At 35.1% G+C, this 56921-nt stretch overlaps 4 protein-coding genes across 17 annotated transcripts; 3 read left to right on the forward strand and 1 right to left on the reverse strand.

Annotated features, from left to right (window-relative positions):
- The first annotated feature begins 2452 nt into the window (after window positions 1–2452).
- On the forward strand, window positions 2453–4499 carry LOC119071073 (mRNA export factor). Its single transcript, XM_037175711.1, has 6 exons — window positions 2453–2613; window positions 2905–3098; window positions 3166–3258; window positions 3393–3566; window positions 3627–3852; window positions 3918–4499. Exons 2-6 carry the CDS (start codon window positions 2919–2921, stop codon window positions 4334–4336), a joined length of 1092 nt encoding a protein of 363 aa, XP_037031606.1. The 5' UTR covers window positions 2453–2613; window positions 2905–2918; the 3' UTR covers window positions 4337–4499.
- On the reverse strand, window positions 4496–8316 carry LOC119071097 (NADH dehydrogenase [ubiquinone] 1 beta subcomplex subunit 3). Its single transcript, XM_037175742.1, has 3 exons — window positions 8187–8316; window positions 7859–8006; window positions 4496–4755 (listed from the first exon to the last, which is right to left on the reverse strand). The coding sequence occupies exons 2-3, from the start codon at window positions 7999–8001 to the stop codon at window positions 4572–4574; spliced, it is 327 nt and encodes a 108-aa protein (XP_037031637.1). The 5' UTR covers window positions 8002–8006; window positions 8187–8316; the 3' UTR covers window positions 4496–4571.
- Window positions 8317–13644: 5328 nt separating this feature from the next.
- LOC119071068 (tubulin beta chain-like) lies at window positions 13645–19868 on the forward strand. Its single transcript, XM_037175703.1, has 9 exons — window positions 13645–13964; window positions 18071–18179; window positions 18242–18486; window positions 18552–18599; window positions 18668–18785; window positions 18843–18931; window positions 18991–19204; window positions 19260–19522; window positions 19581–19868. Exons 1-9 carry the CDS (start codon window positions 13908–13910, stop codon window positions 19797–19799), a joined length of 1362 nt encoding a protein of 453 aa, XP_037031598.1. The 5' UTR covers window positions 13645–13907; the 3' UTR covers window positions 19800–19868.
- Window positions 19869–22460: 2592 nt separating this feature from the next.
- Window positions 22461–53540, forward strand: LOC119071060. 14 transcript variants are annotated; one of them, XM_037175680.1, is made up of 19 exons: window positions 22462–22603; window positions 30913–31399; window positions 32933–33115; window positions 33190–33312; window positions 41531–41632; window positions 41699–41878; window positions 41955–42031; window positions 42179–42314; window positions 42518–42732; window positions 42798–43090; window positions 43570–43685; window positions 45007–45030; window positions 46576–46761; window positions 47640–47949; window positions 48050–48203; window positions 48285–48392; window positions 49269–49421; window positions 49741–49928; window positions 51881–53540. In XM_037175680.1, exons 2-18 carry the CDS (start codon window positions 31142–31144, stop codon window positions 49775–49777), a joined length of 2655 nt encoding a protein of 884 aa, XP_037031575.1. In that variant the 5' UTR covers window positions 22462–22603; window positions 30913–31141; the 3' UTR covers window positions 49778–49928; window positions 51881–53540. The 14 variants fall into 14 exon arrangements, with proteins under 14 accessions (XP_037031579.1, XP_037031575.1, XP_037031588.1 ...); XM_037175693.1 differs by having other exon boundaries at window positions 42179–42281; XM_037175684.1 differs by lacking the exon at window positions 49741–49928 and having other exon boundaries at window positions 22461–22603; window positions 48104–48203.
- Window positions 53541–56921: the final 3381 nt, after the last annotated feature.

The raw sequence follows: 56921 nt of genomic DNA on the forward strand, positions 1-56921 counted from the left end.
GAACGAAATGTTGAGGTGGATAGTATATGTGTGTGAGTAAGTAAATAAAGGATTCTCTGTATGATGTTTTTTTTGTTGTGAATGCGTTTTAAAACAACATGCTTGATTAATTTTAAATCCAAATTTTTGTGGTTATTTCGCTAATGTATGAAATATCAGCTTGCAGGAGATAAAACATTGTTCTACCTTGGTGTATATTTCGAAATATACACCAAGGTAGAAAATGTACTATAAATTCGGCCGGCAATTGGATCGAATATGATTGTTAATTGTCATCCACGAGTCAGACGTAGCATGGTTTTGGTTTATGCAAATTATTTTCACTCAAACGACACTTAAATTTAATAATGTTTAGAAATTGTGAAATTTCATTACTTTTTTTTCATTTTCTTTATTATAACATAATTTGGTTACATTTGTTGCAACTTAAAAACTAGTATAAGTGGTCAGCTACTCATTTAGCTTTTCATACTTTGAAAATATAATTTTTGTTTAAGTCATTTTATTTGTTAAGCGATACGGATCAGGCCGAAGAAAATTTGCAAAAAACATCGAATAAGATTTTTAATTTCATTACTACATTTGAACATTTGCATAACATTTGTAAGGCTTTATCGGGTTTACCGCGCGCAAACAGCTCTAATGCCCATTCGTTTCGATGGATTCTTTTGAAAAACAGCCTTCCGTAAATCGGACGCATTCCGAAGTAGACTTTTTCATATGTGCCTAGAAAGGTATATTCGACCCTAGAAGCCAAAACCATTTTCAAAAAAATTCTTCGAAATTTGTGTGCTCGTGAAAGGAGATCAAAAACCGAAAACTTGCACTTTTCTTACAAAAATTTCTCTAGATGCATTTAAACCACATAAGACCCTATTTGGCCCGAAAGCACATAAAATTACCTTTCAACTGATTCCCCACGCGACCATGTACGTTTTGTGTATCTCGAGAAATTTCAGTAAGGACAGTGTAAATCTTCGGTTGAAAACTTTAACTGCAGATATTTCAGTGTGGATGAACTTTAAAACCAATAAGACCCTATTCGGCTCAATGTACCTTTCTAATGACACCCCACACGACCCCGTACGGCTCGTGTAACTGGAGAAATTTGTGCAAAAAAGTGCTAATTTTTGGTTTTTGATCACCTCCCACTAGCCACACAAGCTTCGAAGAATTTTTTTAAAAGTGGTTTTGGCTTTAAAAGTCGAGAAAATGCATCCGATTTCGGTAGGCTGTTTTTCAAAAGAATCCCTCTTTGAGTTTTTCAAACCATTTTCATCCAACCTATAACACTTTAAACAGCTTCGAGTCGATGTCTAAAAGTAATGAACTTTCGTTGCTCCATTTGAACATTTCTTGACCGCAATTGTAAAATTGTAAACATTTTAATTCATAGAAACGATAACCAAAAATTTGAAAATCCAATACCTTCTCAAGCAAACAAACTTCGTTTTGACGCTGTCAAACAACCACTTTATTCCTTTGTTTGTAGAATCATACACTGTTGCCTAAATTTTAATTTTGCATGTAAAATTCAAAGGCTACGTTGCATTTTTACCACCTTAAAGAATGTAGTTGCTAGAGAGGGTATTGGAAAATCTCATAAGTCGTATGGAAGGTCTACGTAAATCATAAATTACGTCAACTTTCAAGAGAAAGCCGCAATTTGCCTATTAGCTCAATTCCTATAACTTTCTTCTTGGTTCCTAGGGAACTCATCCTTTTAAGAAATGTAACGTGAAGGACTTTAGTTCGTTCCTACGGAATTCATCTTTTTACGAAATGAATACTAATTTGCTTTGCACATAAAATGCGCTTTAACACACCGAGCGATCTGGCCCATTGCCCCGGAGCGAAGCGGATTGATTTTTTTAATTTTTTTCTTTTTTTATTTGACGGCTTGCACTCTCACGGAGTACTTTTTGTTGAGTGGAATGTACACTTATGCTTGATTTCCTCTTACGCCGTTTACACTATGTTTACTCTTTAAACAATAAAAAAAGGCGTGGTTTAGCTAAACAGAGCGTAAACGGCGTAAGAGGAAATCAAGCATTAATATTCTTATAGACCGTTATGATCAGAGCGAGAAAACCGAAGACTAGTTATTATAACTTGCCTTGGGGTACTTGTCAAAATATCTCTTTCTCTTTCATCATAACACTCTATAAAAAAGAACGTTTTCCTAACTAGTGTAGAAATATCGCGACTTCGTCGCTTATTTCCAACGTCGTTTAGAAAAGACGTTGTTCCTAACTTATGCTGAAAGGCTTTTTTAGCGAATCGATTCCAGCACTTGCCTCCGGCTCGAGCTGGAAACCACTCATTCTCTAAAAAAGCATTTTAGCATGCGTTAGGAAAATAACTATTTTGCTCTAAACAAAATAGAAACAGAAGCAAAAATGCGTTCACATATTGTATTTGGTGGTTTAAATGGATGGGAGATTTTATTTATGGGATTTTATTATTGTGTAAGTAGAGCAAGTAGAGCGTCAATGACAGTTTAGTTGGGTTAACAAAATTGAAGTGTTTCCGAACTAATTTTGGACAGTTTGTTTACCTCAATTCAAGCGCATTTTCTAATCATTTTGCGATCGGTCCAATCGACTAAATAAGGTAGGACTAAGGAAGAGTTGACGAAGATTCACTTACGACAGTGAAAACATTTATTGTTTGTGAATTAAGAAGATATTCGCGGAACACAGAAACAAAACACAAAACTCAAAATATCTGTGCCTCATACGTTGAAACATTTTGAAGACGTTGGGGTCGTGAAAGTGTATCGAGCGTTAATAAAATGTTGTTCCAATTGGCCAACGTTTCAGTGCGACCACCAGCCGATCACTTTATTTAAATTCTTCTTTGAGGTTATGTCTGTAAACAACCCCTTTCTCGCCCGTTCTACAGATTAAACACTGACCATGTTCGGTACATCGGGACTGAATACAAGCTCAACCTTTGGCAATGTTCAAACGGCTCCCATCAATCCGATGAAAGATTTCGAAGTTGCTTCGCCGCCGGACGATACTGTCTCAGCGATGGAGTTCAGTCCAGCAACGATTCCACAGAACTATTTGGTTGCTGGAAGTTGGGACAATAGCGTAAGTCGCTTGATGGGGCTTAAACGTTCGACAATTTTAAATGAGAATATTTTACCGTTCAATGCAGGTGCGGTGCTGGGAGGTCGAACAGACGGGAAAAACTGTACCGAAACAAATGAAAACTATGACTGGGCCGGTATTGGATGTTTGTTGGGCAGATGTAAGTGTCAAAATAATTTCCATTCTACAACGGCACACTCTTTTCGGGGAGAGTGTGCTGCTGTTGAATGGAGGCTATTCAGTAGTGGGACACTTCTGACCCATTTTGAATTTTCTTTCCTTTTCACAACTTAGGACGGAACCAAAGTATTCATTGCATCGTGTGATAAGCAAGTCAATTGCTGGGATCTAGGCTCTGATCAAATGGTACAAGTTGCACAGCATGATGCTGCCGTCAAAACATGCCATTGGGTAAAAGGTTCCAACTACACATGCTTAATGACCGGATCCTGGGATAAGACTCTTAAGGTAAGTCAAACGTGAACTATTAGCTCCTTCATCAACGATCAATCATTTTGCCATGCTTAGTTTTGGGACACTCGTTCACCGTCACCAATGATGGCCATAAATCTACCAGAACGTTGCTATTGCGCCGACGTTGATTACCCAATGGCAATTGTCGGAACCGCTGGACGAGGATTGATTGTGTATTCCTTGGAGAACAAACCCACCGAATACAAGCGACAAGAAAGTCCGCTGAAATACCAACATCGGACCGTTGCCATTTTTAAAGATAAGAAGAAAACGCCAGCAGGTATGAAGCGATGTCCTCACATTCACATCCGGAAAATTAATTGAGTATTCGACCAATTATTTCAGTGCCGACTGGTTACGCATTAGGTAGTATCGAAGGTCGTGTAGCTATCCAGTATGTGAATCCGGTCACAACCAAAGACAATTTCACATTCAAATGTCACAGAGTGAACGGACAGAGTGGTTATCAAGATATTTACGCAGTGAATGACATAGCTTTTCATCCGGTGCACGGAACACTGGCGACTGTTGGCTCGGACGGTACATTCAGTTTTTGGGATAAAGATGCGCGCACGAAGCTTAAATCATCGGAAACCATGGAACAGTCGATCACGAAGTGTTGCTTCAATGCAAACGGTCAAATATTTGCCTACGCTGTCGGCTATGATTGGTCCAAGGGCCATGAATATTACAATCCGGCGAAGAAAACTTACATATTTTTGCGACCATGCTTCGATGAACTGAAACCGAGACCGCCATCATAATTGTACCATCTGACCATTGCGAGATTGTCGGTGAGATTCGTTTCTGTCATTTTTGGTTGTTCCAAAAGTTTCCAATTAAATTATCACTGCAGTTAAATGTTGTATGGATTGTCAGCTATCGCTACCGAACGACACGTATAAAATAACAAGAATTTTGAGTAAATTTTTTGGATTTTTTTTTTTATTATTTTCAATTCTACTCATCGCGCTCACAACAGTTCTCGGAAACTAAACTCTAATGATGACCACCGTCATGCCCATGACCATGGCCATGTTCATCATTGCTACTCAAAGCAAATTCAACTGCAACGGTGGCAACAGTCAATGCCAATCCGAGTGGTAAGCCTCGAAACATGAATTTAGCCAGTCGCCTGTTGGTTGTGCTGAATTCTTTCACATTGTAGCGCCATACTTCGTTCCTGTGAAATGATATTCATGATAATCAACAAAACAGTCTTTTACTTGCCACCCGAAGGTTGCAAGAACACTTAAATGAGAAACTCGAATTCGCATTCAACAAAACAGTCTTTGTGCTGTTTGGAGTTTACAAGAACTCTTCGAAGTGCGAAGTTCGAGTGGTTGCAACAGGATGCGAATTCGAGTTTCTCATTTAAGTGTTCTTGCAACCTTCGGGTGGCAAGTAAAAGACTGTTTTGTTGAACGAGAGAAGGGGACGAAAAATAATTGAATGGAAAAGGTTGACAGCAGCAGCGTTCGCTTTTAAAATTAGAAAAATGGAAGGATAAAGCACCTTCATGACCATGAAGATTAATTGTGATGGTAAGAAGAATGTCGATGATTTCGCTTCGAAATTGGAAAGAAATTCTGTGATCTCTGGAGAAATCCCATTACTAAGTCACACATCTTGTCCACAGGAAAAATTCAATTTTTCGACAAATTTTCCTCAGTCACTGAAGCTAATTAACCTTCTTATTGTTGATATAATACTTTCGATGCTCAAAAGTCACTGAATCGCTGGAAGGTAATAGGAGTTGTACGCTTAAATTCGAATATGAGCATAATAGATCAAAGGTTCTAGGTATATGGTCGAAAATGTCAAATCGAAAGCATATACTAAAAGGGAAGGTGAAAGGTCTTGTTGATGCCTATCAACGAAAGGAATATTTATGAAAATCGGTTCATGAGATTACTTGGAAGAATTGGTTGCAAAGTGAAAGTTACATAGTGGAATGGGGTCAATATCTACGTTGTCTATACTTGAAACCACACATTCTACAGTGAAGTAGAGACGTTTCTACTTTTGACTCTAATTCACAAGGTTCGTACAAATTTGCGTCGGTGCATTCTTTTTGGATACGTTACGCATTAGGTAAGTGCATCTTACCATAGAAAAGTTTTGCACAAAGAGATGATGCAAGTAGGGTGGGTCGAATTTTTTATTTGATTTTATTTTAAAACGCATGATCGCTGGCCATATTTAAAATGGTCCAGAGAATCTTTTACAGAAGAAATTTTCATTTTAAACATATTTTCCCATGTTTAAAAAGCGGTTTTGTTTTTCGGTGTAATAGAGCGAGGTTGCATGTATATAGACTGAAAGACTTTTCTGATATGCGTAAGATGTATTGACTGAATAATGTAGCTTTAAATGGCAACATCATGTTGCAGATTGAGGTTCGGTCATTGTAAGTAAATTTTCCGACCTCACTCTAATACACCGAAAATCGAAATTGAGACATGGGAAAAACATATTTAAATAAAAGAGTTTTGTCTGTAAAAGACTTTAATTGCAATACCCTGCGAACACGAGAGATTATAGCCCTCGCCTTCGGCTCTTGGCTTCAAACCTCCCTGTCAAAATAAAAATCTTCAAACAAGGACGTAATGTGCTATTTTGGACCGTGCTGAATGTAACCAGGGGTCAGGTGTTTTAAAATAAAGTGAAACGAAAAATTCGACCCATCCTACCCGTAACAAAAATGAAAGAAAAATATCAGAAGCGTTCTTACTTCCTTTTATCAGCCATCAGCCCTCACACCGCTCTATGTACTGTACATTAAAAATCGATGTAAGTCGACGGGTACTTTCATACTATGATGAGACTATGACCGGCAAAATGAATGTGAGAATAAAGCTATTTTTATGGCAAACAGCAACTTGTTTACCCGTCTCAAAATGCTATAAATCTTAGGTTGAACTTATAAGCGATAATTTTGCGATAAACCAATTGTGAATCCCAGGAAAGTTATTGAAATAAACAATGAGACAAATTCATTTCCAAAGAAAATATTACGAAAGAAGCGAATGGAGAACACTTAGTGAAGTTATTTAAAGATTAGATTATATTGCCGTAAGGAATCAAATAAACAATCAAGTAAACAACCATAACCGCTAGTATTGTGTTGCCTGCGTAGTCCTAAAGATTTAAGGCCAACACACACTAGCATCTAATGCCAGTTGGGAATATGATATTTCTATTGTTAAAACCGGTTTTAATTGATTTTAGCCGATTTATACAATAGAAATATCGTATTCCCGATGACACTAGATGCTAATGTGAGTTGGCCTTTACGCAAATCACTCATTGGCTAGCAATAGTTTGATTCTAGTCATGTACGGAAGAAAGATTAGTTCGGCCGATTTGAAGGGAGATGCTAAAACAGCAGGGATTTTTTTTGGAGAACATTTTACTGTATTTTTCCAAAAATATTTCTTCAGATATTTAAGGAAAGCATGGAAAAAACTAGGAAAATTCAAGGAAATGTGCCAAACGTTTTCCCATAAATAGTCGCTGTAAAACAGACTCTGATTTGGGAAAAAAAATAATTTCACTAGTTCATCAACTGACATGATTGGACGCAGTTTTAAGTTGATTAGGCCGATCGTAGCCTTTGTCTTCAGCGTGTGATGACTTCACATTCGCCAAAATAAAATGTCCAAACTGGCACGTAATCTTCATTTCTTTATTGAAATAGAATGGAATAGCTAATGTACACTACAAAGCAGTGAACGAATTTCAACATATGCAGTCGACCATTCATCGTGCTGAACAAAACAAATCAACATTTCATTTCCATGAATGTCTGCAATGTCGGACATAGGTGATTATAAAGACGATAGAGATTTTGCTCATTCTTTAGAGAGTTTTACTGACTAGGGAGAAAAGTTGTGAAGATTAAAAAAGGTTCATTCAACTAGCAGTTGTCATAAAACTTCGGAAGATTCTTTTTCCTATTTTCGACAATTCTCGGTATAACAGGCACTGACAGTGACAAACCCGAGTATTCAATAATCTTAAAATTAAGGTAAAAGTCTTCGTTGTACATATACCATATTATCATCCTAGTGATCAGTCAGTACACTCTGCTCCTTCCATACAACGATTGGAAAAGCTCAGTAGTATTGACTGTTGGATATCATGTCTTAGCTGATCGCACTAACTGTGATCCCTGTCTAATTGCACTTTATTCACATGACCATGTCCATATCATCCCATTATACTCATCACAACCATGTCAAACCACCGAATTTTCTGAGTCAAGAATAATTTGATTATCATACCGTAGCCATGGATCCTTCAATCCTCGTCTTGCCAGCGCCTCTTGGACTTCCAATAATTCTTTAGAATCGGCTACCTTGTAAATGTCAGCTTTCGGCACTTTATACGGAGCATGATGTTCCCCATGGTGACCATGTCCACCCATTTTGTCTAGAAATGGTAGAAATGAAATTGATCAGCCGCGATTGCAACAAAACAATAAAATTCGATTTGTTTTTGATGAATTGACACAATAACCTCAAAGTTACATAATTCTGTGATTGTGATTTAATTGGACAATTATGATGTTATTGTGTAAGTTGTGTAGTGATTTGCTTAAATCATAATTACATTTTGATTAGGCTTTCGGCTACACCTGAGCAGAGCACCACGAAAAAAGATTTTTCTTTATTTTTCTATTTTCTTCGACGAATGTAATATTTTGCTCCACTCTGTCAAAGTGGTGATGACACTTTTTGCGGCTGCGTTAACATTTGAACCAAAAAAATCCTTTGCTGGGAGCAACGGTATTGAAAAAAACCGGGAATGATTCAAAAAAAAAAAAATTAGCTCTACGTCTGTCTGTTCATTTGACATGGCTAAAATGTCTAAACAAACTCTATACTTCATTGACTGAAAATCCACCACATGCATCACAAAGAGCAACGTTTGACATTTACTCGGTGACAACATTTCTGACTGAATGATTAAATCAATACCCTTTCTAGCAAACAAACTTTGTCTTGACGCTGTCAAAATATCACCTTATTCCTTTGTTTGGAGAATCATACACTGTTGACTAATTTCTAATTTTACATGTAAAATGCAGAGGCTGCGTTGCATTTTTATCACCTTAATAAATGTAGCTAGGTTGCTAGAGAAGGTATTGATAAATGAATTAAATAGAATTTAATTTGAAAATAACACCGAAGCGGTTCTAAAAGTTGTACTCTTCGAAATGTGTTATTAGATTGTATTATATGCCCTCCGAAATAGAAAGTCCTCACTCGTTCTACAGGAAAACTCGGTTGGTCTGTAGGAGCACCACAATTTTTTTTTCAGTACTTCATTCTTTGAGCTCTATTTCAGGTGATATAACTTCACTCTGGTAAAATATAGATAAAATGTCATGGTTATAGATTCACACATAAATTAATAGAGTGCTGACATTAGAAATTTTGTGACGAAAAGTTGAGTTTTCTCAGAGAAGCTTTCCAACAAATCATGCATTCCTCCAACGCACTTCAAGCAAAAGTTTTATTAATGACAGCTGTCAAATAGAGTACTATGTTGTATGAAAAAATTTTCCGAATTTTTTTACAGTGCAAAAATGTGTTCGATAGTTCAGTACCCTATTTAGAGTACCACTCATGCTTGAAGTGCGTTGATTCCTCCTATAACTTACATAAACCTTTGAAACATTTAGAGTTTGAAGAGTCATCGATGTTCCCAGTGAATAAGGCGTTTCCAGGTTCAACTCAAACACGCCAAAATATCATAGACGATAGACTGGGAAGCACTGACTGGGATCGTCGATGAATTTTTAAACTCTGATAAATCTAAAATTGTGTTTTCTAAAGACGAACACACTGTATCAAATTTTTTTTCGAGCCTGTCGGTCAGTAAACAACCCATTTTAGTTTATCTGATAAGTTATGGGAAAATTTAGATTAGTAGGAGCACAGTCGAAAGTTTCCATCAACTGTGTTTTCTTGTTTATTTTATGGTAGAAAGGCTCTTTAGTAAAAAGTGCGATTGAATTCAGACTTTTCGGTGTAACAAATATTTGTCAAATGACATTTTGTGTAAGTCCGACACGTTTCACTTACAAAACAGATACACAAATTACTATTCTCTATTTACAGTTGATACTGAAAGCCTCATGAAGAATTGCAAAAGATATTTTCCTTTTACGAATTTTGCAACTAACTTCAGATGCTGAAGAATCTATCTTAAACAAAGCAATGTACAAAGCATAACATTTTTCTCGTTTTTTCTTCTATGTGGGAATTCAAAAAGAGTAAAAAAATTGTTCCGACTTTAGATTTTATATCAAAATTTACAAACAACTTTGAATGTAAATAATTTGTCTACTCGAATTCTAGCCAGCAATGTACACATTTCGATTATTTTTCTTCTTACCATCCACAGACGCCACATTTCCATTTTCATTGCTAGTTAATAATTATGCTCCGTCGAGTAATTTTCTCACATTAGAGACATAATTATTATTTCTTTTTCTGTTAGATCAATAAGATAAACAATAAACATACTACACAGTATTGTGTATCATCTACTTCATACATAATTGCTATCTGTTTATTGTATCGGTCAGAATGATACAGTAACAGTTACATTTTTAACACATAAACAGTGAAAGTAACAAAATCTGATATTTAAAAACTCAATTCTTAGATAAATATACTGTTGCAATCACCGATCTCGGGCGTTGTGTTTTAAACTAGGATCAATACCCACGGTTGGTTGGTTTGAAACGAGATTAAATAGGGACCGCCGACCACCAATAATTTTTTTTCATGAGTGATGGACAAGAACATCACACAGGAAAAAATTAGCCCGAACCCCTGAGCCGTTTCTGAGAACCAGTGGATGCAAATTTTAATGGGGATCGGTAGAGGGAACAATTCTAATATCTTCTGTGTAAAAAATATTGCTTTCGGTCATTTGCTCTCGGAGCAATAACTGTTGAAAGTCAAAATTTCACCATTTTCGAAGAGTAATATATCCCTGACAAAGTGACCGACCCAGCCAGTTAAGATTGATTCTAGACGCGGTTAGTAAGCTCTTTCGAATGACGAAAAAAAAATTGAAAATATTCTTCTATGTTACATTTTCAGAGAAGTTACTTTTTCCGCTACCCTCGGTGAAATTCGGTCACTTCTGTACCCTTCTGGTAGCTTTATTTCAAACTTATTTTTCACTGATATTGTAGCCTGAGGAATAAGCTTTTCAACGATACCAAACATGCCATACTTGATCCCCAACAAGTACTGTTGATGATTCAGTTTTTCAATCGAAGTCACTCTACTCGCAAATCTGAAGCCCTCGAAAACGAAATTATTAAATTTCAAGATAATATTACAATTGAATGTCTTTTACTCAATTATATGTATGGTACCGACTCAGAGAGTCATTAAAGTCCAATTCTTTTCAAAAAAATTTTTAAATTTAATAATTTCGTTTTCGAGGGCTCCAGATTTTTGAGTAGACTGACTTCGATTGAAAACTGAATCATCAACAGTACCTGTTGTGGATCAAGTATGGCATGTTTGGTATCGTTGAAAAGCTTATTCCTCAGGCTATAATATTAGGGGCAAATAAGTTTGAAACAAGGCTACCAGGAAGGTACAGAAGTGGGCGAAATTTCACCGAGGGTAGCGGAAAAAGTAACTTCTCTAAAAATGTACCATAAAAGAACTTTTTCAATTTTTTTTTCGTCATTCGAAAGAGCTTACTAACCGCGTCTAGAATCAATCTTAACTGGCTGGGTCGGTCACTTTGTCAGGAATATATTACTCTTCGAAAATGGTGAAATTTTGACTTTCAACAGTTATTGCTCCGAGAGCAAATGACCGAAAGCAATAATTTTTACACAGTATATCTTAGAATTTTTCCCTCTACCGATCCCCATTAAAATTTGTGATCAGGCTGTGTCTGACTGCTCGTGGTAGCGCATCCACTGGTTCTCAGAAACGGCTCAGGGGTTCGGGCTAATTTTTTCCTGTGTGATGTTCTTGTCCATCACTCATTATAAATATGAAAAAAAAATTATTGGTGGTCGGCGGTCCCTATTTAATCTCGTTTCAAACCAACCGTGTACCGAGATACATTAAATATAAAATTACAGATTTCGTATTCCCTTTGCAAGTTAGCCAAAAGGTAATCTGCACTTCTTATTGCATGAGTGTTTTACAGCATCTTTCTTTTTGGCCCGTCCATCGTGATTATAATCACTTTTACTTCTTTTTTTTAATCCATTGCTTAGTGCTAGACATGGGATCTATTACTTTATTTGTCATGGCATACATTTCGCTGTATAAATAAGAGACTACACTGACCTCATCACTTATTCTCGTCAGAAACTTGTTAACAGATGAAAATGTGGTAGGCATATCATTGTATTAAGTGGCTAGAAAGCCATCGATAAATTATTGGAGCTGTTCTCCCCAAACGCTATTCTAATTTTCCCAAAATTGAAAATATTTCCCAAACTTTGAACGAGGTGAAAGTGTTTCTTTTAAGATCCCAAAATACGCAAAGGTCTTTATTAAGAAATCATTGAAATTTATTAGCTGTTCTCCCAAACTAACTTTATCTAAAATTCAAAAAATTCAAATGAATCAGGTGTGTTCTGAGTGGTCTGTCTTCTAAAGTTTCTCCTGAAATCCTAAGTGTTCTAGCACTGCTTGCATGCTACGAAAGATTTCTGAATGGAGGATACTGGTTTAAAAAACGTTTTTTTTACCGTGCGCACTGTTTTTAACAAAATATTTGCATTCCCTAGTTACTACTTCGTCTACACCAATTGCTTTTTTGTGGAGCTGATCAAAATATCGAGATTTTCTTGAATGATATCAACGAGCTTCGAACAATAACTTCGAAAACTTTTTATGTTTTTCAAAAGAGATATAGTCCACTTTATCCTTTCCGCGAACAGGTCAGATCGACCTAAAACCTAAAGATCAGATTAACTGAATCTGATTAGAACTGATCACACCCTGGACACTTCGACAAAAAATATATGTGAATAGCATGAATAATGTCACACTCTTGGAACTGATGCTGAATTGAATATTTTTACCTGACCTGAAATCAGACGACGAATACCGAATCGTCATCTTCAGGTGTACCTGATAACTGACCTGGTTTACCTGATTTGTTTTTTAATATCATGTAATTTCACATCGATTTATATTTCAGTTTCAGATCAAAGTGTTCCCTGAAATTTCCAGAATTGACCTGGTCTGAGTCTTAAATTTTTCATGAGGGTAGAAATGGAGAGGTTAATTTTATCCAATGGCAAGCGTACCGTAATTCTCGATATAACTTTTAAATATCCTACTTCTTCTGTTGAACGTATAACCTATGGTGTAATAGAAAATCTTTTACTTCACTAATTTTAGCACACATTTTCTTATACGAGAGAATCCAAGTGAGTAAGTTAATTGCTTATTTCTTGAGTCGCATTCGATAACAGATGAGCAACAGTTTCTAAAAGGATTTTTAAAGCGCTGATATAATCTGCCTCGTAATTAGTCCAATTATTTGATTAAACTTTCCAGTTAAATGTCCCCCCACATTGACAGAACAGTCTATTAATTGCCGGCACTTAAAACTCTCTTATGTGTCAATTCGTTTCGATTGGATTGGAATATCATTATCCAGAGTCATTAACCAATTTAAGTCGAAGCGAAAGAATATTTTTATTGTCGTCGACGTTAACGACATTTTTATTTTTCATAATTTTTCTTTGTATGGTTCATTTTTAGTTTAAGAGTAACCAGTAACAATATCAAGGCATTAAGACATCTTTGACTTGAAAATGTTATGTATATCCAAAGAGAGATATAGACGGAGAGAGGTTTTTTTTTTCGTCTTCGTTGAATAGCATAAGAATTTAAATGCAATGAACAGTCATGAACAGTATGGTGTGTTTATATAGTGAAACTGTTATATCGTTATCGGAAACACATACAATATCAAATACATATGCAACTCGATCTAATGTTACCGAAAATGAAAGAAATAATTAAAAATAAAAAAAGAAAATTAGTTTTAAACGAAGCTTAAGTGTTCGTGAACCGACTACTTAAATTAGTTGGAAATTTCACTCTGTGCCGTCAACATTAAATTTTAAACTTTTTGAAGTCGTTACAGTCTTGCAGACTAAATCCAAAGAGTATAATAATTGTGGTGTGACTGTACGATTAAGAATACTCATTAATTTAAGTGGAAATTTGATTACTCTGAGTAGTAAATCGCTGATTTCTGTAATTACATTTTTTTAAACTTTTGTGAATCGATCTGCTGCATTAAGTTTATAAATTAAATATGAGGGAAATTGTTCATTTGCAAGCCGGCCAATGTGGTAACCAGATCGGTTCGAAGGTAATAGAATTTTGGTTCTAGATTTTTATATTTTAATTTTATCAAAGTCCGGGGAGTGGAAAGAGTGTCACAGTTTTTGGTATCAGAAAATAATTTTTTCGAATAAAGGTGCTGGAAGGCTGTGGTGGTAAAAATGTGAACTCTGCTTAATTTTGAAAAATATATTCGTGAGCGGAAATTGACTAATTTTGCAATTTAGTTTATCTTTTCGAAGTTAACGTAAATATTTGGCTATAAGAACTACTATAACCTTCACTCTTCATGAATCATTTTCATTAAATTGGATAAATGAAATATTTGGCTCACTACTCAAAGTTTGAATTCTAAATTTTTAATTTAACGATGGTGTAAGGATCTGATCAAATTTAAAAAAGGACCTGGTATCCTTTTAGAAGAGGCAAGGGTGTCGTAAAATGATCATCGAATCTATTACTAAGCTTGTTGAATAGTTATTTATGCAACAGAATGATATATTAATCACCTCGTTCAACAGCTACGAACAGCATGATAAGTCTTTTATTACCTGCCCCATGTGAAAATGGACCATTAGATGGTACTTTTCTCTTTGAGAAAATGATCTATTACATGAGGAATATTTTCGACTTACATTAATACATTGGTAAATTCAATCGTGTTGTTGAATAACTTGCTTCAGTAACTGTTTTTCGACAAGTGTAGTGGCATACCTCGCCTGTTTTTAGACAAGTTTAGCTGTATACCTACACGAATATACAATAACTAAAGTTTAGTTAGTAAACTACCCTTGTCGAAAATGCAGTTACCTCAGCTGGTTGCTCAAAAAGCTGACTTTTGAGTTAGCTTTTATCAGAAAATGGCTGCTTCATGTGCTAGATCACTTTCGCAGCATCAACTGTAATCTACTGTTTAAGGCTCTAGATGGAACTACAAGGCAACGGAAGACTTAGTTTTCGCGACCAAGTTAAGAGAACTGTTTCTTTTTGTTCCGAAATCTATTACTTCATTTGTTTAATCATTCGCTTTGATATTAAGGAGAATACGCGATTGTTTTTTTTTTCGTCGTCGTTAATGTCAAATGACAAGTCATTCTAAAATGAACTACAAGCCGTCATGAAGGGTTCACTACTTTCAGCTCACCGCAGATAATTATGAGCTGTTCAAGGTGTGAACTTTTGTTTGTCCGTATTTTCACTCATCTTTCGTCTATTTATCGACGGTTTTTCCTACTTTACAACGATGTGCATCTTCCTGGCATAAATATGAAAATTTTCGTAGAAAAGTTAAACTTTAGCCGGTTTGGCAATATACCAAATTTCGGTCCAATGTTTCGGCGTTAGTAACGAAAACTATGTGTAACGAACAATTGGTTCAAATTCGATGAATATGAAAGATATACGAAGCATGTTGTTGTCACTAAAATATAATTTATCGACGCGTTCGTTGTGTGTATAGATCATCCTCTCGAGCCAGACCTTATCGCTGCAGTTCCTTTTAATAAATTAGTCATTGAGTCAATGATAAGCGACCATGAATGTATATTGTTCAACAGAAAGCGATTCATTTTACACATTTTTTATCTTGTTACAATTGACGAATTGTTTACAATTTACTGAGAAATTGAAAGAATTTTATTTTATACTACAGAGAGTTATCAGAAAGCACCAACGTAATGGCGCATTTGGTGTGGTTTTAGCTCTTTAAATATTTTGATAGAAAAAAATAATTTATCGAAAGAATTAACGACTAGAGGCGGAGATCTTAAAAATGTGTTGTAGGGAGTGTAAGAAGCGTCTGAAATATTTCAGTCTTCTATACCGAATATGAAGACAACTTTTCTCTTATAATCTCCGAATGCATATTATTCTAAAAATATATTCCACTAGACTTCTGCAGTTTCTTCTAAGCTATTCAACTTTCATATCATTCCACTTAACGTCGTTGGAAATTCATTTAATAATTCTAATTTAAAAATCTGACTCATACCGTCACACAATTGTCTCGTGAGCCGCATTCATGATGTTATAACCATGGTACCACATATATTTTCGTATATTATTAGTACACATATTTTCCCTATTTATCATTCGCTTTGGGTTTCCAAAAAGATTTCGCTGCCACAGGCAATTTAGTTACCATAAAATTTTATGTTAAAAATAGCCCGAAAAGCGACACACACGTGGACGAAATCTATTTTCAGGGAATATAAATGTACGAAAAGTCGTTTTTCCAGTTGGTATTGTATCTATGCATGACATGATATTTCTTGCGGATGCACTTAAAAGAGCGAGAAAATTTTTTACAGTTTTCAATTCAAAATTATTTCACCTATCAGCTAGCAGCTCGTAAATACAAAAAAAAAGGTAAACGACTTTCGGTTGTCGGTTGCCCACTTTCTAATAAAAAAAAACTTTCCAGAAAAAGCGTCAGCTATAAATAATATGAGTCAGCACTATTAATGCATCCAAAATGCACCATTGTGTCTTATCTCACCTTAAATGAATGCAACCAGCAATGAAAGAATGCATCTCATCGTTCACACAAAGTGTGAATAAATTTGATACGAACATGGAACATTTTCATATTTTTAATCGAACGAGCTAATCTATTTCTCTTGGGCTTATACACGAACGTGTTGCTTAATTTCCATACACAATTTACCTTGACCGTTTCGTTTGAATATTTCTGATTTTTTCGGTTTGATTTTGAATAAATGTCCGATTGAAATTCAATAATATGCCACGTGTGACTGGTGATGACTGGCGGAGTTGTAATTATGTAAAATTGAACATAGACCTCGACATAGACTCATGTCCTTCTTGCAAGGAAAGCAAATAATTGGTGGGCACACATAGAATAACAACTATCTTGTCGATGAAAGAGAATAGTGTTCTACAGTCCTGTCACAGAATCTCATTGACCGGTTAACGACATCAGAAACAATATTCATTTATTTACCGAGGGAAGTAAATAGGAAATTCCAACAAGAGCTCGAGTTGAAATTTCCTATTTTCTTTACTCGGTAAATGCAAAGATTTTTGATAGGCTCAAGGTGTGATACAAAAACATAAAAAACAAAGGTCACAGTTCGGGTGAGAAAATTTCTATTTTCTACTCTGTCGAAACAAGAGGCGAGAAAATAGAAATTTTCTCTTCCGAACTGTCATCAGGCAAGGCTACTCCAAAACGTCATTTTCTTATGGCCTAAGGTAGATCACACCACACATATGTAATAGTTATTTGTTCAACGAGGGAAGAAAAGTTGGAAATTGTATTTCTAGGGGGACAAGACCATCGAAATAAAATTGTCAACCTTTTTCCCTCTCTGTGAACAACTAACTATTTCGAACACTACCAATCAGAGGTACAATTAACGCTTTGCTAAAGTGGCCGATACTTTCTAAGAAAAGTACCGATGGCGACGCCCACTACCAAAAATTTAAACTTTTTTTGTCGTCTAAATTAGGTCGTTGTTCATAATATTAAATGAGGTTTGGTGGTTCGGTTGATTGCTGATGTATATAATTAGTCAACATTTCTTGTCTTCGTAGTTCTATTCATGCATGACATTAATCATTTATACGAAAATCACTAATATGAAGGAAACGATCATTCCTAATACATGGTAATCTGATGATATAATTAATGTCGAGCCTGCGACTTCCGACTGTATTTTGTTACGTTCAATGTTACAACATAATTGGCGGAGAAATGAGTGTCAGAACATTTTTTGAATGAAGTATTCATTTGTTATTGACAACGTCGAGAAAATAAGTCACAAGGTCTGGCAAGAGATCCCTTGCATATGTGAAATATGTGGAACATATTGCAGTTATGGATTTTAAATCTCAAACGAATGAAGTAGCAGATTTATCGCAGAGTATCGCAAAATCTGTTTTACAGTTTTAGACAGTTTCTATTACTGTGAAGGACTGATAAATCTATTGAGTAGAAACATGTGCTAGTTAAGCATTGATAAAGCAAGACTATCGTAGATCCAAACTCAGTAAATCCTTTTGCACATTGGGCTACAATTTCAGCGTACTAGTGTGCCCTCTTAACTCTATCAATATTTAACAACAATATTATTTGTGCTGTGCCTATCAGTTAAAACTCGTTTTCTTTTCCAGTTCTGGGAGGTAATTTCCGACGAACATGGCATTGACCCAACAGGTGTCTACAACGGTAGCAGCGATCTGCAACTGGAGAGAGTGAGTGTCTACTACAACGAAGCATCGGGTAAGCTTTGTAATACATTCTTTGGTGCCTTGTATCCTAAAACGTTTTAAATTCTGGTTCAGCATACTCCAGTTCAGTCAGTGGCAAATATGTGCCAAGAGCAATCCTGGTGGACTTAGAACCGGGAACAATGGAAGCTGTTCGATCTGGTGCATATGGGAGACTCTTTCGCCCAGACAATTTCGTTTTCGGTCAATCAGGTGCGGGAAACAATTGGGCGAAAGGTCATTACACTGAGGGTGCTGAATTAGTTGATTCGGTGCTGGATGTAGTTCGAAAAGAATGTGAGAACTGTGACTGCTTGCAGGTAGCATTATTTGAACGTTTTAAACACAGACTGACTTCAAAGCGAAATAATTTTGTTTTTGGTAGGGATTTCAACTTACCCATTCACTTGGAGGTGGAACTGGATCGGGCATGGTAAAGAATTTCCCATTTGTTTTTAAAGTTTTCATTGGACACGTTTTCAATGGTTCTCTTTCAATTAGGGTACATTGCTCATCTCAAAGATCCGTGAAGAATATCCTGACAGAATTATGAACACCTATTCGGTTGTTCCATCACCAAAGGTATCCGACACTGTAGTCGAACCGTACAATGCAACACGTAAGTTTCGTAGATTTAATGAACTTATCGCCTCGACTGTAAAGATATTTGTTCTAGTGTCTGTGCATCAATTGGTGGAGAGTACTGACGAAACGTACTGCATTGACAACGAAGCTCTGTACGATATTTGCTTCAGGACACTGAGGGTGGGCAACGATATTTCACTTAAATCAATTTTCATACAATTAACGCCCTTTCCTACTAGGTATCCAATCCGAGTTACGGTGACTTGAACCATTTGGTTTCATTGACAATGTCTGGTGTGACAACTTGCCTACGTTTCCCTGGACAGCTTAACGCTGATTTGCGAAAATTGGCTGTTAATATGGTGCCTTTCCCTCGCTTGCATTTCTTTATGCCTGGATTTGCTCCTCTAACTTCCCGAGGTTGCGTGGAATACCGAGCATTGACTGTACCAGGTAAGCGAATTGTTATTTCTATGGAATGATCCGACTGAAATATCTACCGTCATAGAACTCACTCAGCAAATGTTTGATTCTAAAAACATGATGGCTGCATGCGATCCACGGCATGGTCGCTATTTAACCGTTGCAGCAATTTTCCGCGGTAAGATGTCAATGAAGGAAATTGATGAGCAAATGATTGCTGTTCAAAATAAGAACAGCAGCTACTTCGTCGAATGGATTCCCAACAATGTGAAAACGGCAGTGTGTGACATACCACCAAGAGGATTGACAATGTCTTCGACATTCATTGGAAATACAACTGCTATACAAGTATGTGAACGATGAAACGACCACACGGTCCAACAATAACGTTTCAAATTCCCTGTAGGAACTCTTCAAACGAATTTCCGAACAATTCTCTGCTATGTTCCGTCGAAAGGCTTTCTTGCATTGGTACACCGGTGAAGGCATGGACGAAATGGAATTCACCGAAGCTGAGAGCAATATGAACGATTTGGTCTCCGAATATCAACAGTATCAGGAAGCCACAACGGACGAAGATTTCGAGCAAGAAGAAGCACTCGAAGAGGTTGAGGATTGTGTATGAAATGTACTTCTGTAGTGGAGTAGCTTAAGTATTTGGAGCATTTATTAAACTAACTTTTTACTACCAGTGGCACTATCGGAGATTTTTCTTTGGTTTTTGTTACAAATTTCTTAAATGGAAAATGTCGAAGTGGAATGTCAGGGCAGGATATGATCGCTCGAACAACATTTCGAAAGTTTCAGCTCTTTAAGAAAGGATTCTACAACTACATACGTATTTCGAAGAAAAAACATCTAAAAAGTCATAGCCCATCTACACGGGGGTGGGTACGAGATCTCGAACGCTATGATTGGATATTACTTAATAATGTAAAGAAACTGAAAGAAATCCCTTTCGTGTTCGAGAAGAGAATAGAAAACCAATAAAGATTCTGCGATCATTCTTCCTTCCATCCATCGACTGCAAAACCACTACTCTACCTTGTAAAACAGCTGATATTATTCTCAATAATGATAGGATTTGATAACTGTTATCTTAAGAAAGACACACAGTGGGCTATAATGAACCGAATTTTCTTGTCCGATCTATTACTTCATTCGATATAAGAGACTAAGGAATTATCGCCGATGAAGCAAAGATAAGACCAATGGTTTACTTATTCGTAAATTGTACATGTTGCACGTAAAATTTTACGTTTTAGAAGTACAAAGTACGTACCAGAAGTAGAATGATCAGTCCGAACGTAAAATGTCTACGTCTAATATGTATATCGAAAATTTCCCTTTTTTGCGTGTGATTGACATCCGTCGCGCCATCATGTCTTCTGCATATTCGTATCGTCGCGATGGCAACAATAGATACTTTAATCTCAAGACTATGCGTTTAATCACTTGATAGAATCTAAAGGAAGAAGAAGAAGTCAATGGAAAGATGGTCAAAATTTAGAATAATCTACGATCAACATTTTAATCGATCGTTACTGTAGTATATAAGAATCGCCAATACATTTATTAGTGCGCGAAAATTGTTAAGAAATTAAAATTTAATCTCTCAGGAATTACTTTCATTAAATTTCTTTTAGATGTTGTGTAGGGAGATTGTAGGAAGATTTTTTTTTTATTTTATGAGAAATGTTTGAAAATGTTTCAAGATTTGTTGCAGAGAAAAAAATCCCCATGGGATGAAAATATGTTCTTTATTCCATACTATTTATTCCTTATTGAAAATAATTGCGCACGAGACTAAAATTTTAATCTCAATTTTTTCTTTTTTGGGATCCAATTTTTTTTTTGAATGAAGTGGACAACTTCTACATCTGATTTCACCCAACAACGAAAAAAAGAAGTAAACACGTCCTCTCCGAGGACGTCTCCTCGCCCAGTAAATGGTGCAGCTGGTATGGCAGATTGACCGGTCTACTGTTGAAAATCATAAGAACCTATATCGAAGTGTCTGTCTTTTCTGGCAAAATTTTCGCCGAGTGTTTTTTGGACCATTTTTCGCTCTGTTGAAATGGTTCTAATTTTTTGAGTGGCCCGTTTTACTCAATTTCAATACAAGCGAAATGGCAAGAAACGAAGCGTGTGACACCATTATGATTTAAAGACCACACAGATTTTCATTCGAAATAGAATACAATCAAACAACTTGCTATCGCCTGTGTGAACTTTGAAATAGTATATTTTCAAATCGGTTGTAACAGCTTTTTTCGAGCCATAAATTGGCAAACTTTTCTCACACAATTTTTTCGCTAAATCTTTAATGGACGTCATTTTTCGGTAGAATGTAACGTATAAGAGCTGATTGTTAAAACAAAAAAATCTAACTACGTTTACGTTTACTGTTCGAATTTTCGGAGTTCCTTTTTTTCTACACTTGGGAATATTCATTCCACTGTCAATGTGATAGTTCTGGTACCTTTCACCGAATAATACAATAAGTGACATTTTACGCATACACACGACAACAAAAAATTTCCCTGAAAATCTCCATTTCCCCAACACAACCACAGAATTATACCGACACGATAAAGTTCAAAGTTATCGATTTTCCATAATGCATTGTTTACGTATAGCGCCGCCGGGTTTTCATCAGTGTTCTCAGTTTTAGCATGAGAGTGCGTATACAAAGTTCGATCGCGAGTACATACTTTTAAGCCACGTCAGTTTCGCGTGTATATAACACATCCGAGGGGGAAACTACGCGAGCAAATATTGGTACAAGTGTCATTTAATATTGGTATCAATATATGCCAATAGTACCCTATATACTATTGGCATGCATTTTCGTATATTGGTGACTGTTGCAAGTAGGAAAGCAGCGAGAAAATACTGGGACACACAGTATTTGCTATTGATGTCGATAGCCACCAATAGCCTCCAAAAGCCACCAATAGACTCCAATAATCACAAATAGCCAACAAATGACACCAATAGAAGTAGGTGGGACAAGATTTGCTAGGGCAGTTTCCCCCCCGAGCACATCTATGTGTTCATACTCGCAGTTTCATATACACTAGACGGGCATACACAAATGAAAAATATTTTCAAAATATCAACGACTCAACACCGAATAGTGTTCGTTTCACATGAACGAAATCTTAAATCTACATAATATACCTATGGCAGTTCTGTGTGTGTTAATACCTATCTACCTATCTACATTACAATACGAGAGTGTATGAATTTTTGTTTTTGCCATTGAGTCTGTTCAACAGTTCAACATTTTCAGTTTCGATTCAATTTTAAACGAGTACGCATCTTGTTTCGTGGTTTTTATTTTGGCTGGTTGTGAGATACGATTTTTCTTTAATATTGGAGAAACGCCGGATAGAAATAGCTTAAATATAACATCGGCATTTTGTGGTTGTGTATTGTATCTTATTTGAATTGCCATATTTCCTCTAACTTCTTTTATGCGTGATTTCATTTGGGGAAAAGGATTCGCTTTTTTCCGTGTGCTTTTTTTTGTTGTTGTTGGTTGTATCTGAACTTTTCTTTTCGTAGAAAATCTCGATTGGATAAATCGATTTTTCAAGTGTAACATAAATTTTCTGCGTTTCCTTTTTGATGAAAATCACTCTCGAGCGAAGTGATTTTTTTTGGTTGGAAAAATTAGTTATTTTTAGTTAGCCAAAAGTGTGTTCCGATTAGTGGCTGAAATATAATTGTTTTTCAAATCCAAAAAACCACCACACTGCAAAAAAATAATTTGATAGAACAAACTACAGAGAGATAGTGTGGGAGACTCATATTTTAATTCCAACGTTTCAAGGAAAAATGGATTTTTAATTAAAATTAATTTCGTTGAAATGCTTCACTTGACTATCTTCGGATTAATTTAGTGAGTTCAACAATTCGGAAAAAACATTTTTGTCGCTTTTAACATAAATTGTATTTATTGTGGAAACGAATTCTATTTTCGGCATAAAATGATTTATTGTGCCGCTTGTACCATGCTGTTCTATAATAAATTACATAATTTATTGGGCATGTAAGGAACTAACAAGAAATGACGAAACAGTCTAATGTTCCTCACAAGACCTTTTATTGAATCCATAGATTTATCGGTTAAAAAGCTTTTGATTCCATTGACAACGAAAGGATTTGAAGCATGAAATATGTTTTAGATGATCACACTGACAACTCCAAGTCTAAAGCCGTTTGAAAGCTCTATTGCCTAACAGACTGAAGTAAGGAATCATGCTCTTGTGAATACACGCTACTATAGTTAACTGTGTCCATCATTGATTAGCCCAACCTTCTTTTTATGTTAGCTTGATATTTGCACTAAGGACAGATGTATAGCACTGAGACTTGATTCTTGTTTATGGATGAACACGTGAACGTTTCCTTCGAAATTATCCTTTGACGCGAAACACACGAGCCATTCAATCCGTTCATGGGAAGATCAATAAGTAATTGTCTAGCCAAATAACTTCCACCTATTACAGCTGTTTAAACTGTCCTGTCTGTTGTTCTAATGTGTCTGTTATTCAATGTGTTTGTAGTTCTGTGTACAGGCAAACACTCTTTTCAACTATGAAAGCATTACTCCTCTGTTTATTTATAGAACTTATTGCTTTTGTAACAGCGACACAGTGCGAATAGTTTTGCATTTAGTCAGACTTATATACACACAAAAAAAAATTATTCGGAAAAAATGGAAAGAGAAAACCGAAATTTGTGTTATCAATAAAACATTAGATTTACAATCGCAGTATAAATCCATTTGCGGTCTCTTATCGCAATGGATAAGTCGCTGATTATAATACAAACAATCGTGCAATTTTGAGTACAAAAGAAATGTTCGTATCTCTGAAAAGACATCAAAAATCTCCGATTCATTTCACTCCGAAGGTGTTGTCCAATTGCACCATTGAACAACACATCAATGTTGTGCATATTGCCGTTGCTATGTTGAACAAATTATGTTTTTCAAAAGGCATGTGAGAGATTAAATACACCTGATACTGACACAGTAAGTCACATATCCATTATTGCGGTTTCCCTTTCAACATAATTGATGGATAAGTTGGAGGTTTTTATGTTATGTTAACATCAGAAGCTTCGAAATGCCATTCTTTTCTAGCCACGTCGTCAGTTTAGATGAGAATAATACGAAAATATTGACGGTAATGATGTCCGACCCTCGTTAAATTTCATTCAAATACATTTTCCGCCCTGTGTGCGTATAGCATTTCCAAACGGAACGACAGAACATGCAATGTACATATTTACATGCAAATGGTCACTTCACTATAGTGAAGCCTTTCCATATTATAAGACAATAAATCACTCGCTGATAATAATGTCAATGTTTGTATAATCAATATAGCTACTGCCATGAGACTTTATCGAACAACAATGTAAATATTGTTGAATTCTTGTGGGAAAGTGTTGTAACTTTTGATTTGACAAGCTTAAAATGCACTTGATAATAGGCAGCGGCGGTCATTTTATTTATTGTCAGTTGACTGCATTTTTATTGTTTTTTTTTCGTGTCGGAGATTGTGGTTAAACAGATAATCATAAAGTTAATATGCGACCACCCAGCAAATATAGCTACGAAATCTGTTACTTCTTTTGTTGAAGTCTTTAGAAGTTATAACGCCTTTAGTTTGATACAAAATCTTTTACTTCATTGTTTTGGACATAAGTTTTGATTTATAAGAGAACTCTAGCCTGTGTTTTGTGCTTATTTTAACGCTTCCTTGTCGATAACAGATGACCATGAACAACACCAGATTTTTAAATTTTAAGTATTCAATTTTCAAAGTATTGACGCCACCTGTTGTTTTTATGAGCGAGTGCTCCGAAAATTTGGCTAACTCTGGAACTTTATTGTCTTTGAAGGTCTTCATGAGCTTTTCAGTCATCACTACCCTTCATTGCCTGTGTAAATGATAGTTTCAACGTTTTCTGTAAATATATGAACTCAACACGGCAAACTATCATAAATGATTCTATCTTAACAAACTACTGACCGATTTCTCCCATCGCTGCAGCTTCAAATACTATTTTAGATCGAATTTGTTTGAACCAAATTTTACGAAGGACATGGTTACCATTGGTTACTTAGTTCCGAGCAGGGACAATTTTTTGTAAAACGATTTTTCATATTTTCTTGAATCTTACCACATTTTCATTACTTTTCCCAAAAACTTGAAGGAAAATTCGAGAAAATGTGCCAAAATTCAAAAAAATATTGGAAAATGTTTTCCCAAAAATAGTCGCAGGCTGCTAGTTTAGTAAGAACGATGTTATAATATGTTATTGAAAGCTATGACATTAATAAACATGAGCAAGTGGTCTTATTCATGAAAATGGAATTCTATTATCAATCAAAGATTTTTTTTCATGCCATTGCTTTAAAATTGTCTGCCATTGTCTGTTAAAGGTTAACAAACTTCATGAACAATATAAAAAAAACTTTACTTTCAAATGAATTTCTGATTCATTTATTGATTATCTCACACACAATTTGTGTGTTACGCAATGTCTTTCATTTTTCAAATCAAGTCTCAAGCACCATGTGTGTACAGTGGTTCAAATCAATTTTTTTGTATCATTACTTCACAGTTCATTTAACCTACATTTTTGTACATGTTTCAAGCGGGCTCTCATATTTAATTCTGATTTAAAACATTGGATGAAACACGTACGCGTAATTGTTCGAAACTGATAAAACTCATATCTCCACATAAATCGAGTTTTGAAGGTCGCAACGGTCAGTTTTGTTAACCTATCGGCCATGATAACAGTCTCTCTGCATTTCAGAGAAAAAAGTCTGTCATTTTTATTGCACTGTCACATAATAATCATACTCATTTCGGTATAATTATTAGTATGATTGAAAAACCGAAGCAATTGTTCGAAACTCAAAAGTCATGTCATTGAATAAATTCATTTATCGTTCGATTTTAATCGTGTGTTGTCGTATTTCTTGGAGACTATAGACAAGGATGTATTATCGCCTGATGGTTACGGTTTTTAAAATTAACAAAGACATTTCTTGATCGAGTCTATTACTTCTTTTAATCTAAGAATTTTCAAAAGATTTATTCAAAATCTGTTACTTCATCAGTTTTAACATACATATTTTGCTATGTAATAGGGAATTATTTAGCGTTCTTTGCTTGTCTTGACATAGTTGTCGATAACAGATGACATAGATATATGAAATCGGGTCACTGTGATGCTCAATTCTTACAACCGGAACAGTTACGTTTAGTGAGAATGAAACACTTATTTCGGGCACGTTGCCCTTTCAATGTTCGCGTTTATTCTTAATTTCATTCATACAAGCATCTCGTATTTATACTTAACTTTTGGCTCATTTTGACCAATTTCATTCCAAGAGGTGACTTGATTCATTTAATCTTTGAACAGTGGAAACACTCGTGGAATACAGAACTCTCCCATCTGCGGTTTCTAGCGAAGGGAGAAACCACACATCAATTCCACGGTTATTGTTTCTTCCATCTTGTCAATGCCAGATTTCTTGAATCTCGATCAACCATTTACTCTCAAGGGATGAACAAATTCTTGCGGAATGACGAGAACATCACATGACTGTGCAAACACTTTTTCCATTGACCCAATTTATCGCTTTATGATCAATCGTCACGGAATGGCCAGACTTACGATTTGTCCAATTCTTTTTTCCCATAATACAACTGATCTGGTCCTGTCTCGGTCGGTCTAGGTCTGATCGCTGGTAGCATAATTGTCAAGTCTTATCGATCAAGTATGTACATACGAACATACGAACCAGCCAGAGCATAAATGCACAGAGCAAAATCCATCGAGTGACTTGATTTAGTAAATTGAACTTTAAATTTCGATAGCTTTAGCGACGCGACAGCAGTTTAATGATTAAGCAAAGTTGCTGATATTTTTTATCAAATAAAAATCGAATCGTGTTTGCTAAAGACTAACAACAACCTGGTTGATTTTCAAATTTTGTACAAATAAGGCAAGAATGACTCTGCTCTTCTATTTTCGTCTTCCGAACAAAATTCAAATTCAAATTTTATCCAGTTTCTTGGTGTTGTTGTAATGAACACACATACAATACCCTTACAATAGTTTATTTGTGAAACGTTATTATAGAGCAGCTTAATATACTAATTCCATTCTCTTAATCATAAGGCTGCGATCATTCAAAATTATAATGCAAACACATGTGAACAGCATAAAATTAAAACGAAAATTTTTTATTATTTTTTTTCTGTTTTCGTGGATTTGTAGAAGAACGTATGCTGAATTTTATTAGTCGTAACATAAAATGTATGACATCACTATTATTACTTCATCTTTTTTTCAGCGGTTGGCTATAGATAGATTACATCGACGTAGATTTAAATACGCTATGGTTATAATGCAAGAGAAATTTTTAATAGTTGCGTTGAAAGGTTAATGTACCTCATCTACTTTATATTATATATTTGTAGACTATGTCTATGAATTATGTTATATATAGGAACCGTTTCAAATAACAATTTTTTACATTCAGAATTCAGCGAAAAGCCGCTCAAACAGAATTAATAAAAAATTTGGTACAAAGAATCTAAATATATCAGTTAAAATTGTCCGACCAACAACATTGTCCCAAAGCAATTACCGTTCGTAGTCCGAAAAAAAGAGAACGGTTTATCTGATGGAAAAATATCCGTTACACAGCCAACGAATGTTTCAATTTTGTTTTGATTGAACATGTAACTGTATTGTCTAATGTCTGTTCGACACAAGTTGTTGCAATTTTTAAAATACAATCAGCCAAACCGAATACAATTCTGTAATTCACCCACCTACAATGGACGGAGTTGCGGAAATTATTTGTCGGCACATTGTTCAACATACACAAAAAGATGATTTTTTATTAGCAAAGTTCAATCGTAAGCCGTGTACGATGTAGTGCTTGTCGGAGGCTTGTAGTGTACATATTAGTAGTATCAATCATTTGAGGTGACTAAAAGAACTGACTAGTCAGATCAGCCAATGAATTTATTGAGAAAGGCACTGGTTAAATGCAGTCCTTTCCGAACTACTTCTATCTTCAATTCTTTCTGTGTTCGATTGCAGTCTTTCCTAATTCGAAAGAACATTAAGAAATAGTGACTTGGGCGTTTTACAGAGTTTTGTACATGCTTTTGAGTTCCTTAGGGTCGAAGGTGGCCTATTAAACATCTAGGGAAAACAAGAAATTGGTTCAAGTTTCAAAAACATGCAAAATCCATTTCGTAATTCGGGACAAAAATTAAAAATCTCGTTTTAGTGTGTTTATTTACCTCGGCTTCGCCTCGGATCAAAAAGATTCTACTCTACTTTTCAACCTTTTATCCCTTGTTATGTAAATAACTAACATGCTGTGAGCTCCTGAACCAATTCTCTTCTTTTTACTGTCGACCCTAGGGAACTCAAAAGCGTGTAAAATACATCACGGCATCGCGAATCATTAGATCTATTATTTCTATTGGTAAAATTAACGTCCTGTGTTGGATATGATGTATTTTGCAGTATTAGCAAAATCAAATCAAACAAACACTAACACTGTAACGTATGATAAAAACCAAATGACTTCCATGAAGCAAAGGGGAAACAAATCTTTTTTCCTAGAACTTCTTACGAAATAATTTTCTCAAAATTGTGCCCTGATCCTTACGCACACCCTGTACATTTTTTTAGCTATATACTTCGATATACTATACATTATTATGACATGCTCGCTTGACCCGACGAATTTTCCCATCAAGTGGCTAAAAATAAATTTTCTTAATTTGTGTTTTACGCTTGCCAAAGTCAGTTGTGAGCTGTATTTTCGGCCGAATATTCATACGAAACTGAGTAAAAAAGAAGAAAAATTAAGAGAGACGAATTTTTCATTTAATATTTTCTTTTTGGCCATACAAATTAATGGAAATCTCGCAATACCATCCTTAACCAACAAAAAAAAATAATTATTTTTTTTCCACAACAATTTAATTGAGGATAAATGAAGGCAATTAATTGTTCATTATAATATTTTGTTCGTGTTTGGAATCGACCAATAACGGTTGAACTTTAAGTGGAAAATCGGTTTTATTTTTACGAATTTTTCGTTTCGTCGTCGGACTTTGTTTTTTTGCTGAGTTAACGTTTCGAGCTGTGCCAAAATATTATAAAATGTTTCGGGATACAATCAGCTGTTAATGGTTACACGTATTTCGAATAACAAAAATAATAAATATTTCAACATTACGTGAGAATAATGTGATTTTTAGTAATTAGGTAGTTTAGATGGATGTTATGTTATTGAATTTTCTGACTTATTTTACCAATGCAACAGTTTACAAACGACAAACACCTCACAGCATAATCATTACTTCTGGTGCTAATCAAAATCCGTAACCCTTTTTACAAGGGCTTTACAAAAATTCGGCCGTTTTATTGCATCTGGTACTTCTTTTGTTGAAAGCATCGTCTAGAGTTTGATGCGATGTTTGATTGCATCTGGTACTTCATTTGTTGAAAGTGTCGTTTAGTGTTAATGCGACCCAAACATTTCGATTACATTTCCAAAAGGCTGATATTTCTACCTCACTATGCAATACTTTATTGCAGTGATTACTGTATGTGTGATTGTTTGTAATTTAAAAAGAAAATGTTCTAATATAGAGGTAGACTACCTAGAGGAATTATGACCCAAAGCCAGACTCGTCATATAATTATTTAGTTTAAAATCTCAAACAATCTCGCATCGCTATTACCTTGCCGTACATGATAATCAATTTTCTATCCGGCTAGTTCAATCTAATCTAATCGACAATCTAATTATTAGTGAGTGGCCATAAACAAATGATTACGTTAAGATCGTTAATGACCAGAGTTTCACGGACGGAAGGCATATCACCAGTATTATTATCGAATCTCTGACTTCTTTTGAACTAAGATCTAATTAAAATCTTTTACTTCATTTGTTTTAACACAAATTTCTCTATAGAAGACTTCAACGGCCAGAAGTCATCGTTTATTTTTGTCACCGCTGACAATAACAGATGGCATTTGTGGTGGTTCCCACATGGTGTGGGCGCATGGCTATAGACTATACGCGGGGACACACAAAACAGAATTGTCAAATTTGAGAATCCATCTTCTACGAAAATGTATGAAAATGTCAAATTTTGTGTGTGTCTTCCGCGTATCTGTATCTGCTAGACCTCCCCAAAGTTTACAGTCTTGATGGGGCGGGCAATTCTGACGGCAACACTGAGAAAAGTGGACGTCATTTATGAACGCTCCCAAAACCAAAATTTAGAAATTCCCATCTAACTCCTGTTCATTGCTTAAATACTCTCAATGTTTCTCTCATTAAATGAGTGATACATAGATGAGACATAGCTACCTGCTGTCACACAGTACGTCTGTGTATACACACAGTCAGAATTTTATATTTTTATTTTCGGGTGAAAACTTTATTCGTCGGCCACTTTATGCAATTTCATTAAGTCGCTTTTTTTGGCTAGACTGTGGATTTTTTATTGATGCACAACAAAACGGCGAATCGTGATTGCCCTCTATTAAGCATAAACAAAATCGAAATGTTTTTAATTAATTTGACTTGATAAAATTAAGTTGTCAACAAAACGAAAATTTAATTTTGATAAATAAAAAACGAAATTAATAATTTGCAGTGAAGATCACAGCAAAAACAACATAAAACCGAGAGAAAGAGAGAGAGAGTGTGTGTGTGATTGACGGAAAGAGACGTTAAATAAATAAATTATAAGAAGAAAATTGGTGAATAAAAATAAAACAGAGAAAAAGAAAGAAAAAGTGGAAAAGTGTAACAAATAAATGTTGTGCAAAGTCGTAATTTTCTAAAAACGAATCTAGGAATTATGGTGAATATAAATAAATATAATGGCAGATCTTGCAGATCAAATCGATGACTATATCTGCAGTTTTGAAGGTGTGGGTGACTTAACAATGGACACTTTAGCAATGTTGATATTTGCTTGGGCCGTATTGGCCCTATTCCTTGTGTGGCTGTGTAAATTTTTATATAATAAATATGTGAAGAAGGGCAACGTCCCGGATACGAGCAAAATAGGAACTAGTCCCAGCGAGAAGCTACGCAAAACGGAGCTGAAAGAGTTATCGGCCAGCAAGGATATCAAGGTAAATATTGAGCTTTATGCGGACTTTCAATATTTTATTCAGTTTCTGTAAACTTTGGGTTGATTGTTTTTTATAATTATTATGGGGCCGTCTATCGTAGCACCTAAGAGACCTAAGAGGGTTTACGATTTTTATTCACCTTCTTTAAATCTTAAAAATTTTCTCTGTCCTTTCGGATGCAATCTTTCCGGGAACTAGACAATCGAAAGAAGAAAAGCAATTAATCAATTTTGCAAGGTGGACTAATCGAAATTTGTCGATCTATGACCGTGAATGAATACTCTACGATTTCAAGTCAATGGTTCCTTAACTCAATCACTCCTAAATTCAATCATTCACAAACTCACTCTTAAACACAATCACTTATTATAAACCCAATCACTCCTGAGCCCAATCACTCTTAAACTCAGTCACCTCTAAACTCAACTACTCCTAAACTCTATCGCTACTAAATTCAATTATTCCTAAGCTAAATTGCTACTAAACTCTATCACTACTAAACTTAATCACTCCAAAACTCAATCACTATTAAATTCAATCGCTTCTAAAATCAATCTTCCCTAAACTCAATCACTCCTAAATTCAATCATTCACAAACTCAGTTACACCTAAACTAAGCCACTCTTAAAGTCAATCTTCCTACACTCGATCACTCTTAAACACAATAACTTATAAACCCAATCACTACTGAGCCCAATCACTATTGACACTGCTTTTTTTTTTTTTTATTAAGATAGCTGCCCCTATTTGGTTATTAAGGGTCGCGCACGGAGGCCTCCGTTGGGCCCATTGTGCTCGCTATAATTTTTGAGTTTATGAGTTACTATCTGTGGTGAATCTCCCTGTACTAAAAATGTAGTTCAGGATATCCTGTGGGTGAAAGTTCTTTATCTGGTTGTACAAGATGGTATAGTTACCCAGATATTTCCTTCTGTTATTTATGAATGCCGGACACCAGCAGAGGAAGTGCTCTGCGGTCTCTGCTTCATGCCCACACAGCTCACAGCTAGGGTCTGATCGTTTGCCAATTGTTGTTAGGTGTTTATTAAAGCCACTGCTTTAGAAAGTATTACGTACTTTCCATTTTGAATTTCGACCGCACTTACGGCGTCAATTACTCCTAAACTCAATCACTCCTAAATTCAATTACCCCTAATCACAATCACTACTGAGCCCAATCACTCTTAAACTCAATCACCACTAAATTCAATTACTCCTAAGCACAATCACTCCTGAGCCCAATCACTCTTAAACTCAATCACCCCTAAATTCAATTACTCCTAAACTCAATCGCTTCTAAATTCAATTACTCCTAAGCATAATCACTCCTAAGCTAAATCACTATTAAATTCAATCGCTCCTAAAATCAATCTCTCCTAAACTCAATCACTCCTAAAATGTACAGTGGAATACAATTGACGATACACTCTGTGTCGTTCCTATGCTAATTTAAAGTGTCTCCTAATTCTAATAAAATCAAATAAATCAAAAATATCTTCAATCTAAAAAAAAACTTTTTATTTCAATCAAAAGGGACTTGACTTGGCTGCCAAATCATTAGCACCTGGTAGTAAAGGTATTGTGAAACCAACTTCTCGATCTGGCAGTATCGATCTATCATCAAGAAAACGTTTATCGCGTAAGAGTCCCGGGCCAGAGTTGAGGAAACCTCTGCGCTCGATTCCACCGCCATCAAATGTGGTTGGACCCGAAAGTGTAAGTTGCATAATTCGATTCGTATAACAATAGCAGATGAAAAACACAAGTTAATTATAACGGTGCACTTGCAGTCGTCGGTGACATGGACAAGTCAGGTGTTTCGATGGTTGTACAGCGATTTGGTGATTGTAAATGAATTATTGCAGTCATGGGTAACGACGCTGAACGAAAACACGAAGAAAACAGTTGAATCGGTAAGATTGGTTTTGTTTCTTCATTTTTTTGTTTTGTTTTTAGATTTACTTGAGCGGAATTTTCATTGAACGAAACGTAATTTTATATTTAAGTGATATGATTGAAAGACACGTTCTTGTTCTTATAACGATGAACTCACATCCATTTGATTCACAAAGACTTTTCTACCACTCTCGGCCACATTAAACTAAAAATAATTTAATTGAAAAATATTGAGTTCTATTGGACATAGGTTAATGTGCAGTTCAACATATTTAACACTTCAATATTCGAAAAATGCAAATCAAATAAAACTAAAAATGTTTATCTCCAATCTGAAAATAGTGTTGAAATTCGTATAACGCATTTACACAGCGAATCCGAAAATAGACAGTGATGCAATCCCAAATTGAATGCAATTTTTTTTCTATTCGAAATGATTTTTGTTAAAAAATATATTCAAAATTATGGCTCGTTCCTGTTATTGTTCAAAGATAAAATGTTCATCTGATACGACCGGTAACAATTGGTGCGCGAAATGACTATTTTATCTGATTTCGTCATTGAGGTTGGTTGATTGCCGTTTGGTATTTACATGTACTAATGACATTCTAAGAATCTGGTTCGCTAATGGCATTTTATTCGTGACAGAGCTACGAGACCCCGTCCAAAAGGTTAATATATAATAAGTAGAAAAGACGATCAGAAAATTTACTCAGCAAAGAAATTTCTTTGAAATGCCAAACAGACCTTTATTTTTGAAAATTTTAATTGTGAAAATTCTGAAAATTCCGAAAAATTCCTTAAAAAATAGTTTTGGGATTTTTCCGAATTTAATTTTCAAATTTTTTTAGAATTGAAATTCTTAAAAATAGGCTCTACTGTCAAAAATGACTCGAGGTGTTGATCTCGCAATTTTTGTGCGACATCCTCCTTCTATCAGTGTTTTTAGGTTCTTTGAGATTGTCTAAATCTCATAACAGTATCACTTTACCAACACACACCAAAAGCAACCGAAGGCACAAATCGCCAACCAACCGAGCACTCTCTCATAGTCTATCTCGGCCTCCCGTAAATGCGTCAGATTGATGATATACATTTACACATTGTGCGCAACACACACAGTAAAATGACGTAGCTTCACACGGCCGCAGTTTCATAGGCATTGTGGTCGAAAGGATGTAAAGACGAAACGTTGTTTATGTAGTACCCAAAGTAATTTGACGTTAAATGAACGGTGAAAGTTTGATAATCGAGATGAGGTCGGATTCGGCCCCATGTCTCATAGTTCGGTGGCGTGCCTGAGAGCATTAGTGATTGCCAATTAGGGGTGTGCAATGGATAAAGGATCGAGACTGGCGTAGTCCACAAAAAATTGTTATCGTCCCTAGATGTCAAAAATCGATTTTTAAAATTTTGAAAAAATCATTTACAACTTGCGACAAATCATAGAAGCTAAAATTTCGAGTTTTCAGCCTCCCACATATTTCGACCTACCAAAAAACCTCTTTGAGATTTTTGCTGGCTATATCAGCCTTATTCTACTAATTGGAGTCCAATGCAACAGAAACAAATAAAACCCGGAAGAAGTTTGTCGGAAAAGTCTTCTTCGTGAGTCGTCAAAGTTCGCTGACTATGAAAAATTGAGTGGATCTTGAACTTGAAAATTCGTAAATTTATCAGGAAAATGATTCAATTTTTGCTCAAGTGTGCTTAAACTGAAACCCTGCTTAAATTCCTGGGAATGTTGTAGGCTATCCAGAACAGAACCGTTTTTGACAATCTTCTGAGAAACGTTTGTGTCGTGAGTGCCCCTAAAATTGGGGCAAAGTGCCTCAACTGAGAAAATCGAATTTTTGGAAAATTGTAAAAAAATCTTCGATTTTAAATTTTTTGATCGAAAAGTGACCACGTTCAATTAAATGAATCAAAAATAACATTTTTCGTGCATATTTCAAAAATTCGATTTTCTCAATTGAGCCATTTTGCCCCAATTTTAGGCCAAACACACACTCACGGCTCAAACGTTTCTCAGATTATTTTCAAAAACTTTTCTGTTCTGGATAGCCTACAACATTCCCAGGAATTTAAGCCCACTTGAGCAAAAATTGAATCATTTTCCTGATAAATTTACGAATTTTCAAGTTCAAGATCCACTCAATTTTTCATAGTCGGCGAACTTTGACGACACACCAAGAAGACTTTTCCGACAAACTTCTTCCGGATTTTATTTGTTTCTGTTGCATTGGACTCCAATTAGTAGAATAAGACTGATATAGCCAGCAAAAATCCCAAAGAAGTTTTTTGGTAGAGGCCGAAAACTCGAAATTTTAGCTTCTATTACTATTAGCTTCTATTTAGCATCTTTTACTTCAATTGTTTGATTATTGCATTTTGTTAAATAACAAGCAAACTTGAATCCATGGTCTATTTGTTTGACGCTGACGATAACAGATGTGTCGTCTTTTTGATTTTATATCTAGCACAAACGAAGTCGTAGTCTACCGCATTACTAATTACTCACGCGGCATGATTTTTTCTTCTCACACAATATTCTGCGTTCGGTATCATTATATCCCAATAAACAGTTTATGCCAACAATTAATTATGATAAATTCAGACCGATAAATTTGATGATCAATCATTTATTACAAAACCGTTATGTGCGTAAAGTATATAATTCCGAATTCATTCAGCTGATATGTCTACGTCTAAACAAGATAATATTCCGCTATAGACGAATTTCCTGTGAATAATATGCCACATTTATAATTACACATGAAAGAAGAACCTAATCAAATCCATGTTCTTAAAATAACTCGATGTCATAATAAAAATAACATTCATGGATCAATGAGTAAAAAGGCAATTCGTTTTTTTTATTATTTTAAAATCTTTTTGTTAATTGCTAACACATAGAGGCTGCTTGATGAGAACGCAATTGATATTTCTGTTTCTGCGTTTTTTTTTTGTCTGAGTGAAATGATGTAATTTCTAACAGACTTTTTTTTAAAGTTTAATGAATCAATGAATGTGCACACACATTCAACAGTTGAGTCATTGTTCGTTTAAAATCATTTTGTCAATATGCAACGCATATTTGAATTTCAATTAGCTGATTTGAATAAACATGACGAAAAAGGTTCTAAATATACAAACAGAAAGACTTTTTTACAATTATTCTGAACTCAATCAGCTAATTTCCTAACCTTTCACATACGGCAAAGGCACATCGAATCTGTTACATCTTTTGTTCGAAGTTGTTTTCAATAAAATCTTTTACTTCGTGTATTTTGACCGATATTTCCTTATATAAGATGACATTAACCAGAGTTCATCGTTTATTTTTGTTGTCGCTGTAGATAACAAATAATGATTTGGTCGGTCTGCACAATAATCTGAAATAAATTAAGATCTGTCCTAGAACCAAAGCATTTCTTTAACGGCCTCAATGACAAACAATTCTGTTATTTTTGGTTTCTTGGCTTGGTTATCCGAAAAATGGGTATAATGAGTAAATGATCCATGGTGTCCCTCGTTTTATAGCACTAAAACCATCGTAACACAAATCGTGAAATGTTGTGAAGACAAAAGTGCTCAATACCGAATTAACCATTCACTGACGTCAAGCATATCAGCAGTTATGCTATTGAATATATTACGGCATTTGTTCTAAGTATTTTCGATAGTATTTTCCAGATATTGATTTCAAATCTTTTATTAAGTGAAACATACTAGACATCAAAATCTGAAGTGAAAGCATTTTTGCTCATGTTGTCTACAGCTGGGCTTGAACTAGCAACCTCTGGTTTATAAATCCAGCGCCTATCCAACTCGACCAACGAGACGAGCAAAAATGAAGTCATTTCAGATGTTTATGTGCCACATTTTATTTCAAATCTTTTACTTCATTTCTTTCTCAAACTTGTAGTTTATTCCTGCAATCATTTAACAGTCGATAACAGAGGATACTGTCTGTAAGACGTTGCAAACAAGTTTAAATTAATTCAGCTCCAAGTTCGATGGTTGTCACTCATATCGTCATATCAATTTTGTAATAAGGATTACCGGTTCAGGTCGACTTTAAGATTGTTAAACATTCTGACCCGGGATTACTGAACTAAACTGATTACTAAGCCCTAACAGTTATCAGTTTGACTCGTTGGCCTAAATTTTTTTTTACATACTTTTCGCAATGGACACATGCCGGTGTTGCACGAATGCGTGGATTTGGTGGGAAAATACAGGTCAAACTCAATTTTCGTATCAGTTTTGTCAGGTCGACCAGATCTTATCTGTCTTACAAGCCTTAGTTTGGAAAAAAGACATTTTACCACAGTGAACCTAAACTATGGTCGTTTTCAATGAAACCTACAAGTTTTGAGACTTAATTGAATTCGATTGTATCGTCATAACCTATCAAAAATGACTGTAACTCTTTCCCGTTTATGTACAAAATATTTAAATATTTTGGTTACTCTTTGATGATGATTAAACTTCTAACTGACGTAACCGATCGAACAGTAATTTTATCACGAATACATAGCCTCTATAATTTATATATGCTTGCTCTTTATATGAACTTAATGTCCGTCCAAATAAATACAATATTGTAATTTGTCGAGATAATCAAATACGGGTACAAGTCGCCTACAGTGGCCTTTTGCTTTTTTTGTTAGTTTGGTGAATCGATATGAAAAATATATAATTCCAATATGTTGTGTCCATCTTTTGTCGTTGTTTTGTATGGGATTTATATTTGAAGACGAATTTCTCTGTAACATCTGTTTTGAGAGAACATTCTATTTAACATGTTAGATGCGACCATATCCGTACTTTCTATAATTCAATCTCTTCTTAAGCCCGATAGCACGTAATGATTATTTATGGCATCGAGTGCAAAGTTCTTTATTAGGCTCTAGGTGTCTGTACAAGATTTGGCTTGTGTGAATACTTCACTCGCCTTCGGCTCGTTCCCCAAACCTCAAACTTGCCGATTTCATGTCGATTTTCGTGTAAAGTTTTTTGATCCGAGGCGAAGACGAGGTTAATAGAACCTACGCCGCCGTCGCTTTTTAATTTTATTTCTTGCTATATCAATGATTTTACATGCTGAAGGAGAAGAAAGAAGGATCAACACTGTGAAGAATCACATAATACATTGATTTCGTCAACAGTCAACAGAAACAAAAGCTTTCCCGTGATTCTGAAAATTGTTAGATTTTTCTCTATTTTCTATATGACCAAATTTTAGAAATTTATTTTGTTTCCAGCACAACTGAAACCTCCTCCTATCTAACCATTTCACGAAACAACAAAAAAAAAACTCCAATAAATTACGAAGCCATTCTGCCAAATTTGATGACCGAAAGAAACGCGATTTCATTAAAAACGAAAAGAGAATTAAGTGTGACGTAATATACGGTTATTGCATTGGTTTCCTTTCCCCACAAATAAGAACGCTGCGAAGTTTTTTTCTTTTTAAACATACGAAAATAGCGTATTCATAGCGTATACAGTTGAGGTAAAATGTTGTAAGAATGATGTCATTGGCATTTCGGCTAAATGTAACTTTAACATTATACACCAGAAAAAACCGAAACATTTACACCAATTTTATAAGCACAGCATAGGCATAATGTACATGTATCTTTTTTCATATCTTGTATATGCTTATGCAATAAGCCAACATAAATACGTTTTTTTTTCAATATCATGAGCAAGGTAATTTGATCGTCTGCTCGTCTACGTATCGAATAGGTATTGTAAAAATGTTCATACGACGAAACATCGTCGACTCATTTGGAATATTTGCCCAAACATTTAACCTTAAAACCGCCGTGTATGTGTGCATAATTACGCGTATATTTTTAGCGACTGATCTATTTATTGGTTTCTGGAGCAGTCTATTTTTGTTTCACGAAATTTGTGTAACACGAATTAATTGTGATAAGTAAATGATTATTGAGTCGCACTCGCGGTGCCCGTGGCAGCTCTGGTTTGGTGAGGTTTGTTTTTATATAGGTAGCAGTTGTACGGTTACATATTCCGCAAGAGTTTAAAATGAAAACGTTGGAAACAATTATCGATAATAAAATGTTATCCAAGGCCTTGTGCCGGTTGCATCGTTTAGAGTAGAGGGAAACACTTTAAACTCATTTCAAAATAGTCATTAAAATAACATCAACTAGGTGAATAAAATCGCACTTAGTAATCCAGCCTACAGTTACTTAGTCCAGTCAGTGCCGGACTGGCTCAAAAAAGCCCTTCGGGCGTTGTATGAAGAAATTGTTGAAAATGCCCTTCGTTGCCCCTTATCCATACACAAATCGAAAAGCCATTCGGGAATCGTCCGAACGCCCATAGGGCCAGTCCGGCACTTTTATTGATCATAGCATTCTCAACAGATGCGTTGTGATGAAAGTTCATGGTTTGACCGTCGAAACTGATCGCCAGCGCCAATGTCAACATTTTCTTTTTGATTTTTCACTTCAATGATCTATTGAAATTGAGATATAGACTCAATAAACCAATTTATTCAACGTATACGACATGCCTGAAACATAAATAGTTTCACAAATTATGTGTTTACTGAGCGTCATAGACCTGAAACGTCATTCTTCTTCTTCTTAAAATGGCGAAAATCACAACCCATTGTTAGAAAATCTGATACTTCTTTAGTCGTAACCATACATTCGACATTTTACTATTAAAAAGATCAAATTATCCAGAGTTCATCGCTTATTTTTACCGTTTATCCACACCAGATTATTTATTGACGTGTCATTTCGATATCTAAGAAAATCCATACTAACCTAGACTAGCGGTCCTAGTTTACCTAATTTTCTGACCAAATTACCTAAAATTAAAATCGGTAATTTTGGCAGTAAATCAATTATAGTTAATTTCGGTAATTTCAACGGTAAATTCGGTAATTCAAATTACAAATAATAGGCTCTACCTCTTCGCAAAAAATTACAAAGTGCAACAGAGTTTTACACCCAATCCTTTGAGAAATACTGTCCAAATTTAAAATCTGCAAAGTGATTCAGTATTGATTATATTTCATCAAATCTTTTACTTCCTTTGCTCATGATAATTCCTAGTGTTTGACCCAAAGTCTTTTACTTCAATAGTTTAACAGAAAGGATCATTTTGCTATATAAGTGATGATAAGCCGGCGCTCGCCGATTATTGTTGTTATTGTCGATAACAAATGACTTTTTAAGGAGAATTTTTAATAAGTGATGTTAATTTTTTCACCGTCGAAGCTAAAAACGTCACCTAGAGCAACACCATTTTTTTAAATAAGTTGAAACAAAAAGGCTGCGCCACTCTTTTCTCTTTAGATGTTTTTGTTGGGATTTTTATTAAACGCAAAGAAATATTAAAATTTGAGTTTCATAGTTTCCCGGTAATGCCTACATTTTCAGCTCACACTCACATAATGTCAACCGACTTACAAACTTAACATGCACGTCAAACTAGAAATTGGCAATTCATATAAGACAATAGTTATTTCATAACCCTCACATTAGCATCAGATCGACATCTTAACCTATGCCACACCAAAAATTCTTCTTCAAATAGAATCAAAGTGTTGTCAAGAATAGCAAAAATAAATAAATAAAAAATAAATTAAGAAACGTGAAACATATAGACTGCAGTCCCAGTAATATTATATACCTTCTTCTTTCAAATGCCTCAATGCTTATAGTGCTTCCAACGTTGTACCCACTTAGGTGTGATAATAAAACATTAAATTTATGAAGTGATTAACTGCCACCTCAATATATACAATACAATATACTAATGACAATAGAGTGTCTTGTGTGGCTATACTATCACACTCATAATTTCCTTTTAATAAGTTAATTAATTCTCTATTGATTACACCAATTTAAAATTAATTATTAAACAAACCTATTAAGCCGAGCGGCCAAATTAAGGTCAATGTGACTTTTTAATGTCTTACGATGATGACTCGAACGTCGGTCGATGAAATTATACTTCTTCCAAACATAGCGAGGTTCAAAATTTCTTTCGGTTTTTGTTTGATCAAATTAAATTTGGGATTTCTCATGTTATAGGTTGATGCGTGTAATTAGCGTATTGTCCAATCAATTGGACGCGAATGTTAACCAGGATACGAAGAGAATATGAAAACAAAAATTGAAAACAAAAATGTCGTTGCTGTTGTCAAGGGCGCATAATAATGAAAATTTGTTTCGATTTCAGACAGGAGTAGCTGTAGAAATAGTTCGAGTCCTGCCAGAAAGCCCTCCGCCAAATCTATCAAACATTTACTGTGAGAGCCTGGACACACAGCCCAGTGAAATGGTAAGTAAACTATTCATTCGCAATAACTCACACTCGAAAATGCACCGTGGAATTTATCGTCTTCAGACAATAACATTAGACTGTGAAGCAACGCCAGTGCTGCAAATCAAAACGTTCAGACAGAAAGCTGGCAAAGTCGAAACATCGCACTACAAAGCAACAATTTCACGAATTCGTGCACGTTTAAGCATTGCACTTAGCTATAATACATTAAAAGGAGATATGCGAGTCGAAGGTTTTCCAGATGTAAGTGTTGGTTTTTCGAATGGGAACCGCTGTTGCTGTGCAATCGGTTTTTAATTTTTAATTTTGTTTTACACAGATTCGCATTACTCTTAATAGTGTTGGAGCAATTAAAACACTTGATCAAGATGAGAAACAACTACAGGAGGTTATCAAGTAAGTCTGTTGTGTGAGTCGTTGATCGGACTGGCCATGGAAAATTCGAAAATGTAAAAAAGATCAGAATTCGTAGACTGCCTGTTCGATCAGACCGGTCCTGTGAGCAATTTATTTAGTAAGGAAAATTCATAAATAATTTTTCAGTGAAATTTTAACGACCACCATCCGAGATACGATATACCCAGTTGACTTTTCAATATACTCAACTTGTCCACGAGCTGTCGAAATGGATCCACCAGAAATACCAGTAAATTTACCAATACATTACGATTCGTTAGCGGTGAGACATGGAATGAGAACCGTGTTGCTTTTTTCGTTTCACATTAAAGACACTAATTTGACCTAAAAGCCTTGCTCAAAGCTCAAAAGATTAGTTCATTTTGATCAGTTTGATCGGCGCTACATTTCTTTCCGCTATCTGTAGTTGTACACTATGTTGTAGTAGCGACTCTTATTCTCTAACTTTAAATTTAATAAATTTAGCACAACATGGAACATTTGAATCCACTGCAAGCACAAGAATCTCCAGTGACCGCTGTTCCATCCGGGCGACGATTATTGGTTAAAGTAGTCAAAGGTGAGGGACTAACAACTGCCAACGATCCATATTGTGTCATCGAAATGGATGAACCGCCACAGAAAAACCAAACTGGTGCCAGACAAGGAACGACACCATTTTGGGACGAACATTTCTTGTTGTAAGTATCATGTCCCCGCGATTGCAGCAATTTAACAAGCTAAACGAATCCAAATGTATACCTAGCGACCTATCAGAACAATCTGCCGAAATATTGTTCGAAATTTACGATCGTCCAGCTAATGGCACCGATCCACCGAAATTTTTGGGATTAGGTCTGGTTGGAATTGATGAATTGGCGGTGGGACCGGCATCATCACAGATATTAACATTACAACCTCGCCCGTACGAAACGGAAAGTGTTAGTGGCGCTATTACCGTTGAATTTGTGTTTATCGAAGGTGCAGAAGTGCCGGCTGGACGGAGACCATACAAATTCAAGGAAGCACTGAAGATAACCAATCCGGCTGTTGTCAATGGTTATTTATTCACCAATTTTAATTACTGAAATTTGAATGAAAGTTTAAAGTGGCTGGACGTCGGGCACAATTTTTGGAGAAGATTTTTTTGCTTTTCATGAATTTCTTCAAAAATTGCCCTATGGTGAACAGCAAATGTTGGGAAGTTGACTGCCTAGATTTTTGTTGCATAAATGTAAAAATTATGAGTTTTTTTGTTGGGTGCTGAACGAACACAGAAGAGTCGAATATGTTCTTGCAAATCAGTCTTTTGTCTCCAACGGCACCAATATTGTTGTAATTTTACTCAAATACAAAGTTTAATATTTCGAAACGTTTTACCGAGACTTTTCTTTACGTTCTCGTTTATTCAGCTTTTTTTTTGTTTTCGAAAACAAATCACCACAAAACGTTCAGTCATAAGTTATACTTCCATTCAAATCTCATTAAAGACTGTCTTCGTCACCACATTCAATATTCATATAAACACTTTCTTTTAGGCTATCAAAACGGACAGGATTTAGCCGATACGGCCGTTAAGGCTATCGAAGGCGGTGCATTAACGTCTAGCGCAAATCCCAGTAGAAGCACATTAATCATTCATAGCGTGCAACGAGTAAGGACATTTTTATTGTTTCATTTTACAAAATTTTAATTAATAAGGAAATGGGTAGAAAGGGTAAATTGGGTAGCAAATTATTGTTATAATCGATATATGGAAAATTGAAGTGCATGGTTGTCTGAATGGTTGTTGTTATGTTATTGTTTTATATTTCTATAAATCTCTCTGTTCAATTTACTTACTATAATTAAAAGTATATCTATCGAATCTATTACTTCAATTGATCGAATTATTATTTTTTGAAAGATTGAAACGAAATCTATCGCTTCATTCGTTTTAGCATTTTTTTGCTATAAAGAACGACTGTAGCTAGAGGTCATCGTTTATTTTTGTTGTCGTTGTGTCGTTGATAACAGATGATGTGCCTAGATTTCGGAAGGAGATCTGATACACTGTTCTTAACATTTAACTTCTCGTCGATAAATATCAAACAGATGGTTTTAAGACTGAATCTTGTATGTGTTGAATATATATAGAGCTTACATCTTGGCTCAAATACAAGAAGAAAAACCCTTAAGATCTCATCAGTCACTTCGAGTAAATTCTTGATAAACCAAACTGTAAAAAGTGACACATTTTGTTTCAGCTGTTCCACAAAAGTGGATCAGCTAAAAAAAACAGCTGAAACAAAATGCGTCTCTGAAAAACAGCTGTAATGAAATGCGTCACTTATTTCAAAGTCGCCGACTGTATGTAGAATCAGATCCAAAGTGGCTGAAATAGGCTAGATGAGTGTTTCGCTCGTGATAGCTCTTTAAGTAAATACCGCAAATTTTAATCGAATGAGGCGCCAGTAAAAATGGCAACGGGCTCTTCTGTATTCGCCCTAACAACCCACACGGCCAGTGCGGACCATTCCCACGATATTCACATTTCTCAGAAGTAATATCTCGTGACGATTTCAAAAATTATTGCCAAGCAAACAAGCAATTTTCAACGGGCAAGGTTGAATTTAATGTTGTAGGAACGTCAATGTCATGATCAATTTGGGCACAATTTTATGTTGTCTAAAACAATGGCAACGTTTTCGCATTTGCTAGTTTTTTACGGTTCAATTATATAGACAACGAATTATGTATTCACGAAAATGTACTCTGCATAGCGTATACAAAACAATTGAAATTTAGAACAGAAACATCTTTTGTTTTTCTTTAAATTTCTATATTTTATTTATTGGCGTAGAAGGTATAAAAAGACCTATTACACAGAAGCGGGGAAGCACTCACAATTTTCCATAAAAGACAAATTTTTTTGTTTCTTTTATTAATTCGCACATTTTACTATCGTTTTTCTTTTCTTTTTAATTTCATTTTAGAAAGATCGGCCATTTTATTACACGGTAATTATAATTTTTACACTTTACACATTTAAAGGTGAATTCATCGGCAAAGGTATTTATTTGCGGCCATGGCGGCTTTACATGATTTTTATTTTAGTCGAATCTTGAATTGAATGTCCTTGTGAGTTTACTTTTGCAACACTATCGATACATTCCAACAAAAATATTTTTTCGGTGTCCAGCCTCAAATAGGTCGAATCCCGACTTTAAAATGAAAATTAGCGTCTTAAAAGTTTTTGAAAGCACCAGAACCCGCAGCGGGTTACACACCTAGAGTAATTGCAAAATTTTTGAAAGGAAAATTTTCTTTAGGATTTTTAGCAATTACTTCAAAAGTCTGACAAGTGCATGAAAGCATCAGTGCTTTAAACTAATTGTAACACTTGAAGTAGCTATTTCTAACCAGTCTAACAAGTCTCGAAATGTGGTGACGATCGTAAAATATTTACTTTAACAATATTAAAAGGGCAATACATAACTCGCCGTCGACTCGTCTTTGACAATCTCACATTTAGTATTTTCCTATTGATTGGCAAAACATGAAAGTAGCTACTTCAAAACTGGAATGCGTAAAATTTATAATTAGAATCAAGGCTGTAAACTTGGGAGGTCACGCAGGCATGGATGTAGGGTGACCAGGCCTTATTATTGGGAACTTAAATATTTAAAAAAAAACTGAATATTCCGAATAATTCTAAAAGTAGTGAAAAAACATTCAGAATTTTTGTAGAACCCACTCTCACAGAATATTCTCATATTCCGAATAAAAATTCCCAATAAATTAAACCTACTGATGGCGCAACATATATTATCAAAAGATGTGATATGCCACCCTAGGGCTTATTTCTAGGAATTTTTATTAGAAAATTTTATGAATAAGTTTCGGAAAAATTCTGAACAATTTTTTAGGAGTTTTTAGGATTGTTCGAAATTTTCAGAATTCTTCCAATTTTCATACAAAAAAATTCACCTCGCCACGATGATTTGGTGATTTTTTTGGCTGTACTAGGAACGTGACCTGTTCCAGTGCATTTAATAAAATAATAATCTTCATCCCCATCCCCATTCCCTTAAGACAGCCCTGACCGAAAATCATACTAACTTTCGATGAACTCACCAATTTAGTTTTTTTTAGTTTTACAACAAAAAGAAATCCAACAAATTTAATTGCTTGTGGTTTGTTCTGTAAAGTATTAATAAAACTTGGTGCTGAGTAATAATTAAAATTCGTAATTACAGTTGCTGCTGAGTGTAACGAACGAAACATCATTTTAAATTACATTGTGATCTTGCAATAAAACCACAACAGCAAAATTAACTGTCATGCACGTGTTATACACGTCTATGATTGTGCGTCAGTTCTACTCGATTAATTAAATAAAGTTCACTTAGCAACTCAATGAAGCATAAATTTTGTATTGTAACGGTTCAAAGATTTAACAATTTCATTTCGTATACCTCACAGCAGCACTAATTACGCTTTTCCATTTTGTATTTTCGTGATTTTGAATTGAATTAACAAATCACTAACCGAAACAATCTCAGGTTGAGTTGAACCAAGATGGTCAAATACAAGTTGATGAGTCTGTGGACGTGACTCAAGACAATAATTCATTGGTTGCCAATGTCGGCAGTCCAGTTAATGATGGCGAATTGCTTGATGACACAAATGATTCATCAATCATTACTGCTGATGTGGAAGTATTGGAAAATGGAACTGCATCTGAAGTGGTACGTTGTCTTGGAATTGTTTTTTTGTTTTTTCTTTGATTTTGTTTTATCTTCGCACTCAATTCACTGTCACAAACACCCGATGATTTTGACTAGTGTAAGGTAGGTTATTTTGTTGGTCAGTGTTTGGTGTGTTTTATAACAATAACACAGATTGCGTAACAGTAAGACCCACGTATTTTATGTCTGATGAGAGAAATAGGAGCATGCAAATATCTTCTTTTATGTCTAACCTAGGAATCTTTGCACGTAACGATCCTCCATATTTATGTGCTCTCTGTGTCGATAGCATCTTACTTTAACACATCTAAGGGTTTTGGTAGATGCTATTTGCACTCAGCTTCAAGAAGCCCCATATACACTATTTGCACTCAGGTGGGGTGCAAATAGTCTAAAATTCAAGTATTCAAGTTGATTCTGACGAAACACTCAATTGTTAGTCCACTTTGTACAAGGAAGATTCAAGTTGCTCCTGACGAAATATTTAACTGTTAGGCCATCAGATTATTTGCAGTCAACCCGGGTACAAAGAGTAATAGACTATTTGTACTCGGGGGCAAATAGTCAAGCAAATAGTACTTTTTAGACTAGGGTGCAAGTAGTCACTTGGGAATATTTTATTGCATTTGAACAAAGGTAGGCAATGTATATGGCCATAAAAAGGCAATGAATGCCATTCTGGAGGCGAAGCAGTTAAATAAGAGCCCAGAAGAGAGTAAAGTTTTAATTTAAAAAATAAAAAATGGCAGAAGTTCGTAGAGCCACCACCAGTCGATAGATCCTTACATAATGCACAGTACCAAGTGTCTCATTCCATTTTATTTTATTAAGATCATTTCCGAAACTATCATTCAGTATTCTTCGCTATAATTAAACAGCCAGGTGAGCCAGTTGCCCAATCATCGCCAATGCATCAAACAAATGGTTACAATCATTCACTGCCCAGAGACAATCAGTCAAATTATGTGATAACCGACAATGGTAACGATCCGAATCTAGACGATCGCGGACGCACCAGAAAGAAGCGAGACTTTTTCGGTACACTGAAACGTCGTCTCGGCCGTTCGAAAAGTCGTGCTAAATCAGTGGACCGTGGTATGATACCGATTGATGCGGACAATCCGAACGCACAGCTGCGATCGGTTTCGGCCGATCGTGGCGGATTAAATTCGAATAATACATCGGCAGGTAACGACAAATTATTTCATATTCACGTAGCGCTAATGTATTGATGGTCGTTTATTGTTTACATTGATGTGTTTGCTCAACTCGTAATGTGTAAAATTAGGACCAAGATTAGTTGTTCCAACTTTAGACCAATCAAGACGATCCTCACTTTCAGAGTCGTCAGCAATCTCAGGTTTCTCCAGTGCTAGTACAAAAACATATGTCCATGAGGCATCGACATTGGTTTTGGAAACAATTGAAAATGGTGTCAAAAGGTTGGTTCGAAATTGTTATTGGAATATGGATTCGTAATACATCGACAATTATAATCGGTAATTTCTTTTCGGTATTCACAGACACTTCTTAGTACCGTTAGCTGTTGCACAAAGACCGCGATGGCGACGCAAAGGTACTAAGCTACACATCTATAATGATCATACGTTTGTAGCAAAGCACTTGAGCGGGTAAGTGTTCAGAGACATATATAGAAGGATTGGCGAAAATTTTTACGAATGGGAAATCTTGAAAATTTAGCAAGGCACGTTTGAACGATGTGTGAATTAGGGATTTACCCTAATTGTCGAAATCTCCTTTTTCGTCACTGCAACACTTTTTGTTTTGTGAAAATAGCAATCCCAGTTTCAGTGCAAAGTCATTTCAATTATGATTCGCTAGACCTGTTCGTGTGAGAATTGATATAGTGTTCTTAGAGCATTGTGCCACTGTCGTTATAACCTAATGAGAAATGGCCTTTTAGAACTACATTTTAATGCAAAACGTCGAAAGACATATTGAATTGTCTTTCAGATCAAAAGGGTGGTCACAAACGTCCTCCTATTGAAATTGAAATTGCTCCAATAAAATCGAACGTACGCTGCACTCGACTTCACCGAAAAATTGGGTTCCGTTTCGTCTTGCTGCTTAACATTACCTTCAGTGGTTTATATGCTTTGATCCCAATTAGGTCATTTCGAGATGTCACAAGTGAGGTTCATACTCCTTCTCCACTCCACCTGTCTTGTCGCCGGCAGCCGACTTTTTTATGGGCTTTCTCTCCTGCATAATCCCCTTACACCACTGGTCGTCTAAGCCTGGCACGAATGTGGATTTTTAAAAGTTATTGAGTATGACAACGTTTGCTTTGATGACCAAGATCTCAGGGGCCGTTCATAAGTTACGTGGGCAGGGGGCATCTAGAAAATGGAGCTTGTAACTTTACGTAGTTTTTGAAGACCCCTCATTGGAATAGAAGCTTCCGAAGAGGCATTCGTTTAAAACGCGCCGTGAATCAGTCCCAATCTTCATCATATTCAAACTGATAAAAACTTTTTCTATTTTAGTGGGCTTACATGTGATGTTTGTAACCGTTCAATACCTCGCCGTCCAGGAAAGCAAGGCTACGAATGCCGAGATTGTATGACAAAATGTCACAAGCAATGTCATGTTAGAGTACCACAAGCATGTACAAATCCAACGGTTTTATCAATGGAATTGTAAGTATGCCGAATGTTTCATCCTCTTTTTAATGATTTAAAATTAGAAAAGTAAATTCGATTCACACTCGAAATGGTGATATGATTTGAGTTTATTAATTTTGATTGGATACAAAATGTATGGTTGATGGTTTGCTAGTGCCGTTCTATTCATGAATTCAATTTAGCACCAGTAATTTGTCGAATGCAACATACCATTTCATCAACATAAAATCAAAATTAACCAAATCCATTCTGTGTACTCTGTGTACCCCTCTTTGTTAAATTTTTTTTTAGTTTGGTCGTTTCGTTGAAATTAATTTGTTTCTTATTTCGAAAGGTCATCGCTACCAATGCTGTCTGATAGTAATTTGTAATAATTTCCGCACAACAATCAAAAACATTAAAAAAAATAAAAAACCAAAAATAAAATGCTTCTTCACCAACACTCAACTTAAAATCGAAAAATTTGATATTCTTCTCTCTAAAAAAAATTGTTTACACAAAATGTTAATCGTCATAATTGGGGTAAGCTTACGGGATATTATGTGTTCGACTGAGCTTTTTTTACATGTTGTTTTTGAAAGCGCTTTTACAAATGCATTTAAAAAAAATAAAAATAAAAAATAATTTCCTGAATGAAATAAGTTTTGCTAATAATTACAACCAAATCAAATCTGACATAATTTGCATATAAGAGCCTTAGTGAAAATTCTGCACAAAAGATTTTCCCTTAGTCCATTATGCAAATTTTGGCGGAAATTTGTTTGCCCTTTCCTTTGACTTTTAAAATTCGAACTGCAACAGCGAAATGTACAAGAAATATCAGCATGAAAAGGTCCTGCGCTTATGTAAATATTTAAACTTTTTAGCAACGACAATCTTATTCCGATGTATAAATAATCATTAAATCTACTACTTCTTTTGTTTAATGTCTCGCACCATCTTTGATTCGAAATCATCGACAAAATCTTTTACATCATTAGTTTAAGCAAACATTTTACTACATAATTCAATATTACCAAGACCTAAACGCTTATTTTTGTTGTTTCTGTCGATAACAGATTTCTAGCATTTCCCAGAAAATAATTTAGAAACTTTTGAGCTGGTAAAACGTCATGGCTTGTAGTACAATAAGCCCTAAATCTAATAGTATATTACGTGCGTGGTTCCAAATTTTTAGTTTTTCCCCTTCGGGCCGACTACAAAAAATATTTAAAAAAAAAACGTTTCTCCTTCTTTCGTTGCGGTTGAATTAGCGGTATACAGTATTTAAAAGGCGCCACCGTTTTCAACATTGCATCCTCTACAATAATAATTTCATCTGTTACCGACAGTGACAACAACACAAATAAAGATGAGCTTTGGCTGACATGGTCTTTAATTTTCAAATCTATGTTAAAACTAAAGAAGTAGAAGATTTGCTATGAATCCGCAAGGCAAGAGCTTCGATCAAAAGAAGTCGTAGACTCGACAAAGTCTGTAAAATGTTAAAAGAGTGCAAGAAACGTTTAAATTGGTAACGCTGCACGTATTTCATTTTTCGTCCTTTCATTTAATACCAAACTATCGTATGAACTGTGCTTTATTATTAACCGAAAAAAACAACTGATTTCGCCAATAGTAGACCTAAAACGCGTGCTATTTTAACTATATTTCAAATAGAATGAGTTTGTTTAACAAGCAACATCGTCATTAACCACTAATCTAATGGTATCCTGCTTCACACTGAATATAAGACATTCGTCCTTCTTCTCTGTAGCGATTTAAATCTAAATTTACTTATGTTCATTAAGATTTTTTTAACTTGATCGAAGTCAAACGGAGTGTTGATCGGTCGCGTAGAAAGATTGATACTGGTAAAGAATCTGGGTAACTCTTAAAGAACCAAACGTTACATTCATTACGAACACTGAACAGCAAAGCATTCAGGTGTAATAAATTTTGAGAAAATTGAATAAAATAAAATTGAATCGTCTGAGCAAAAGAAAACTAGAGTTGAGTGGACAAATTAAATTAGTATACCGCCCGGCCCGAGGCGTAGCTTTTTCTCATTAAAAATGGTCGACATGCCCATGGTTGACTGTCCAATGAAATTCACAAACATTTCAGTTCTACTTGTGCACTTTGTGCTACCGACGTTTTGGGCTGCCCACTCACCTCTAAGAAAACTACTTTCCGTTATCATTCAATGATGAGTGACAAAATCAGGCTCGATTTGATAGAATTTTCCGCCACCTTTCTAATGCTTTGCTTTATCACAAAATGTTATGTCGCTTCTTACCTCGAAAGAAATACGGAAAACGCGGCTAAAACAAATTAACCAAAGCAATTTCATGTTCGAATGATTAGATTAGTTATTTTAATAAATTTGGTTTGCCGTTTACATTTTGAAAATATATACTAACCAAGCTCAAAGTTCAATAAAAAAAGCATTTTTGATTAAATATGTTGAATACTAATGAACAAAATTCTTACAGGTCAAAATTAAATTCTGCTGCCGCTGAAAGAAGCATACGAAAAACTTAAGAATGGATTTCTAAAATCTGCAACATTATTATTGTAACACTAGACCTCATCATAGTTTTAACTCTATGTTATGAATATTTACTTAAATAATCTCTTTCTAACTCTATGATATATATACATCTCTCTTTGTCTATGTCTTTGATACACGAAAAAAAAAATGAAGAAGAAGAAGAAATGAATTAGCTCTAAGTAATAAGAAAAATATCGATGACACTCTGAATTAGTTTTTCAATTTTTTTTAAGGAAATCGTGAAGAGATAACGTTTCTGGTATGAAATACGCAATGTTGGTGGTAATTATTTGTTTCGAATATTGTTTACTGTCCGAACCATCACTCTGAACTCGAATGAATTATATTTTCAACAACGTGAGTTCAAGTCTTCACAGATCAATATCGTTTTTGAGTAAAAAACCTTCTATTTTCAATGACCTCACATTCATTCGGCTTGGATCAAAAAAATTTCCTTTAGAAGTACGACTAAAATTTATGTGTCCCACAAATCCACTCGTCTCTCGATAGTAGGCCTGGAGATGGGATGTGGGAAGTGTGACTCTCAGTGGGAGCTCTAGCTCTCGATGGATATTGGACTCTCGATGGATGTCGGACTATCGACTCGATGGATGTCGGACTCTCAATGAATGTCGGACTCTCGATGAATGTCGGACTCTCGATGAATGTCGGAATCTCGATGGGAGATTTGACTCTCGATGAGAGATCTGACTCTCAAACAGATCTAACTCTTAATAGGAGGTCTGACTTTTGATGGATGTCAGAATCTCGATGGGAGATTTGGCTCTCAAAGCAATGGATGGTAGTAAAAATTCTCGAAAAAAAGTGGGGCGAGCTCTGTGGATATTCCCAAAAGTATGAAATGTTCTACTATGGTATGGTGTATCTGAATCTGTGAATTTAGATGTTTACTCGAAGATCAGTCATTTGACATGTACCAGGAACTATTAAAACTGGGAAATTGACTTCTAAAAATGTTCCCTAATACAACACGCTCGAATAACGTAAATTTCACTATTCATTTCGCTCTCAGTAAACGAGACACAAGATCTGATCGAACATGACCTTCCTTTCCTTTTTTTCGTAATTTTCGTTTTATTGATTTAAGACTTTCACAGATTTAAACTTAATTAAAAGCACGATGAGGGGTGGATTGGTTTTTATAGTTGTCTGTGTGTGATTGAAAAATAAACTTTAAGTTTTGGTGAAAAGTGTTTTTCGGTAAAAGAAAAGATGTGAATTTCGAATTATGTTGGTTTCGTTTAAGTGGACATTGGATATTGGTATGCAATAAAGATAATGATGGAAATGAATTATTATAAATTTTGTATAATTTTGCATTGGAAAATCGATGTTTTTTTATTGGTTATACACTTTGTAATATGTAGTTGGTGATTGCTGTATGCTGTATTTGTATCTTTTACGGAAATCGTTTTCAGAATGGTCCTTTTTTATCTTCGACATTATTTAGCGACACACAAGTAAGGCCTTAACGAATTAACAGTTTTATATTTTTTTCTTTTTCTTAAATTAAAAGTCGTGCCTAAGAACAATATAACAAGTTTTTTTGTAAAAAAAAAACGGATATGAAACAAAACAAAATTCGTGTCGTTGTCACAACAGTAAACTGCCATAATTTGCATAAACAACTATTTCCAAAAATATAACAAAAGAATTTTCTTGTTCTATTTTTCGAAATAGTTTTTTATGCAAATTACGGCACTAATGCTTTGTTCACTGTGTAAAGCAATTTCACTTTCAGTTTTTAAATAAAAATAATAATAATCGAATCACGATTTGATGATCGAGTTTTACTATCTGCAAAGCTGTGTAAAAAGCAATGATTGGAAGTTTTTGTTTTGTTTAAAAATAGTTCGTATAACACATGACACATGACTCTATTCAATTCAACATATAAATTAGAATGTTTAATTTAAGGAAATTTAATTAAACAAAAACAAAAACTTTTTTATGTAAAATTAATAGAAAAGGTTCGATTAATGAAAGATTATGTTAGTAAAAAATATATTGAAATTGTTGTAAAACCAAATAACTTTATTGAGCTACCAAATTTTCAATAAATTGTGAATAAAAAAAATCGAAAAAAAACTATTTTTTTTAATCATCGTTGCGGTATCGCAAAATATGCCTGATGGTCAGGCCTCCCACACCTAACAAATTTTTCCATTTTCACTAATTTTTACTTCGCTGAAAATGTTTAAATTATAATACAAAACAAGATCTACGCGAAACCGTAAGAGATCGCTTCAGGCATCGTCATTCTTCACATCTCGTCTTTTATTCATCGCCTATGCATAGTCTCTGTCTTTCGTCCAACCACCTCTTCTAAATCTTTTCTGATCCTTCTCCTGTAAGAGTAGTGAACCCTTTGCAAATTTGTAGCCTACATTTAGGCGAAAATATATTCTTTTTTTTGATGATTTCTCTGAACCAGAATCTTTTTTTGAAAAATGTCCAAAATAGTCCTACATCCTAGTTTTAAGTGCTAGGAAATAGGATGGCATTTGGTGCCATTTTGACCACACGTTCCGAAAACATGAGGAAGTTAAGTGAGGTGTAGAAAGCTGGGAAGGATAATTTAATAGGAAATCTCTTAAAATCTACGATTTATCAATTCTTTCTTTCAAAACATATTTAAATTTGTAGAAAAGTCTCGATAAGATCTAGGAAATACAATGAAATATCAGGAAATTTGTGATCACTAAAGAAAAATACTTGCAAAAAAGCGCTTAAATGGCAAATATGTCAAAAATATACTAACACATCATCGGAGAAAGTGTTTGAAATGAAGGCTAAAACCTCGTCAGGAAATGTAGAAATGGACATAAAGCTTGAGGCGTAGCTAAATCGAAAATATGTCACAATATTTTCTATTTACCAAGAATGTACACTTTGCAAATTTATAGCCTACATTTAGACGGAAAAATATTCGTTAATTTTAAGGGGAAAATTGGGTTGTGGGTAATAACTTATTCCACTTGGAGAAACCTTCGCAGATTGTGTAAATTTATAGATGCAAGTCGTTGTAACCGCCACTCTTTTGCACAGATGCCTTCTATTGTTTAGTGCTGGTTTTGTGCTATCGAATGGCACTAAGCCGACGGCTGTCGGCTATATCATCTTATATTGTTAAAAACTACAAATAATATAAATAACAAAGCTCAAGATAAAATCGTTTTTATAGCAAATTGCATATTAGAACAAATAAATTAAAAGATTCGAATGTTGGACAGTCTTGGGAGTACTTGGATAAAATCAAGTAATAGATTCGATTACTATCATTGGTATGTTTGCACAAAATCGATGCAGTAAGAATGTTCATCATGACTTGCCAGAGAACGCGATGAAGCGAGAAAATAGCGTAAAAATATACAGATCAGATGAAAGAGTAACAAATGAAATGTAAACGAATCAAGAAAGAAGTGGTATTTGAACAACTTTTGTTTCTAAACTTCAAGGTTGTCAAATTTTGTTGTTATTATAAAAGTCCGAACCTTTGGCTTTGTTTTTAACCAATGGTTTCTCCAATGGTTACATTTTGTAAATTGAAGTGCATTACAATTTCTAAAAGGCATCATTCTCTTCGTAAGTTACGTAATGCAAAAGGGAGTACGAGTTTCTTCGTCCAATTTTGTAAAAGACGGCCTATAAGTGTAAAAAAACTTAAAGGGACACTAATTTAGATGTTGAGGTGACCAGAGCAATAAAATATCAATTTTTCCTCGAAGAAATTGTTTTATTTGAAACATTTTACTGACAAGCTATTGGATTTGTAACACAAACTTGCAAAACTCTTGGGTTGCAATATGGGACATGATCTTTAACTTCGCACATATTAGTACCGCAGTATCCAGTGCAAGGATCTTTGCACGTATAATTGATACAAGCCTTATCGCTATTACAGTCGTCGTTTCTGCTACATTCTGGTGTGCATCGAAATTCTGGAGTATCTTGCGATTCATCACATGTGCAAGCCGGTTTACCCAAGACCACTGTGCATTTACCATGTTCACCACAGGGATTGGGATCGCATACATTTAATAATTCCGCATTCTCCGTAGTTGCTTTAAATAAAAAAAAACCATTTCGATAGAATTAGTTTCAACCACTTATTTATCAGTTTCCTATTTATATATTTCATTCACAATCATGAGTGCACATTCAACATTTATTTAGTTTGATTATACTAATTATATTCCTCTGAATTCGTAACTTACCATCCGCACGATCGAAGCAAAGGAATGAGGCCAAATAAAATAATATTGCGAAAATTTTGCACTTCATTTTAAACTCAAGCTTCACTTCAATAATCCTTCGAACTAGCTTCGAACGAAACCGATGACTGAGAACAATTATTCCAGTTTGACTTCTTCGTTCAAATTGACCATAAATATGTTTAGAATCAAAATCTTGTTCTTTCACTTCTATCAGGTTTCTTGCAAACAAGCCATAAAAATTTAAATTTTTAAATTTTCTTAATACAGCATCATCGTCAAAATAAAAGAATCTTTTGTCATTATAATTTACGACTTTTAATTAATTTATTAATGTCCTGGTTAAAGAAACAATTAAGGCACCAAAAGATAGTCAATTCCACGCATTAATTCCATGCGTTAATTAGGGTGGATCGTATTTTACCTTTGTTTTTATTTTAAAATGCCTGACCCCAGTTTGTCCTCAGAATTGAACAGAGGGATAGTTTTTGAAATTGAATCAGGCTCCGTCGGAGCTGTTTTTTAGCGACGGTTTGTACATATCACCAATAGTCCAAAGCTGCAGACGTTGAATTTTAATATTTGTTTATTGGCTAGTGGTGTTGGATCAAAAGTTGTCTGTGACTAGCAAATGTTATGACGTCTGACAAAGAAAGTTTTGAGATATTTTTACAGATTGATTCAAGAAAAACCAAATTTCTCAACTCGGCGACGAAAAGGGAGGGTTTCGTTGCATTTAATGAGAAA

Source organism: Bradysia coprophila (assembly GCF_014529535.1).
Source record: "Bradysia coprophila strain Holo2 chromosome IV unlocalized genomic scaffold, BU_Bcop_v1 contig_106, whole genome shotgun sequence".
Lineage (NCBI taxonomy): Eukaryota > Metazoa > Arthropoda > Insecta > Diptera > Sciaridae > Bradysia > Bradysia coprophila.

Excerpts from the sequence above, each read along its gene's own strand:
- LOC119071073 (XM_037175711.1), top strand. The coding sequence starts at position 2,919 with ATGTTCGGTACATCGGGACTGAATACAAGCTCAACCTTTGGCAATGTT. Across the intron at positions 3,099-3,165 it reads CTGGAAGTTGGGACAATAGC|GTGCGGTGCTGGGAGGTCGA; the intron begins GTAAGTCGCTTG and ends CGTTCAATGCAG. Across the intron at positions 3,567-3,626 it reads CCTGGGATAAGACTCTTAAG|TTTTGGGACACTCGTTCACC; the intron begins GTAAGTCAAACG and ends TGCCATGCTTAG.
- LOC119071097 (XM_037175742.1), bottom strand. The coding sequence starts at position 8,001 with ATGGGTGGACATGGTCACCATGGGGAACATCATGCTCCGTATAAAGTG. Across the intron at positions 4,756-7,858 it reads TTGAAGGATCCATGGCTACG|GAACGAAGTATGGCGCTACA; the intron begins GTATGATAATCA and ends ATCATTTCACAG.
- LOC119071068 (XM_037175703.1), top strand. The coding sequence starts at position 13,908 with ATGAGGGAAATTGTTCATTTGCAAGCCGGCCAATGTGGTAACCAGATC. Across the intron at positions 13,965-18,070 it reads GTAACCAGATCGGTTCGAAG|TTCTGGGAGGTAATTTCCGA; the intron begins GTAATAGAATTT and ends TTTCTTTTCCAG. Across the intron at positions 19,205-19,259 it reads CCGAGCATTGACTGTACCAG|AACTCACTCAGCAAATGTTT; the intron begins GTAAGCGAATTG and ends CTACCGTCATAG.
- LOC119071060 (XM_037175679.1), top strand. The coding sequence starts at position 31,142 with ATGGCAGATCTTGCAGATCAAATCGATGACTATATCTGCAGTTTTGAA. Across the intron at positions 41,879-41,954 it reads GAGTCGAAGGTTTTCCAGAT|ATTCGCATTACTCTTAATAG; the intron begins GTAAGTGTTGGT and ends TGTTTTACACAG. Across the intron at positions 43,686-45,006 it reads TCATTCATAGCGTGCAACGA|AAAGATCGGCCATTTTATTA; the intron begins GTAAGGACATTT and ends ATTTCATTTTAG.